General features: G+C 43.0%; 1 long non-coding RNA gene across 1 annotated transcript; it reads right to left on the reverse strand.

Moving 5' to 3' along the window:
* Positions 1 to 30344: 30344 nt before the first annotated feature.
* On the reverse strand, positions 30345 to 56433 carry LOC110477319 (uncharacterized). The gene is made up of 4 exons (XR_002466573.2): positions 56394 to 56433; positions 55841 to 55925; positions 45224 to 45315; positions 30345 to 30400 (listed from the first exon to the last, which is right to left on the reverse strand). It is a non-coding gene; the product is annotated as an uncharacterized LOC110477319 (long non-coding RNA).
* Between the last annotated feature and the right edge of the window lie 14150 nt (positions 56434 to 70583).

The following is a 70583-nucleotide window of genomic DNA, read 5'->3' on the forward strand; positions in this document are numbered from 1 at the left end:
GCAACAAACACCAGCCGTAGAGCATTAGAAAATATAAACAGCAGCAGAGACCATTAAACAAAAACCACTTTGGATACAGCTGACACAGTGCTCAGCAGTCTTCACCTCCTGAGGCCAGGGCCCGAGACAGAGGGTCACAGAGAGTCCTTCACTGGAAAAGAAATTTGGAAGGATCACATATTTGAATCCTTTGGATGCTGAGAGCTGCAAGAGAGACTTTTGAAGTGACCAGTCCAGACTTTGGGCTACTCAGGACCATAGGCAAGACCTCAAACATTGAATCCCAGAATGGTTGAGGCTGGAAGGGACCTTAAGGATTATTTAGCTCCAACTCCCCTTGCCCTGGGCAGAGCACTTTGCCATAGGATCAGGCTGCTCTTAGCCCCACCCAGCCTGGCCCTGATGAAGGGATCCATTCTAGAGAGGAAGAGCCAAGGCAGACCCCACACTCTCTTCCCTTCCTTCTGCCATGCCCACTGCACAAAGGACTTTCTGGGAGCCCAGTCCAGCCCTCCAGCTCTCCTCCTAACAAATGGGCTCAGGCTGGAGTTCCAGCCCTGCATGGACACCTGCACAGCACCTGTGCTGGGGCCAGCCAGCACTGCCTCACAGATGAGCACGCTGCCCTGAATGACCCTCCCTGCAAGAAGGGCTGATGTGCACCTCTCCAGGGGGAAGTAATTTGGGTCATTTTCTGCTGCTGTGGAAGATGGATGCAGCACCTGTGCACAGGTGAGAGGAGTCAGCACACGGCTCAGTGCCACAGAGCAATTGTCACCCCCTCCAGGGCACATCCAGTGTGTTCACAGCCTGCCCTGTCTCCTTCTCACATCTGTCACATCTGTCTTTGCATGGCTAGAAGCAACTGAAGTCACAAAGTGAGTTCTGTGTGCCTGGGTTTATTCTCAGTACACCCCTATTTACACATTTAGGAGAGTCTAGAAGGAAAAATGAGAGGGCAGCAAAAAATACTGCAAGTGTTCATCATAAAACTTCCAGAATGACAATGAAAACTTCCAGAACTACAGTATGAAAAGCCTTTCTATAAGAAGATTCAATAAAAGTGCATTTGGATGGGGAACATTGTCTGATTGTGTCGTTTCTCCCCTGCCCTCCCATCACACTGGCCAGCACAACTGGTTGTGCAATCACTCTTAGAACCAATGTCAAAACAAACACATCCCTCAACTGCTTCTAGCAGGATGATTTTTCTGACCCATTTTGACAGTATCAGAGTAGAGAGTGAGTACTGGCACAGCTACATCTGCATGCTGGAGGCTGGAGCAGGGAGAGATCAGGTGGAGAGACAAAACACTCTATTCCTTCAGAGCAATCACAGCAAAGTCCAAGCAGAAAGCGATTAAGAAGAGTTGTCCAACAACACAACATTTGTCAAGCCAAGTCTTAGAATGTTTCTGCACAAATCCTAAGGTCTCAGCTATCCACAGCCTTTTCTTAACTCATAGATGCTATTCAAAACAGCCTTGATGAGTGCACAGCTGGGTTTGCCACCTTTTATTCAAACAGGGGAAGCATGGACCAGTAATGTGTTCCAGAGACTGGAAATCAGGATGTTTTGATTTGAGATAAAGTACAAAACATGTGTGAGTGACCAAAGACACCCTGCCTGAGCCTTTCAGGAAATAAGTGATTTAAGACATTTTACCATAAGAGCAAGAGTTTACTGTCAATAAACCATTGTTTACTGTCTACGCAAGAGCTGTGGCTACTACTTTATTCAAACATTCATATTTTGTCTACTTAATCCATTCCAAGTCACTGCAAACAATTTCCCTTTCATCATCCGGGATGCCTGGGAAAGGACCCTGTCTGTCTGTATGGAATCCGAGCTGCACCTTGACATTCCCAGCATGTCCAGGTCTCCAACCTGCCCCTCCAGCCCTGCATGTACACTGACCTCAGCGCTCACCTCTTTCCTGCTCCCTGCCCAGCTCCAAGGGCAGCCAGCAGGATTCACAAGGCTCTTTTCTAAGGCCATGAAATGAAGTCCACCTCCCAGGAGTGTGGCCCCTGCCCATACAGCTTACGCAAACTTCACACTTCAACTCTTCTCTGGAGCTCCCAGACTAAACCCATGTAGTACCAGCATGGCTCAGATGCAAAGCAATGAAAAATAATGAGTTTCATTTAAATAAAAACAATCATAAAGCCCACAACAATTCACAGCAAAATTCTATTTCTACTCCAACCTGTGGGCTCACCATAGAAAGGCTGAGCCCACTGGGAAAAGTCATAATCCAGCTGATTGTAAACCACATACCAAATACTTACAATCAGATTTATTTCATGGTTTAGAAAATCACTAAGTCATCACTATGAGCAGCACGCTGAGCTGTGTACTGAAACTCATCATAATTAAACTGCAGCAGATCAGAACTGTTCCAGGAATGAACAATGTCAGAAGCACAAAGTGGCCAATGTGGATTTGCAAGAGATCATGCAACAGTGGTTGCAGGGCAAAAAAATATTCATTTGTTTGAATTATGAACAAGTTCATTTCATTTTTAACTAAAGATCAGGACAGGATTCAGGTTAAGGAGGAGGTAGCAAGAAGAATGAGGTAGGTAAATGAAGTTAATAAAAATAATCAATTATAACAGCAAGGGGGAAAAATAGAGAAATCAAAATACATTCTCTGAGGAGGATGTAGATATAACCAGAAACAGCTCAAGGTTCTGTGATGAACAATCCCACACTGGTAACGAGCCTAATCAAAAGCCCATCAAAATCAAGATCTTTCCACTGACTTTGCCCTTCGTGACTGCACGACAAGCAAAACTTTTCCCATTACAGACTGTCTGCTACAAAATCTTTTCTGTTTCTCTACACATTTTTCCACTGTTCTTAATAAACTCATTTTCTTACATTATGTTAATACTTAAAAAAAGAAAAGAGAAACCCTTCATAAATACACAATCAAGCCTGAGGTAATTTTCCTAAAATAATTTTTTAAATAAACTGCTCTGTACAAACTTCAGTCACTTCAAAATGCGCTTTGAAACTGAAGACTGTGGAAAAGTTAAAGAAGTGATTGCTGATAAATAGTTCCATATGATTTATCGAATATAATATCCTTCCCCCCACAACAGAGTGATTTTTCAGATCTTAGGGCATGGACTTGTTGCCTGCTAAGGGATGTGTGCTGAGGTTTAATAAGGTATTTATATGCTAAAGAGCTTTCTCCTGTTCCTCTATCAAACATCAGCAGTATTCTCCTAAATAGAAATATCCCTTAGGATGAAATTGAGCTAAACTGGTGGAGCTGTATGGAAGTGACATCTAAAAAATACTTTAAATGTTCCTCGTTGTTGTTGGAGCAGGAAGGATGCCCTGCTTTAGTTAGGTTGTGGCAACACCCAAAAGTTTATCCTATTTGATGTAATAAAATGTGATAACATCATATTTAGATGTCCAGCTAAATCCCACAGAGATTTTCCTGGGGTCTGAGGGAGAATGGAAGTGATCACTGCCTGATAATATGATCAAACAGCAGATGGAGAGCTTTTGATGGTTAGATTATAGGGTACAATCTCTAGATAGCAGCTTGGAGAAGCCAAGAACACCTTTTCCTCTTTCAGAACAGGTAATATCATTATATTGCACTGGGCCATAGGAATATGTGATCTGGAAAGACGCAGTGTGGAACACAGTCCCAAAACCAGGCATTTTTCATCTTCTCTCTATTGCACCATTGTGTTACAGAGCACTTGGAATATCTCCCTGGGTAAACTGTTCAACTCTGCTTTAACACGTGCATAGATGCCTCACACTGCTGTAAAAGATTAGCACTTTCTGCCAGAAATTAGCCAGGTTTAAACAGATCCCTGTGCAAAATCCTCAGGTGTGACCATCCTCCCTCTCCTGCCAGAGCAGCATGAGTCCATGCATGAGAAATGCACGAAAACAAACAGAGCAGGAACCCAAACTTTGTGCTTGGGTTGTTGCTAATCATGTGAGGAGCTGGACTACAAGGACCCCAAACTGGTTTTATTGTGGACTTGTGTAAACCAACAGAGGCCTGATGTCTGTTCCATGGAGGGACAGCAGCTCTGGGGCACAATCCTTGGTAGAGTGAAATCATGAATGTGTGTACCCAGCTTTTCACAGCCTTGGATCTGGCCACGATCCCCAGCCCCACTCAGGCAGAATGGGGACGTGAACTCAGAGCTCTTCAGAGTGCTTGGAAGGACATAAAGAGTGTTCCTTTCCAAAAGCCTTGGCAAGGAAATGGCTGGGCTGAGCTCTCTGAGCTCTAAACAGGAAACAGGTTCTTCACTCTCAAGTGGCTCAATGAAAAATATCATCCATAAGTGACAGTAATGCCTCTGCTCACATGCAGCCAGAGGATGCCAGAAATTCAGGTGAGAACACACAAGAGCCCCAGAGGCAAAATACTGACACTGAGCAGAGTGAGGTAACTGAGTTCAGGCTCCCCTAGATCAGCACAGCTGATATCCAGCTGCTAGGATCTTCCAAAGGTACCAAATTCTGGGCATTTAGGAGAGTCTAGAAGGAAAAATGAAAGGGCAGCAAAAAATACTGCGGGTGTTCATCCTAAAACTTCCAGAACTACAATGAAAACTTACAGAACTGCAGCATGAAAACCCTTTCTATGAGAAGATTGAATAAAAGTCCATTTGGATGGGGAACATTGTCTGATTGTGCCACACATCTCTGCAAAGTCACATAAATGTCCCCAGGTGTCCCAGTAGACCCAGGACGTGGCACCAAAATGCTCTTGCAGCAGAAAATGGAGGGGCTGGAGCAAGATAATCTTTAACATCCCTCCCAACCCAAACTGTTCTGTGATTCTATGGACAGCAATGGTCACAGGGGTGAGGGAGAAGCCAGCTCAGTATGAACATGTGGAACTCACTCACATGTTCAGTGTTCTTGTGTTTGTTATAGGAAAAAAAGGCTGAGTGTGGGTGGGCTGAGAGTCCCCCACTCCCACAATGCGGAAACAATAAATCACAGGGAGCCCTGGAGAGCCACCTGTGATTTTTAAGTGTGAAAAACCCTCTTTCTCCTGACTCCATCATTCTGCCTTCCATCCTATTCTCAACCCAGCACAGGTTTCTTGGGGAGGGTCTCACAGCCCGCTGGGCAGGGAAGCCCATTGATCTGAGGTAACTGGGTGAACCCCTCAGCTCCTGTCCTGCCTGGTTTTAGTGGTTTAACTCTTGACCCCACACAGACTTTGTCCCTTGACTGTCACACCACTACGTCCTGCTTTGGCTATCCCAGATTCCCATGGCACTCAGCCCATGCCAGGAATGTCACATCTTTCAGCACCCCGGTCCTGCTTCACTGACTACACCTGATTTCCTTTGAGGCAGCTCCTGTGTCACTCTCCTTGGCACTTTTTACCTCCCTCTGCCTTTCACAATTCTCTTTCCTCCAGAAATTTCCCAGTGGGGACTCCTGAAAATCCTAAATGCCCAGCACAGAGCAAGGACTGGGGAGCTCAATGATCCCATCATGGCCAGACTTCAGTTTCTGTAATTCCTCAGCCTTCCCTCCATCCTCTGGAAAAGGGGTCACCGTGTTGATTTATAAACTTAGGAACCAAATGCCTCTCTCAGGCCTGGTGGATAAACAGGCCCAGCCTCCCCAGCAGCCTTGGAGAGCTACATATGGCAAGCAGAGCTCCACAAAGGCTTTTGTCCACACTTCCCATCAGGCAGACTCTAGGAAGACAAACTGTGGCCAAGGTTACCTTATCAGTGACCCCCAGCCTCTGGCCCTGCCTCAGTAGTCCCCAAAGATCCCAGTGTCCACACACAGATGCTCTCCCCTGCTGGGCTTTCTGTCCTGAGAAACACTTCAGTCCTTTTTCCTGTGAAACAGGGGTTGCAGAGCATGGAATTAAGAGCATCAGCCTCAGGGGCATACCCAGGGGGAGAATAGTAACCTGAAATTAGACATTTTTCACATTTTGTTTAGGCTGTAGATCTTTCCAAGGCAGTTTGGTCTCAGTGTCTGAGGAAAAGAATGGCATCCCATTGTCTCCATCACCAAGAGAAGTAGGAAATGTTCTACATGCACAGAGAAGCCAGTCAGGGACTGGGGACAGGGGACACATGTTCTACCAGGAATAACAGCCTTTCCTTGGCTCTCCTCTCTTCCTGCTCCAGAAGAAGTCTTCTCTTGGTTTCTGTTTCCAAAAGTCCCCTCTGCCATCCTTATAAATATGAAATATGCATGGCTATGTTTGCAATTATGGATGTTTAAATGAAATCTTAATTGCAAGAAGAAAGTATTTTTAGTCATATTTACACTACCTAGAACGAACAATGACAATCCATATTATGTCAGATGTCAGAGCGTTTGTTATTGTTGCTGTTGTTACTCTTTTGACCAGCTCATAAGCCATAATTGAAGCCATTTATAGAAAAAAGAATTTGCACTGTAGTCTCTGTACTTTTTTTTTTTTGTGATAAAAATCAACAAGCTAAACTCTGCTTTAGCTACAAAAGAGTTAATGTGAAGAATAACAGTGGGAACCATGCTCTTCTCAAAGGGATATTTATTTGGTTTTAAAGAACTCGTTCTTCATGCAAAGAAAATGAAGGTTGGAAGCAGAAGAGAAACATCTGCCTCCTCCAAAGTTATGAGAAACCTTGTTGCACATTCCTAACCTTTCTCCTGTCCTTTGGCCAAAAATCAATTACTTTTCTTTTAAGGTAGCATATTCATATTGGACAAGTGGGCAACCAGCATATAAGAATCATTCTTCAGAGATAGACAGAAATGTGCTCACTAAAAAGAAAGGGCAGAATATATTTTCCCTTCTGGGCATAAGATTTTCAGTTACCAGAGAGAGATCTTTCTGGATGAAGGATCTGATCTTTAATATCTTGATAAGGCACAGGATGGTTGCAGAATTTAACTGCTTCAGGTTTTGGTGCAAAAGTCAAGAAAATGTCTTTCAAACACTTTTGACACTATTTTCTCACTCTATGGGAAGAGGAAACTCAGCAAAATGTTGATTTCTTTGAGATGCAGGTTTATCTTGGCAAAAAGATTTCAAATTTGTACCTATTTCTGCTAGAACCAGGAGTGGCCCTAAGAACACAGGTTTGAGCCCTGCCCTGAGCCATTTGGGCTGCAGCATCCACTTAGATATGACAAGAAATGTGGAGGAAACTGGACACCAGCTCATGTTACTTACTTAAATTCTATGGCCTTAGCCAGTTTGGCAGGGGAAGACTAGAATAAGACTGTGGAGAAATTCTAGCATATCCAAAATGTATTACCAAAATATTTTTATGCTTTCAACAAGTTAAACTGAATGGATATTTTCATTTAATCAAACTGCTTTTCCATCTTTTCAGCTGCCTTTCCTATCTATTTAGAGGCATTTTTCTTGACTGGCTGAATACAACTGTAAAAACATCAGACTAAAGCACTTAAAGACACCAAATAATGCTTTTGAGAACAGGTAGCTTTACAGAGTCCAGAAGGAAATAGCTGAAAGCTAAAATGTTTAGTTTATTCTGCAGAAGTGGGGCATAATGAAAACAGCTGGAAACAATTTCAATGGCAAGCTTCTTTTATACATCTCAACATCTCCCTAACCTCAGCATTCACCTTGAGTACAAATTGCCCCTGCAACTTGCAGTCCAGGATTAAGAAACTATTGCTTATTTAAATACAGATTTGCTGGGGATATCCACAGGAAATTTGAGGAGCTACTTACTGAATGCAGGCCATTGTTTGCATTGCAGCAGCTCAGAGCAGACTCCAGCAAACCAAGCCCAATGTGCAGGGCACTTGTACACGTTTTGGAGGTGCCCTCCTGAGCTCAAATTGCCATAATTTTCCACGATTACTACATCACCTAAGCACTCAGATCTTCATGTTGGGTTGAAAAGCTCTTTTTTCCCCCAAATCTGTCCCAACCCCATGCACCTAATACCCAAATAAAAGGGCTCAAATCAGCTGTAGCAGATGGGAGCTGTGGGCACAGAGGTGAATGTGACTGGTTCAAGGATACACAGGCAAGCTCTGGCAGGGCAAAAAGTAAATCCACATCTCTGGCACCAAAGCCTGTGTCACAACCAAACCCAGTGATTCTCTCTGATCTTACTTCCCTCTTGCTCACATAAATATTTGCATGGCCAGAATAAAACCACATTGCATTTTTGTCCCCTTAGGAAAAACAACAAGCATTTAAAATATTTCTGGAGTTTCCCCCCTCAACCTTTTTAAGGAGTTGGTGGAGAGAATATATTTTTATTTTTCTTGGCAAAGAAGAAAAGAAGGTGCAGCCCAGGTGGAGTCAGACTCCCTGAAAGCCCTTCATTCTTCAGCTCTGCCTGCCCTGGCATCACTGCAGAGCAGCACAAGCACAGCTTGAGACTCAGCTCAGGTGAAGGGAGCAGGTCAGCAGCAGCAGGAAGGTTTTTGTGAGTGAGTCACTCAAACAATTTCATGGGAAAGTTGTGCAATCCATGCTGGATTACCCGTGCCAACTACAGTTCACTTAAATTGACCCACATCTGATTTCAGTACAAGCATACACTGAATGTCCCAAGCAGGGTTGTCACGGAAGATGAACGTGATTAATCCATGCCTCTCTGTCCTTCCCAGGAGCAATGAGAACAAATCACTCCCTTGGAAAACCATCCAGAGTCATCTCTGGCTCTGCCAGAGGAATTTCACCTGCCTGTGCCAGCAGCATGCTCAGCTCTAGCACAAGTAACAGAACATGCTCACAGAACATGCTCATCCACAGGGAACAGCACAAGGTGGAAAAACCCTACACTTTGCTCCAAGCCCACCTGACCCCTCTCCTGAGAGGATGACTGGCTGGTTTTGCAGGAAAACCAAGCCCCAGCCCAGCAAGGAGAGGCAGGAGAGGTGCTTCCCTCCTGCTTCCCCGCGAGGGGCAGACGGGGAAGGCGTGGATGCCTTCAATATGTTTGCCCATTTCAAGCCTTTATTCCTAACACATGTTTCTTCTTTTATGCAAAACATGTCTCCTGTGTTTTTTGTCTCCTTGATTTCATTTTAAAATGCAACGTTTTTATGGCATGAAGAGATAAAGATATGAGGAAGGGAGGGAAAGTGGTACAAAAAGTAATTAAGTGTGGTGGCTGGTTATCGTAATGTTCTAAGGACAACCAAAACCATTCCCTTTGGAAAGGGGGGCATTTCTCCTGCTGATATGCACAGGATTTTCACAGCTCCCATTAACACAATTGGAAACCATCCAGGTAACACTCTTGTCTCAGTCAAAGATTAGGCTATCATGTCTGAGATAAATAGAAGCCTTTCAGAGGAAGAAGCAGAATCACTGCTGGATTGCTCCAGATTTGTCAGCCATTTATTTAATTTATATTTGTGCTCTAAAATTCTTGTATTAATACATGAAGGCTCATAACCGAAGCAATAATCTGCTTTAAGGAGCTTTATTGAGTACATCTCTGCTGAACAGCTGAGCAGAAAGAAGTACAGGGAGGCCCTGGAAGTCCTCCTCTGGAGTAAATGGGTTACACAGTTTGGTTTTATAAAATGTGCTTTGGAGATTTCTGAGATTTCAAGATATTCACATCTGTCCATTGATCCTACCCCTGGAGCAAATACTATGGCACAACACATCCAGGATGTTACTGTCCTCTGCTGTCCAACACATCTGGTACTGCAGAAGTTCCCACAATTTGAATATTTAGTTGGAAATAGAAAAATCCAAGTCCACAGTTGTTTGGGGCTTTTTTGTGAAGCATGGATTACACAAAAAACCCAATCTGAAAACTGAAATTAGGTTTTCTCAGGGAAAGCACTGCAGGCTGGGAGGGTGTGATACCACCCTCCTTCCACAGGACAAATTCTTCTTGCCAAGCTTCAGGCAGCTTCCACTGGGAATGTGCACCTGTATCCACGAGCATTTTTGACTCGGGTTCAGTGAAGGCCTCCTACAATGGCCTTGACCTTGACACATCTCAAAAATGCTCTGAGCCACCCTGGTTCCCTCTGTGCAGGAGTTTTTCAGCTGCTTCTGCTTCCAAAAAGCAGCAGAACCAAGAGCTTCCTCAGTAGTTAAAAATCACCCTGAGCTGTGAGGGTCAGCCAGACCCTCCTCTGTGTCATCTCCCAAGAACCTTGCTGAGCTCAGCACCGGGTCCTGTCCATGCCAGGAAGGATTTGGGAGGCACAGCTCCCTGCATGCCTTGGGCCATGAGCACATTGCCAAGCACAGGCAAGCACCTCGACCCTGGTGATGGAAGTTAACAAGAACTGCAACAAGCTGGGACTTTCCATACGAATCTGGTCATAACGTTAAAACAAACGATTTCCGGACTGCAATTATTGCACCTCATAGAGAAATTGCACAACACTGGAATTAACAACTGCTCAAGTGCATTTAATTACTAACAGATACCTTTAAACTTGTGGTTAGGAAACTGTTAGCCATTCCCAGAGCATGTGCCCCACCATCCAGTCCCACTCTGAAGCATTTTCAGAATCTGCTGATCCATAAAACGTACCATTGGAGAAGGTTTGTTTTGGCAGGGGGCTCGGTTTTGTCCAGCAAACTAATGGTGTCCGTTAACACACCATTACATACCTCGTTAACATACTTGGCAACTGGGATTTCCCCTCAAGAATACAGAAATCGTGTGTAAATCATAATTATTGTCCGCCTGGCAGTATCAATCATCACACATAAGGCATTTGTTCTAATTCTCTACCCACAAAATTGGTCCTTGCAAATGCAACTGGGGTTGTCCTTGCCCACGGCACCTTAAAAGGAAATCACTGGCCCAGCCCATGTGCTGTGAGTTTGTAACAGGCAATTCCTACCAGGATGCAGAGCCATGGATCAGGATGGACTTGTTTTCTTTGCTTAGGCCATAGGCTCTTTTGGGGTGCCTTTGGGGAACCCCTGCAGAGAAGGTTCTTTTATTAGAAGGGATCATTGCTCGATTTTTGAATGAGTCCAGCTCCACACTGTGTCACCCAAGCTGCAAGCTGGGCTTCCAGCAGAGCTCAAAGCTCAAAGCTCTGCTGAAAGCCTAGCACTAAGAAAGGTGGCTGAGAGGTGACAGCACAGATTAGTCCTTCTTCAAGTGTTTACACAGAGGGTTTGGTCCCCACTCCCAGAGCTGAGATCCACGACTGGGAGTAAGATTTCATTCCTTGAGCTGATGCATCTAATCACCTGACAAAGGTTTTCTCACATCCAGAATCATTCTCAAACATGTGGGCTGGACATTTTAAAAACACAGCAGTGATAAAATAACAATACCAACAATGGCAGCAGATGTGGCTGCCAAGGAACATTATCTACTTTATGGTTTATGACATAAACCGTGATAGAAAACACTTGCAGCAAGAGAGATTGGCATTACAGCCAAGGGAAAAAATTCCTCTGTGCAGTTAGACCAAATAGAGGGTTGGAATCCCAAGCACTGCAATTTGTTGGGAATGGGAAGAAGTAACAATTGTCACACACCTCTCAGCTCTGACATTGCTCTGGAGCAGAGACAGCGGGGACAATCCTGTGGTCCTGCTCTAGGACTCTGTGAATTCCACTCTCCAACACAAAATCATTAATTGTATGACTCACTGCCCCACTCATCCTTTCCTGGACAGGAAGGGATGGATGAGCATTCCCATCAGGTGATGGATCGGCATTCCTAGCACATTCCTGAGAGATCCTGCCCTTCAGGGAGGAAAGTGAAGAAGCCTGGACTCACCACCTCCATTGCTTGTGCATTTTCCAAAAAAAGAGCATTTCAACAGAATTTGTGCTTCCCCCACCACCCCTTGCTCTGCTGGTAATTTGAAGGCAGTATTTAGCTACAGAAACAACAACAACAACAACAACAAAGAACGGGGAATTTGCACTAGTAAGATAAAATTTCTTTGACAGTTGCAACTTGGGAGTCTCATGACAATAAAGAATTTATTTATGTTCTGTGTTTGCATTTGCACTTAATCTCTGATTCCTTCCCAATACTCCAAGCCTGTATTGCTGGTAGAAAAAGAGATGTACTAGAGACTATGACAACAGACTGTAGCATTTTCAAGCCTTGATGGAAATCTGCAGTGTATTTTCCAGGCTCATAAATCTCAAGAGAAGTGTTTCATTATTCTGTTCAGGCAGTGCAGAATAGCTGAGCTACAGATCCTCTTGGATGTTTCCTTTCTAGGCCATTCCATGGACAGGCAACATTCATTTCAGAAGTGCCCTTAAATTCTTTCACCAGCCCATTCCTCTTAAAACAAGTTAGAACTGAAAATTCCTCTTTCAAGTCCTGTACAATAAATTGCAGCCTCGGCATTCCAGCCTGAAAGGAGCATTTTTCCTCTTCAAGCACTTTGCCTTGTAGGTAGATGTGGACAAAAGCCATGACCTTCTTCAGCAAATCCAGGCCAACAGAAGCCAAAGTAAACAGCTTTTACAGTGTTTTCTTGTGCTTAGGAGTAACAGGCATAGTTTTCTTTGAGAAAAAGCAGAATTAATTCTGTTACCTTTACTATGAGTTAATAAACACATGAATTGCAACAAATCCATGAAGTTCATATATGGCTCCAAATTAGACTTGTATTTGGTAATCCTCAGTTCAGAACCACCTCATCCAGGCACAAGAATCTGTGAGATCCTTTAATACTTTTATATAAGTGCAAAGGATATTAAATCAGTTTGTTATTAAGCCATCTGGAAAATGTAAGCTGCATTTTAGGAGTGACTGCATGAATTGTACAAATGCAATGCATTTTTCCAAGCTATTCACACTGAGGAAACAAAGGAGACATAGAAATACCTCAGAGGGGGAAAAAAGCTCTTCTGACCTAAAAATCATGAGGGGAATGACTTTCATCAAAGAAGGTGGTGCAGAAACCAGTCTCCTCACTCAGTGCAATCCACACTCTCAGGAGCAGCTTTGCAAGGCTCCATGTTGGCACAACCATCCTCTTTCTTTTGTCAGTGTAACAAAAAAGCATTTCAAACTGAGAGTAAAGTGTTTCCACTCAGATCTTCTCTCACCTTTTAAAGAACCAAGAAGTCCCCAGAAAAGAGCCCAAAAGGTCAGCCTGAAGTGAGTGGCCATAAGGCAATTTGCACAGTGGTCCAGTTCAGTTTTAGATACCAATTTCAAGCGTTCCTAGGGAACTGGGAGGCCAGTGGGAAGTAGGAGCCAGTTCTGCTCACAGAGGAACACAAGTGAGACGAGAGCATCCTCTTTTATGTCCTCGCTGTAAAGCTTCTGTCAGGAGAAGGGAAGTAGGGGAAAGCAGGGTAAACAAATTAGGTCCAATCATCAAGCAATGGATGAAGATTTGCTACACCTTCTCCATCTGTCTTTTTAGAGAAGAGTAGGCCTATATTGAAAGATGAAGTCTTTGACTTTAAGTGATGAATGAAAACATAACTGATAATTCAAACCTGCCATGGGGGAAGTATAAAGAAGGGTTGCCCCAAATGGCTTCAGTATGTTCAAAACCCACTGCCAGGAACATGGAATATTTTTTTTTTTCCTGTGTTTGTTGGTTGCTCTGCATTTAAAACATCTCTGTATGTTTGTTTTTCTTCCGGTCTTTTGTGGTTGCTTTGTAAACATCTGGGTTGGGTTTTTAGTCCTTTGTACAAGAAGTGTGTGTGTGTGTTAGTTTTGCCAGTGGTTCTTATGTAACATTTGTGGGGATGAAGGAATTGGTTAAATCAGCTCCTTTGAAAAGCCATCCCAACACACAACTATTCTAGGAGTATCTCATGAAATGTCCTCTTCCCCCTTCCATAATATTATCCCTCAATTTTTCCTAACTAGGTTAAGAACAGAGCCCTCTCTTTCAGCAGTCATTACTCAATATGACATTTACTCTTTGCAATCCCTTATTCCTGCTGAGTTTTGTGGTGGGTTTAAGCCACCAAAGGGCCCATATTCACTTTTAGCACAAGTGAACTGGCACAGGGGAGTGCATTTCCCAAAAATGGGGCCCTTGCATTTCTTCTCTGAGGTATGGAACACCTTAATCCAGCATAAAAAATGTCAACTCCTCCCAGAAGTGCAAGAGTGAAATTTAGCAGCAGAAAATAAATTCTTCCATTGCATTTTCCTGCAATAGAGATGATGGGTTGTTTGGCAGCTAAGTTCCTAACTTTAAAGCTCCTCTGAAAGCCTCTGCAGTTAACATTTTTATATTGCCTCACACTAATTCTCCTCCAATAAATGAAGAGTTCTGTAGCTTTTAAGACCCAAGGAAACACTTTGTCAAACTCTACTTTCCTGTACAGTCCAGACCATAAATTTTTTACCTAGCATTTCCTACTGTAAACGTTGGGATTGGGGTTGTTCTGTCACAACAACAAACATTTGGTGTGACTAAGACCTCTCTTGTTGGTGCAGAGGTCCAGCCCATCACTCCCTGTACCCAGCTGCTGATCCCTTCCCACTGCCTGAGGTGACAGCTGCCTCTCTTCCAGCCTGAGGTGACAGCCTACATCAGTTTTTTTGGGAGATCACAGGGAGATGGAGTTAAAAGGAGAACTCCTCTCCTCATTTCCCTCATGCTCCAAATGGAGGAGATGAGAGAGATAAAAACAGAGGAGAATCCATGAAAGAAGAGCAATAAACACTGAAGAAAAAAGCTCTGCAGGAGAAGGGGAGCTGAACCAACTGACAGTAGAGAGGTCAATATTATGGTGCTACATGACTTGTACATTAAATTTCTTAGTGGGCTCTTTTCCTTAGGAAAAGGAATCTCATTTCACAGGCTTTTGTGATTACAGGGTTCTCTCCTCCTCCATTCAAAAATGCCCCCACAAAGCTCAGTCTTCTTAATATGTTTGGTCACAAATGGGAACAAGCTGCACTTTCTAAATAAATAGTTTATGGGTTTTTTTCCCTTCTCTTCAACAGCAGAGTTCATGTAAGAGATTATCTGAACCAAATGGGTTTACAGTTTCCTACTTCCCCAGTTCCTCACCAGTAAAATTACCACAGCAGAGGCAGACCACACTTCAATACCAGCAGTGTAGTTGAAAGAAAATGTGGGGTTTACTCTGCTTTGAATTTGGGTTGGTTTACCCAGATTTTATTCACCACTAGATTTTATTAACCAAGATTTTATTTACCACCAGACCAGTAGTCAGTACCAGACACAGCTCTGCTCCTCAGGAGTGATCCATCCTTTCATTTCATGTCTCAAACATTAGCCAGGCAGGGACAGTTTTAGGGAAGGGATGGATTACTACAAATTCTGATTTTAGAGGACAAATATGGACAAAAGGTTCTGAGACAAACCTGTGCTTACCCAAGCACAGCCACCACTCCATGTTTTACATTTTACTGGCTCCCTGGGGCCATGGTTGCAAGTTGTATTTGTCCAGTGAAAAGGAAGAAAGGAGAAAAATTATGCTGTCACCAAGAAAATGTTATTCTGACTGTTACTGGAGTTAGACGTAGCAGATAAATCTGTAATGATGAGGAAGGACAATGATGGAGCACTACAGCCCTGACCTGAAATTTCCTGAGTTCAAACAACATTTTAAGCTTTTTTCCAGGTCACCAGGTGATGCAGGAGGTATCTATTCTGGTTTATTTCATTATTTCCCCTTCTGTGCCCCAATAGCTAACTAGATAGATAGATAGATAGATAGATAGATAGATAGATGATATATTTGGACTGAATATTGATAATGGAGTTCCATTGAACAGGGAGACTGGACCAGAGGACCCACTGTGGCCCCTTCCAATCTTACCCATTCGGTGATAACAGAATTTCAAAATATTCCAGCAAGCATCCAGGGATTTCCCATAAAAGACTACATGACTTAATATCACAGCTATGCTTGCCATGTGTGCATGAATCTAAGCCTCATGTTTTCTTTCTCCCTATGCTAGAAGAATTAATAAAATAATTTCAGGATCATTGGAAGAAAGCAAAGGTAGAGGACCCAAAACTTCTGTTTCTGTCTCAAATTAACATTGTTTCTGTTCTTCAACTTTGTGCAGGTGAAAAGGCACTTTTAGACAGGCAGAAATTTATTTCTCTGAATAAAGAAGAAGACCACACTGGATGTGAAGAGCGAAATAAACACACATTGGCAAGGACCACACAAGACTAAGACAGAAAATATTGCAAGAGAAAACCCCCACCCACCCCCTCCATGATGTCCTGTCTTGTTCATGCCACAGCTGCCAGCAGACAGAGTGACAAACACACTATTGTAACTCTCCCATGACGGAGGTTCTCAGTCTGTTTTGAAAAACCTTAGGTGATAAACATCACGGGTGACAAGCACCCCACCAGTGACCCCTGCAGAACTCCACCACCCAGGTTAAAAAAACATCCTTACTTAATTATGGGGTGAGACTGATCTGGTAAACAGCCATCAATCCCTTCAGCATCTCACTCTGCAAATCTTCACCTTCCACAGTGAAGGTACCTCACGAATCCAGAGCCATGGGCCGGTTTGGTGATGACTTGGTCTGTTCACATGCTGACCACAAAGTGATGTGACACTCATACGAGCAAAAAGGAAAATCTTTGAAGGGATTAAGCATAGAACAACCAAGAAGGATATTCAAATGAACAGTGTAATAAACTACAAGAGATTTAAGGGCTGCTAAAACCAAAGATCTGAAATTTGGAGGGTGCTGGTCACAAATGCAAAGCAATGATCTTGCAGACCAGACATGGGGGGTCATAACTCAACAATATGATGCAAAAGAATCATGAAGAGAAAGAATATAATGAAGTAATAATAGGAGCAGTGGCAAAAACCCTGAACTCTCTGAGCCAAAATGGGAATTTTACTCCCATACATTCAAATTTTTTTTAAAAAATATATAGAAGTAACTAAGCCATTCTCATAGCTTAAAGAGTGAAGGCTTCTTAGGCAGGAAACGTGTTGCACTCCTCTCCAAGAGAACATTTGAACTTCTCCATCTCAAACAAGGTCCTCAGGGAAGCCCAACCTGTAGAGTCTCTGTTTCTGGTTGCCTTAGTATTAGATCCATTTCAAAAACATGCATAGGTTAAATGCAGAGCAGTACCTAATCACAAGAGTAAAATTCCAGCTCTTCTGTCTGTGCATAAATCCAAACTTTGGCAAAATCTGGAGGAGCCATAGATTTAACTTTTGTCCATCTCTTAAAGGACAAAATCTGCAGGGTAGGAAAAACTCTGCACGTTCAGAGTCTGAAGTGTGTCCATAGCTCCAAAAATGAGGAGAAAACATCTCTGTGTCCAGAGCTGGGATCTGAATGATTGTCAGTGGGAGAAAAAATATGGAATTCCAAAACAAGATGTTTTAAACTTCCTTTTAGGCTGAAACATCAATATCAATATTCTACTGTAACAACCAAACACAGGTTTGTTGTTTAAAAAAGAGTAACTAAATGGTTTAATCAGAGCTTTTGCACATAAACTCTGTTCCCACAAAAGAGAACCTTTTTGTTGAAAGCCAAGCGAGTACCAAACCAAAAGTCTGGATTATGACAAGAGGTCTCACTTGGTAACTTGCCAAAGCTGATCAGATTAGCACTGTTCTTCTACACAGACAGTGCAGATAAGGCCAGAAGTATTCACAAGAGGACCCAGCACCTGCAGATAACCAGTAGAGAGCCATTCACATGGACACAACTTCTTTTCTCCTGGTGGGGACACCAGGTCCTGGACTTCCACTGTGGCTTTTTGAGCCGTTCCTGATGCACACGGGTGCATCTTTGGCCAACTGTTACAAATAACGTGACTGTACAAGGGTAACAGAACGAGTCTGGCCAGAGGCAACTGAATAAAACATGACTTCAGACAGAGTCCCTCTTGGCTTTGCACTGTCAAGCAGCCAAGGCTACAGCTTGTAGCTGCATGAGGTGCATAGCCGAGATAAACAAGCACTGGTGACATTTTAGGCCAGCTGAGGTAATAAATGAACATTGACTTCCATCACTATCTCAGATGAGTGGAAAATATTGGTCAATTGGCAGCAAGTTTCCACGAGCTGACTTAGGATAACAGACCATGCCCTGCTTTTTCTGTGTTTTCATTCCGAGTTTTGAATAGCTTTTTTTTTTTTTTTTTTTTTTTGCAGAAAACCTTTAAACCAGAGAGCACACACAGACCTCCAAGGCATCAGAGCCAGAACTTGGGTCAGGAATGCTCTGACCTTGATAGAGGACAGATATGGGGGCTGTAGATTACCATTATTTTTTTCCATGCCAAAACGAGTTCTCCATGCCGCACTCGGAAGAGAGGAAGTGGTGATAAGCAATGTTTACCTGTGGTGCAAATCTCTTTAACATGAGGGCAGAGACTGGCACCATTGTCTGGCCCAGCACACACCAGCTCCAGAGGCACTGGAGGGGCCATAAGAAGGCAATTTTCCCTGAGGGTTGGAATGCACTCTTTGATGGAGTTTACCTAAACCGTAAAAGCCAGGACATCCTCTCGCTCTGCAGAGCAGGGCTGACCAGAAGCAAACACTGTTGATGTTCACTTGATGCACAACAGCTCTGACAGTGCAAGACAAAACTTAAGATGAAACCGGAGGGATAAAAAGGCAGCATTTGTCAACAGGGCTGCAAACAGATCAGATACTGGAGTATAAATGGGACTTGTCTGGTACAAAGACACCCTTGAGGTGAGAGAACCAGGCTAAAGAAATCTGGTCCAAAAGGATCTTTCAAATCACCCTGTGGCTCTGCAGATATCAAACACTGATGGAGTTTGTCTACAGGTTTATGGGTCAGACAAGAGCTTTCCAACATGGCTGTGCTCAATTCCCTCATACCTGGTCTGCATAAAACATTTCTGCTACAATGGTGGGCCAAAGTGGATTCTGTGCCTGTCTGCTCTAAACTCCTTCAAAGAAGGGTACATTTCCTGCAGATCCAGGCTTTTTTTGGAAGTCATAGAAATGTGAGTTTCTTTGGCCGAGTTTCTTTGGCCAAGTTTCCTGGTTTCTCTTGCTGAAGTTGGAGCAACCAAAGCAAATGAATCAGGAGCAAGATGAGTAAGTCCATATCTATCCAGTTGATAACCATCTTCCAAAGCTGTTCAAGGGCAAAAAAAGTACATTCTCCTGTATTGAATCAGGACATCATAACTACGAAGTGTTCCAAGTTAAACACATTCAAAAACTGTTCGACTCATGTTTCACATTTAATTCTAGATCTCTAAAAAAGTTTACAAAAGCAAAGCTTGCCTGGACTAAACAACAGAACTGCATGAGGCACGTGGCATTAGCTCAGGCTTCTCTGGCCAGCTTTCTAAATGAAGTGTTTGGAAATAAGAGAAACACACAGATTTGGAAGGGGAATGGATAAGAGATTTAGTTTCTCCTTTTATAACAGAGTCCTGGGCAAATCTGAAGGAGCCTGCAAAGCTTCAACAAGACATGCCTTAAAAGCAACAGCAGCTCTGTCCACATAGACTGGAATTATTAAAAGCAAGGCAAAAGAGAAAGGTTCAACAGAGAGCTGGAGAGCTGCCGAAAAGCCCACATTTGTGATGTAGTGTTTGGACTCAAATCATGTTAGGAGGGCAAAATAAATCTGCAGAAAGTAAGAAAGTCTGAAGAGAGAGGACGCAGCCAAGGTCCAAACCCGGTCACAAATTCAAGTGGTGTTCAAAAGGGAAGTATGTGAAACTCTAATTCTATATAGCAAAAAAAAGCTGGCTCTGCTGCCATGCTCAGGGTTTATTTTGAAGGTCACACATGTATTAGAGTACCGAGGGAGTAAAGTCTGAGTGATCAACAAAATGGCAGAGCAAAGAGCACTATAAAGACTTCATTTCCCTCACAGGTTCTACAATGGGCAGCTCAGTTACTGGCAGTGAGGATGTTATTTCTAATGTAAATATTTCGCTTTCAGCACAGCTGAACTGGGAGGGATTCTAACAAGTAATGAATGAACTTCCAAATGCCTCTCCAAGCCAAAAACCCCAGTGATGGCATGCAGAGCTGAGTCCTTTCAATCACCCAGAAAGAGATGGACAGGATTCTGCATGGCTCTTAGTAATTACTACCTCCAAAACTGCCAGCGATGCCTTTTCCCACCCCTCTTGGTCATGGCAATTATTCTTCCAGGTTCTCACTCTTGGCCCACACCTCCATTGTCAAGTCAATGGAAGAATGACAACATCCACCAGGTGCCTGGACAACATCCAGCCTGGATTATTACAATGAGCTTGCATGAGAAACAGGATTAGAAAAGCAGGGAAAGTCTACTGATAAAGCTGCCCCATTTGTTTTGATTCAAGATATTGAAGTTGTTCAGTAAATATCTGTGGTACGTGGGAGACTTCCCTGCACCCTGAAGAGCTCCACGGGGTTTGATCAGCTTCTGCTTTATTGCAAAATCAGAGAGCTGGGGGGTGATAGCTGGGTCAGTCTCCATGAAGATTTTTTAGGTTTAGCTTTTGTATCATTTTCTCCTTGAAAGAGAAGAAACTGCTCCTAGAACTGCCTCCAATGTGGCTGGGATGGAAAGTTCTTTGTGCAGAACATCCCTGTTCAATTTACAGCACATCATAATGTTCCCATGCTTCCTAATAACATCAGTTAGCATCCCTACTCTTAAAATATGGTCCAGCCAGATGGGTTTGCATATTTACAAGTCTAGCAGTGAAATATTCAATGCAGCAATTGCTTATATCACATCCATTTTGTTAAAAGACACTCTGTAGTGTTATTCTGAAAACTGAAAGGACCACCCTGTGCTGAAATTGCAGGATATCACTGGACTGTGCAAACTGACTTGGGCCTGAAGAATTTATGAATGAAATTGCAGCACGTGGCTGTCCATCCTGCAGCGTGCAGAGAAGGGGCTCAACAATCAGGGAGGTCTGTCCCTGTTAGCACTGCACATTTATCTGCCCACTGAGTTCATCCAGAGAAGGTGACAAATGACACAGCAGCAGACAACCTATTGCTGTCACATTATGACCACCTCTCTGGCCTTGTGACAATCTCTTTGGCCTGATTCTAGAACCTTGGTGGTGCTGGTATCACTGGTGCCACACCCAGGCAGAACCTGAACTCAGGAACTCCTCTTTTCTATTCTGTTCTGCTTCTCTCTCTTATTTGCTTGCAGGCCCTTAGGAAAACAAAACCCTGGGAGCGAATTTTGCGTGGTTAGATGTGAAAAAAAGGACACAACGTAAGATAAAATAATTTTGAAGAAAAGCATAGTGCTTGGCTGATCAAGGACCCTCCCACAGCTCACAATACTCTGTGAGATAACAGAGATACTTTCTACTGTCTTCCAAAACAAGATGTTTCCTGGTCTCCAGGATCCTGTGACTGATGTGGCTTTTATTCCCATGCAAATAAAGCCTTTAATCCTCTCCTTTAGCCTTGTTTTTGGACATGAGACAGGTAAAAAAACCAAAACAGCAATTACAAACTGTTCCCTGTTCTGAGCTGAGTAATGACAGCAGAAAACACAATCCCAAGTGCCAAGCAAAATGCTTAAGGTTAGTATTATTTGTCATTACAAGTGAAGAAAGAATGCTAGCAGCCAGAAGCTCTGTGCAGGGATGTAAAATCCATATTTTTTTCACTTTTTTTTTTCTGTTTTGACAACTAGGAATAATATTTTTCAATTGCTAGATCAACCCAAAAGCTGTGGCAAAGCAGCCTTAATAGGATTCAGAGCCTGCAAGAGCAGCAGAGAGGCAGGGATTTGTGAGCAGCTTCACACACCAACTCTGACCATTCCTGTGGATCCTGGGCCAGCTCCTGACCTCACTCAGATGCAGATAAATCCATTTCAGTGGGGCTGTGGGGATGTGAGATCAGCGCTTGGCTGGTTGTGTTGGCTGAGCTGTGGCAGGTGGGCACTTGCCAAAGAGCTCAGTAATGGCTCGTGTAAACACCAGGATTGCTCACAACCATTATGTAACCTGCTGCTTTAGAGAGGGATTTACAAAAGGCACTGGTCTCCATGGCTCTCCTGCTCCACCCCTGCGCCATCACAGAGATCCTGTGTCAGGTCCACCCTTGCTGAGCACCGGTGGTGTTGTTTCTGGAATTTCACATGGACACTGTCTCCATGCAGAAAGGGCAGTGTAGGATTTATGTAACCAAGCCCAGAATGAAGCAGGCCTGGGCTTAGCTCTGACTCTTTCCAGTTCCTCACCTCATACCTACTCATCCCTCCTGACCAGCATGGAGCTGCAGGGTTTGGGAAGAGCCATCAGGTCTGGAGCCTCTGGAGTCGGCTCAGCTCAGCTCACCCTGAGAGAACGAGGGAGAAATGCCTCTTGGGAAACAGAGACAAAATAATTGTTTAGGCCACCATGCACACAGGTCAGCAGGAAGTGAAAGGAATGAGAGTGGGGAGGGTAATGCTGGATTATGGCCTCAACAGCCACCCTTGTTCATGCCCTACATCAGCAAATTCCTAAATCCTTCCATACCTGCTCTCCCTCCCTCCCAGACACATCCTCACCACCACGCCAGGCCCTACTCCAGTCTTCTTCCCTCCCCATTCATGTCCCAGTAAGTCATGGATGGTGACAATAACTATAAAAATAGCCCAATTTAAGAAAAACAAAATTCTGTTCTGAAGGAAAACTGTCCACAATCCACAGTTTAGTCTGATTCCTCGCTCTTTTACGTACTTTAAGAGACATGACCATGTCGTAGCATACTAAAAGATTTATTTCTAATATGAAACATATATTTAGTATTGGTTTGGCAGTGGTAGGAAGGAAACCACAGGCAGCTGGCATGGATTAAGTGTTAGTTGCTTGATAAACCTGGAGTTGTCAGAACTTCCAGCTTCCCTACTGAATCTACTGCCATCCAGATCTAAATATTTGCGAAGGGTGCTTTCAGATGAGCAGGGCTTTGTTCTTAACATCTTAGCTGCAGGGATACCAGCAAGAGATATATGTTTGTACACATAAAATCTCTATTAAAAACAAGAGCTGCCTGCAGCTTCTCTAACATTCTCTCTGTCAGCTCCCTGGGAACAGCTTGAGATGCATTAGCAGTACCCTTCTGGGTCCTTCCAAATTATGAATATTACAAACACAGTAGCTCACTGTTTCCTGGAATAGCTTCACTGTCTAAAATTTCCACTGTTTCAAGTTAGAGAATTCTGAGTCTTTTTTCCTCTGAATGCCAGACCCTGTTTATTGACTAATATTCCACTGTTCTCTAAGGGAAATGGAAAAAACTCAGGTTTATGATGTTGTCACCTGAATGACTGCAGTGCTTAACACAGTGCAAAATCTGAATTAAATATTCCAAATTACTAAATTCACTTCCAGTGACTCACTGAAAGTATTGGAGCTTTAAAATCTTCATTTGGTAGTAAAACACTGGCACCCAAGTGTTTCCACAAAGCTGACATGGGAAGCTTTTGAACATAGGCCAAACAAATTAATTTTGGAATTTGAAATAACATCCATAAGGATTTTTTCCTATTTCTTCAGTTCTGGTCACTGTTTCTTACTGACATACCTTCTGACTTGAAGTAGAAGTGAAGACTCTTTAAAATGTCTCACAATTATTCATTTATGAAGTGTGGGACAGAACACTGAAAATTGAGATTTTTGCCTTAAAAATGTCAGTGCAGGTGTCTTGACATTCTCCATTCTCTACCATGTGTCTCAGGAACAGGGGTTTGCTCTCCCTCCACTCCATGGAGGATTGTTCCCCCAGCCTTGGAAACTCCAAGCACTCAAGTGTCAGGACACTCAATCCTTCTGCAACTCCCAAAGAAATTATTCCATGTACAGACCAACAAAACCAATAACCACCATATTCCCAATACTTGCCTTTTGTTATATATGGTTCACATGGTTTTTAGCATTTTCCTGTAGCTTGCAGTTCCACAAAATTTTAATTCCAAAAGCACCACAGGACCCCTTGATTCCAGGAGATGGTGCTTTAAGGAAAAAAACTCCAGAAGCAGCAAGGAAATCCAAACCATTCCCAACAGCACTGGGGTGTGTCCTTTACATTTCACAGCATCATAAGGGATTTATGTGCCTGTTTCCAATGAAGAGAAAAAGCAGATTTACTTTGGACAAAGTCACCTCTGACAGCCATTTGCCACCAAGCAAAGATGATTAAACAAAATAATTTCTTAGGAGATGAATATCAACAGGATGGTTCCTGCTTGTTTGTCATGGGAGGAACATGCCAGAAAACATAGGCTTATGCCTAGCAAGTAATCTTGAATTTCACAGCTCTAAATGCAATTTTATGCCAGATTTTTGTCACCCAGCCTTCCATTAATGTCAGATATTAACAGTGTCAGATGCCAAACGACCTCCCACAGCCCCTTGGAAAGTGACTGCCACTAAACAGTTTGCTTTCCTTGGCAACCTTACAAGTGATTCCCATGAGGATGGGGCTGCTTTGAGTTCATCCACAGCAGCTCCAAATCGCCAAAGGCCAGTGAGGAATTGTCCATGCAGCACTAATTTTGCACAGGAACCTATAAAGGGACCATGAATTGAACACAGCTTAGTTATAAACCCTCTTGCAGCCTGGGTTTTGTGCATGGGTGCCTTGGGCTGGGGGTGTGTGTTCTGTCACCGTCTGTCAGAGCTGGGGCAGTTATCTTCTGTTCATTGGGCAGTTTCTTTATCTCTTCCACAACCAATCCTCCCTCTGGGAAAGATCTTCTGTTCATGGCCAGTGAGTGTCCCTGCATGGCTGAGAAAATTCCATCATCCCACGGGGAGATCTCTGCCCAGGGGAGGAGCCAAACATTCCTACCTGGATACAATCTGACCTGGGAACAGCACAGCAGCCTTTGCCCCCTGCATTCCCAGGGGAGCAGCTTTCTCCCCACTGCATTCCCAGAGGAAGCCCAGGCCCATCTCCCCCAGCCCTGGAGCTCCAGAGGAAAACTCCCCCTTGTGCAGGATCCTGCTCCAGCAGCAGCACAGCTGGCACTGCAGGAGGGCTGAGCCACCCTGGGATGGGACTGCTGCCACTCCCTGACACACAGGGGGTCAGAGCCTGCTCTGACTCTGGTACTGTTTGGTTTTTTGGGGTTTTTTTGTTTGTTTTGTTTTTACTATTGCATTTGTATTTTTAATTTTCCTAGTAAATAACTGTTATTCCTCTTCCCACATCTTTGCCTGAGAGCCCCTTTAATTCTAAATCATAATAATTCTGAGGGAGGGGGTTTGCATTTTACATTTCAAGGAAGGCTCCTGCCTTCCTTAGCAGACACCTCTCTTTTCAAACCAAGACATCATAGAAGATTTCACCCCCCACCAGCTGCCAAGGCAGAGGTGGGCAGCCCAAAGGAGGTTTGTCTGTGGGCACCACTTCGTTCTTCAGGTGTGTTTCCAACAATGAAGTCGCTGCACCAATCCTCCTGCAAATAATTTGGCCTTTGGCTCACTTTCCCCACACAACCTTTTCAAATGCCACTAAATTAGAAGTGAAAAATAGGATTTGGAGAGCACATTTAATGTAAGTAAAGAGATTAAGGGGCTTATCTGTCAACACTGGATTCCAGATGTTTTTAAATTAAAAGAAAAAACAGGAGACTAAGAGAGATGTTAATTATAAGCTCTTTTCTTCCTTTTAAAATATTCTAAAATATTGCTTAAAATACCTAACTTTTTCTGTAGGTTTTGGAGTGGGTTTAAAAAATATCAGCATACATTTCAGACTAAACTTCAGTGTCTGCACTGACGCTTGAATATGTTTCTTCTGGTGCATAATATCAGAGTTTCTTTGCATAACCAACATTCACAGAGGAGTTATTTCAAAGAAATCTCTGTGTATGGATTCACCAGTGCCAAAACTCAAGCTCAGAATGATATTGAATTCCACTGGTTTTCATCCTTGACTCTCAATTTCCATCCCTAGTCCACTTCTAGGAGCAATGAAAGCATGGACCTACAGCAAGTTCCTGTGACACAGTGAATAAGTTTTAAAAAATAATCTGGAAAGGGGATGGGACTAATTTAAAAACAAGCAAATCCGAATAGTGGTTAAATTCAGAATTAAACCCATTATAAAAATAGGAGCTGGCCTCTTCTGTTTTACCCATCTTCCATGTGGAGTATATTTAATTTAATGTTCCTTGGGGCTGTACAAGTGACTTCTGAGATTTACTTGATCAGTTTGTGCTGAATTCTTACTGCCAATTTCTCCAAGAGGAAATCTTTATTAATGCCCCATATCTAATACAGATTCTGCTCCTGTAGGCTTCATATCCTCTGAAAGGCAGAACAGAAGAGAGGACTGAAAGGTTACTTCACTGAGATTTCCTCATGGAGATCCCTATGTCAGGCACATCAGATGGCACTTACCACCTTCCTCTTGGACATGAGTGCCATCAATTAATCTGGTAAAATGGTGGGGAGATCTTGTGCCAGCTGAGAATTTCATAGCTGAAAGGATCTGATGCTTCAGCACTAGGACAGATGGCTTTGGATAAAAATAAAATAACTCAAACCAGTGGGTTCTTCTAGCACAGTAATTCCACTGAGACTGGGTGTTCTGAAAGAGCAATCATTAATTCTGTGACAATACCAGGAGATTTTGAGCAATTAATGACCTGGTACAAAAGAGCTGAGAAGTTAATGTGTTCGGGGGGTTTTATTGCAATAATGAATTTTAACAGGAAAGAGCCCATTTTATTTCCAAACTCTAGATTTGGCTGCTAATTTGGGGTGTGTAAAGAGAGATAAAAACTGATCCATTATAACATTCTGCAGAGATTATACGGAAGACAAAGACATAATCCCTGACATATGTTCCCTATGAACACATGCCTTGAAAAATTTTGGGGGTTCTCATAGGATTTTAAGATGTTTTCTAGATTTCTACTCACACAAGTCAAGCCTGTTAGCCAGACAAGAACAGTGAGAAAGCTGAACATTTCCATATGCTGGGCCATTGGAGCCTGGTGATGGAGAGACTGAATCCTGCCCCTGATGCACAGTTCATTGGGTCACTATTGCAGTGAGCTTTCTTAAACCAGGCCAGTTTTACTGACTGTAGCCCCACAGATGGTTTATTTTATCCAAATTAGTGATGTTTATTGGAAAAAGCCTCACCATGTCTCTTTCTACCAGAGAATTAACAATGTTCACTTGAATTGGGGATATATTTCTTAATACATTTAATATAAATCCTGCTGGCTCTGCTACTTGTTCCAGAATCACAAATTCTTGGAAAGCTTAACTATATTCTGAGTCCTTTCCTCTTACCTTTGGATCTCCTTCTTGGTCCCATATTCTTTTTCACAAACCAAGTAACTCTACCCCTCTCCTTGGCCACAGACAGTTATTGTGTCTATGAGCAGCAGCACAGACAAAGGTTTGATCAAAAAATCCGATTAGCAGGAGTGATGAGAAGTGGCTGCAGAGAGCCCCCAAACCAGGTGGTACAACAACACTTGCCTTGGAAGAAGAGATGGCAACACTAAGGACACTTCCCTGGAAGTCCTAAGCAATTCATAGAAATTTCAGAATTCAGGATTCATTCTCTCATAGAAAAGCTCCATTTACAGAAGCCAATCAATGTCTCCTCTCATTGTTGATGGTATCCCAGAGCACACCTGCAACGTCCTTCATATGTCCCTTAATGGAGTACCTTTAACTGCGCCAAAATCCATCTTCCCTTTTCCACAAAGCCAGATGACATCTTGAGTTCATATGAGGCACGCTGTGTTTTCTCTGTTTTCTCTGGCATATCCCTGAGCCTGACTTCATTATTTTATATTTATGTGACAGAAAAAAAAAAAAAAAAAAAAAAAAGTTTATGCCATATGGATGCACTGGGGCAGGAAAAAGCAACCAAACCAATTAAATCAATGGAGTTAACTGGAAAAAAAACACTGTGTGTGAAGCTGTGGAGCACTCTAGGAAGATGAACTCACAGTGAAAACTCAGAGCTGTGCAAACTAAACTGCTTTATGAGGAGCTTTGGATGGAGTACAAGCACCTCTCTGTGTGTTCTCATGCCTGATAAATCTGTAAGTGGATCTGCCTCTCACACATATACAGCTGGAAGAACACTCAGTTTTTAAATCTTCACTTATTACAAAGCATGGTGATCCTTCTTGCAATCCCTAAACACGTCCATATGCTACAACAATTTCAAACTGAACTGAAGGAAGAGAATGAGATCTCAAGAGCTCAAGCTAGAATGAGAAATGGGAGAATCTTTGTGTTTGAGAGTGATGCCTCAAGTTCAAGTCAAATCAGTGTGCTGGCTCCTGCCCGTTTTAAGCACTAAAACAAAACCAACCCCAAAACTGGAGCCACATCTCCTGGACAAAGAACATCCTGTGAGCTGGAGGCACAGCACATCTGGGGGCCTCATGTTGCTGCTGAGTAATGTGTGACCTGGGGACACTGTCATTTTGTGCTTAACAAGTCTCCAGGGGGAAAGCTGACATTTGAAAGGGCCCAAAAAGCTTCTTCATGTGATGCCAAGGCACCCTCTCCTGTTTCACTGCAAAGTGGGAGCATGTGAACTGCACAGACATGAGCTCATGTAGTTGGGCTGATGCACAGCCTCCCAGCCCCAGTGCCAAAAGCCTGTGCCAAGACACATGGCATCTCACAGCACCTTTTATTTTCTAGTTCTGCCCCACCCAGATTTCCATCAAGTTCTGGATTGAAATAGTAATCAAGGTGGAGGGGCAATCACGGAAGTGTCACAGTCACTGCTTGGGATTAGTTCATTAGTCTCATAAACTCATGGTGAACTCAGATGAACTCATTAACTCATTTTTTTAATTAGGAATTTCCCTATAAGCCGTTCTTTGCAATCTACTCACCAAAGAGGTAACAGGTGTTTCTTGAACACTTCCAGGGATGATGACTCCATCACTTCCCAGGGAAGCCCATTCCAATGCCTCACCACCCCTTCAGTGAATAAATTAAATTGCCTGAGGCTAAAAGCAGAAATAATCTGTTCCCTCAATACCTAAGGACAGTCACACAGAGACTCTGTGGGGATGATCCATTAACACCAGAATTCCTTCACATCTTCCTTAAAACTATCTTGTGTATCTTTGGGAATGTTCTAGAGCACTGAAACCCTTCTTCCCATCTCTGCACAGTGGAAGATGTCCAAGCATATGTTTAGACCTGGATTTTGTCAGAACTGCTCACAGTTTGTGGCATCCACACAGAGTGACCTAATTACTACCAGGCTCCTTCAAGAAGGCTGCCTTGGCTGCTTGCATGGAGAACTGAAAAACTTTACGGAGTAGAAAAATCATCCCCAAGACAAGCTAAAGTTGTTTTCTGTCCCTGCCACTTCCAGATGAAGCACTGCTAAGAAGAGGTTTCACTTTTTAAAAGGAAGCATGTTCTCAACATGTTTTTTATAAATGAAACCACATCACTCCTTCAAAAGACGACAAAGGAACTTGCATGCATGATTGATGAAATATCCAAACACTCTTACAGGGGCAAATGTAACAAACACCCGGGCAGATCATAAGCAACACGTCCCAGAACAAGGCCTGACAAACAGCTCACAGCAGTAATTCCCATTTCGAACCTGACAGTGAATATTTACTTAATACATGTTTATTTTAATTGGAAATAAAGGAAAGTTGGTGATGAGTCTTTAGGTACTGGTACAGACATTTTCAAGTGTCACAAAGGCCGTGGCAGGCTAATTATTATTTGGTGTGAAGCATGAGAGCTTCCTGGATGTGACTGTGGAGGAGGAGAGCCATTGCTTTGGTTACAAAACTCTTTTTGAGGAGACAATCAGGTTTCAGCAGTGCTGTGCAGACTCCCTGTGGCTCACTGGCCTGTGTGTCACAGTCAAAGCTGTGAGGTGGTTTGCTCCATGCGAGGGTGGGAGACTGCCAATCTTAAAAAAAATTATTTTTGTTATTTGCAAATGCAAAAATTGCTTTAGGCTCGCTGGACATGCCAAAGCCTTGATCAAAATAATGTCCCTTTCATGGGGACAAAAACATATGTTCACATTATCCCAAAAAGAAACAAGGGGGCATGGGGGAGAACGGGGCGGGAATCTTTTTATCTTGGTTTAGCATGAAAATACCATGCATGGCTGCCAGTTGTTTATTGGCTTTTTCAGATCAACAATATGTTCTTCCTTAAGGTCTTTCATTGAAGAGCTTTCTGTTGTATTAAATAACCAAAACCAAATGGGGAACAGTCTCAGACTCTGCACTTGTCACATGATACTGCTGTTTAAAGAGCTTTATTGGTCACCAACTCGCAGCAAGAGTATTCTGGAGAATCTAATTCATAAATTCTCAATGGTTTTGCTTTGAGATACTTCCCATGTGATTCCTTTTCTCTTTTTTTTCCTGTGCCAGAGGAAGGAGCACAATTTTTGTTTGGGTCAGTCATCTCCACTTCTCCACTGGGTAGTTCTGCTGCTGGTCTCCTCTTTGGTGTCTTCTTTACATTGTGTGCATAAAAAGGTGAATAAAAACTAAAAAAAAAAACAAACAAACAAAAAAAAAAACTATAAAAGGGAATTTCAAATCATGCCAAGGAAATCTGATATTGAGAGAAGGAGCACCAGGGAGAGAAAGATCAGGGAGAAAGATCAGGGACCTCTCTTCCAGCACTGGAGTCAGGGAAAACAAAGAAAAACAAGGTGTTCTTATCTTCTGAAAAACACACCTATCCTTCAGCTTCAGAAGATCTTTTGTGGACAAATACCACGAAGGAAAAGACAGCAGTTTACACAGGGAGAGGAATCAATCAAAACAGAGTTTTTACAACTCTCTCCTCTGTTCCAGTGAAGGCAGAAAACAGCAAATACAAACACACAGGATGTACCCCAGTCGGGGGTAGGACAGAAAAGCACACAGGATATCAGCTTGTGTTGCTGTGATCACAGGGATTCTGTCAATCATTAAGGCAAAGTGCCTGGTATTGCTTCCTGCCCAGGTGAGTTCTCACATGCATTGTGGCAGGTCTTTCCAGATGGATGAGTCCTAAATAGCCACAGGCAAAGGAAGCCATCCATGCTGTTAAACTGATGCTGAGATGGAGAGGATAAGGCTGTGAAGGGCTGGCATTTGGAGTGACAACAGCAATCAGGACACTAAAAAAGGAGAAATCCATCAGTCATCTCTGTTTCCCTCCTAACATCATCTTCCAGGTGGTCCCGAGCTTGAGGCATCTTTATAATTTAGGGGTCACTGGAATGTGTTCTTTTATACTCTCCATCCTTCTGGCAGGGGCTTCACCTGATAACAGCCACAGATAACAGGGGCAAAGAACCTCCAGCTCCTGCCAACACCTGCTCTGCACAGGGAGGTGTCAGAGCTCCAAGCAGGGCTGGTTTTGGGCACAGTCAGCACTTGCAGGGCTGAGCCCTGACACTCTGCTCTCAGCTGCAGAAGTTTTAAGTCCTGTGACCACTTCCAGGGTGCTGAACTTTGCTGGATGGGGACATCTATTCTCCAAATTTACCCCAGCATATTTTGACCAGCCAGCAGTCCAGCAACATTACATTTTAAATTATTATAGATCATTTGTATGAGGTATGAAACTGTCTGTAGTACCCCCTCAGATATTTTGCCAAAATGGTTAATTGAGAAAAAGATTATCTGCAATACCTCCTGATAAAAATGACTGGAAGTTGACAGTGTTCAATTAATCTGAAAGAAACAAACCACACTGAATTACAGCAAGTGAAGAAGTTAGTTCATGTTTTGAGCTCCTTTCATCTTTATTACCTGAGCTGTGGGTTTTTTGTCCTTACAGCTCTCTGTCAGCAGTGATCCAACAGAGGGCCCTGCCTTGAATTTTAATTGAATGTTCTCTTTCTTGAGAGAATTAGAAATACATTATTTAAAAATAAATAGCCAAATAAATATTTAGAATCAGTGCAATTGAAATGAGATCACATAAATTAAGAACGATGGAGAGACTCGTGTTTTAAAAAGGAAGATTTACCACATCTTAGAAAACAGGTGGAAGTTCAAAGGATCTGCAGTTCTTACTCTGCATTTCTCACTCCTCCTGCCTTCCCCTGTGTTTCTATGCCCAAGTACCTGCTAGCAGAGTGAAGAGCTTTACTTTCTTGGACCTTCTTCAGCTTTAAACTTGGCTCTCAGTCTGCTGATGAGAATATGAGCATCATATCTCCTACTTAGGACAGAAATTGTAGGAAGTGAAACTATGGGGCAGTTCATTATATTTAAAGCCATCACACCCAGTTATTTCTCTATCATTTCATCAGACACCAGCATGGAGGGGAAGTGTGAACAATCTCCATAAGAAGCAGGATGGATGGACACTTCATAACTGATTTCCAGCTGAAGTCAAGTAAATATACTCGAGTTACTAACATGATGTTTTCCAGCAGAGCAATAATCCAACTCCTTTAGCATCAGATGTAGACACAGTTTTCAGTTCTCATCAAGGGAACTGAGAGAAGGATAGAATAAATGGATATTTGCCCTGGATATTTTACAGCCCTGTATAAGGCTACAAAAAGAAGTATCAGAGAAGGATGAGCAATAAAGCTGTTGATCAACATTAGAAAAGGATGCTCAGTTTAGCAATGTTTCTTACCCTAGAAGCAGGCTGAAATGCTCAAGAGAAATTCTCTCATCAATTCACAAGGGATGGACAGTCTGAGGACAGTGATGAGAGGCCCTTTGAGACGTCCTGTCTGTGGCTCCTCTCCTTTGCTCCCAGAGCACACACTGCCCTCAGTGCATTGAGGTATCAGCTCCCAGACTGCAGAGAGGGTTGGTGAACAGCACAGGGGGAAATTACACATCCCCTCCCTCCCAGCCCAGTCCAGGGATGCTATTTTCTTACTCCAGGCAGTCACTGCTCTGGTAGACAGCTGATGGAACCCCACAAAAATGCTGGATCGTGGCTGACATTCTGGCCTTCATTCCTGCAGCACTTCTGGGCACATCATCAGCCTTATCTTTGAGCTTCCTGCCTCAAGTCTCAGCCCTACTGTTATTCCAACACAGTTTTGTATTTAATTTAATTTCCTTGTTTTTGTTTAGCTTTGATAAAGGAAAGGAAATCTTTCCTAATCGGCTCAAAACAAGACCATTGATTCAAGACCAAGTTCAATGAGCTATCAGGGGCAGCAGGATACTAATGGCTAATGCAAAAGTCTGAGAAAGAGTCATGGGAACAAAAGCCACTGGAGGGAGAACAACTTGTCCTTTAAATCCATGAAGAGGAAGTGGGATTTGGAGAAAAGTTCTGAGCTGAAAAGTCACTGCAGGAGGGGCTGGGACAGAGCTTGAGCAAAGAGCCAGGGTGAGCTGAGAGGGCAATCACAATGCAATAAGCTTTGGGAAATCACAGTGCAGTGAGCTGAGCTTTTTGTGCAGGTATGAAAGTTCTTGTATCTGTACATAATTCATACATGTGTAATAAATACATAAATACATGTGATAAGGGGTTTGGGGTTTGTTGTTTTGTTTTTGGGGGGGTTTTTTTGGTTTTTTGGGTTTTTTTTTTGCCTGGCAAGGGTTCTGGAAAGGATGACTTACCTACACAATCACAGCACGTCAAGGAATTTAACCCAAAGTATTTCTGGAGTTGGAAAATGTCTCCATTATCTCCCCCAAGATGTAATCACACATAGTCTCAGGACACCAAACAATTACTTAATGTTGGTTTGATTGCACACCAATGTAGAATAAAAAGGTTTGAGAAAGTGAAAATATAAAGGGGTCAGTCCTACCAATCTAGGTCAGCATCTAAAGTCTGAACGTGGCAGAAGATCGTGAATACCTTCAGACCTGACAAACAGCCACATGACAGAGCCTCATCCACAAGTGTTTCCAGGAGCTTCAGAGAACTTTGGCTCGCATCCCAGAATCCCTGCAATTTTCAGGCTAGCTAAGGACAGAAGTGCTCCTACAAGTGAACTGCATAAAGAGTAAGTCCAAGTCATAAAAATATTGTGCTAGCAGTTGAGAAGGTTAGAATACAAATGTGAGTGAAGAAACAGATAAAGGTCAAACAGTCATATCAGAATTACCCCAGTGTGGTGCATTTACAGCTCTTTATCTCCAGCTGAGACAATTTTTTATGTAAGAATTCACATGAAAACCAAAGCTGCAGTGATCAGAATCCTTCCAGCCAAATTGCTTCCTTTCACAGTTCTTGGTTCAACAGTTATAACTCTTTTAGATCTTCCCAAGCAGATTTGCTCTCATTTTCTCTCCTTCATTGATGTCTAATATTTGGGTCAGGTCTACCTTCTGACCTACTCCATGCAAAATTCCCATTGCTCTTTAGCTGCATTATATTTGCCATTATAGAAACCCTGTTATGACATCCAGCTTTTAATGCAGGGCTAGTTACTTATTTACTAGCTCTACAGGCCCAAAAATTCCCTGGCTCTTTCCATAGTTTGCTAAGACTGTCAAGGGCATTATTTTTTTTCCATTAGGGCATTTTTTTCTCCATTGTTACTAATTCACATTAAGGGCCCTTGGTCATGCTCAGTCATGCTGCCTCTTTGATCAGCACCCAGGTCAAATACCATGAGAACAGCCTTTCAAGAAATGTTTGGCTGTTCTGTCTTCCATCATCCTAAATGCTGGCTCTGCCAACACACTGGCCAGGGATTTCATTACCTTTACTATAATAGGTTCTTTACAGACTTCAAGCTCATCTTTATTAAATCTTCTCCACACATTTTCCCCTACATTCTCAAAAAACCTCTCCCAGGGCTTTGTTAAGCTATTTAGTGACAATTCTTCCATCTAAGTAGAGATCCAACAACTTGAAGCTAACTCTAACTGGTCTCTCTAACTCTTTTGGACCTAAATGTTACCTGCAGAAAAAATAACATCATTGTCACTCTTAACAAGCCTTAGTTTCCTCTGAGGTGTTCAAACCCTTTAACATCAACATAATCTAGAGTATTTACTGACTCCCAGAAAGGCATTCCCAAGGTGATCTTAAGCTAATAAACTGGGCTTTATTTCCTTCAAATTTAAGCACTGTTTGGAGTTTGGTTTTTTATTTGCAGTACCTTCTGGTCTACAACTCTCTTCTGAACTGTATTTCTTCTCTCTCATGACAGTTAACTCACCACAATGGTCAAAAAGGAAATGTAAACCATTCAAATTCACACCATTCTGAGAATGTAACAATGAATGCATTAATCCCACCCAGTCATATGAAAGGTTACAGGAATAATACTTGAACATCTCTCTGACTTAACCCTTTACTGAGGTCAAATAAAGCAGAATGTGCAATGTTTGCCATTACAATCAATTCATATTTGCACCTTTCTAATTAGATTTTCAAGGTGTGCCAGACTCTTTTTCTGCTGGAAGTCAATTTGTGACAAATACACAAGATTTATTAAAGCTCCTTAAAAGCTAGAGAGCAAACATACACTCAGATAAATAAACAAACAAACAAATAAATAAATATGTAAATATATATATATATCCTGATCACATTCCTGTTCTCTCCTGAGCTCTTAATGGATGAAGTCTCTCCTCTCTGTGAACAAAACCAGCTTTTTTATAAAGCAGTTTGGGCATATTAGGCTGTACAAAGAAGGGAAAATACTGCAACATTTCTTCCATTCTGGTTTCTCCCTTCTAGAGAATTGGGCATATTCACTCGGAATTTATTCAAGCTTCCAAACCAAATCAGCTTCAAAAGCCTTTGAGTCTGTGTAGGCCCTCCTGTTTTCAATAATGCAGCAGGAACACTATCAGCCCCTGGTGCTTTATTGGTCCTGAGAATTGTAATTGTCTCTCAAAGCTCCTCAAAATGTGGTATTTCTACAAAACAGCTGAGCTTTCTGGATTACAGCCAGTGTCTCTTTTTTCCACCTCACTATTGAAGAGATCACAGTATTTTCTCTATTTCTTTAAAGTTACACTGTAATTTCTACTTTGATCCTTAGTCCTGCTCACTCATTTCTCCACACATGGATACTTTTGTAAAGTGCATTCACATTATTAATCCCTCTCATCTCCCCTGTCATCTCTATTGTGTTTTATTATCTGATGTGTCATTTAACTCGTCCTCCACTTGTATTGTAATCTTCAGCATAAGGTGCCTTATTCTGAGACAAACAATTGTCTCTGCAACAGCCCTCTCAGCCTCTATACAAAAAGTTTCAGTGGCAAATTCCCTTTCTATGTTTCAAAAAAAATACCTCATTCACTATCAACAGGTTTCTAAAACCTCAGACCTGATCTCAGCTAAGATCAGCAACATCTGTGGGTTTTGGATATGTCAATTATTTTGTCTTGTCTGATTGGCTCATGAATTTTGTTGTGTTGTTTGCTTCTGATGTCATACACTGAGCAACAGTCTCAAGACTCTTTGGATATCACCTTGTTCTTTGAGTAAATAAAAGTGTCAGACTGGCTGACATCAGCTCCATCTAATCTTACAAATGTTCTACTGCTTTTCACAGCTGTTAGATATTGCAGAACTAGCTCATCTCTAGCATTTATCATCAGAAGGTCACACAGAATTCTTACAAATTCCACATAGGATGCAGTTTTAATTTCATCAGAAGGCTACTGTTTCTGATGTAAGTCCATACAAACCATTATGGACAAAACAAACTCTGTTATCCTACTATTCTGGGAAAAAGAGGAGGAAAAAAAAAAAAAGAGAGACATTCACTGATTCACTGATAGCTTCAAAACCAAGAACTTCTGAATCCTGTCCCTCATGATAAAAACTTTATCCATTTCATGCCTTTGAGTCTTTTCAACTCAGTATATTTCTGAAGAGAATTTTGTACTCTGGCTTTTTGCAATGTCCAGTCCTTTGTCTTAACACTTCTTTCCTGTATTGTAAGAATAAGTTGGAGATACTAATTTTTCAAACAATCAAAGCAATGTGAGAGACTTCCCCATTTTATATAATTTGGAGGCTTTCTGGCCATATCAGCCCAGAAGTTCCCTGTCCTCTCCCTGAGCTCCTCTGTCCATAGAACTGACTTGCTGGGGATTTGTTTGTTTGAAGGTTCTTCCCAGTGTTTAACTGAGCTTCATTTGCCCATTGTCCTACAAAATATCTGACTTAAGAAACACTTCTAGCCCCATCTCTCCTACCAACATTGTTCTTGCAGTCACAGAAGCACCTTCCAGAACATCACGGATATGCAATGCATTTTCAAGGACTTTGGTGCCAAGTGTCTGTGACAGCCAGGCTGGATGTAGTCTGAGATGCAAAGTGTTTGAGGCAAGGTTCACAAAATGTTTGAACGTGAAATAATCTGGAGCAACAAAGCACCAACCTTGATCCAAAGATATTTTCACATTGTTCGCTTTGGATGCCAGAAATACACCCAGATTCCTTCATTTTCCTTCAGTGGAAAAGGCACAGGTCTGCATGTGTATCTCACAAGGAAGAGAGGGGATGTTTCATAACACTTGATACGTTTCTATATTTTATACATTCATATATTATATATATATATATATATGGGTTTAGAAACACCATTACAATGAACAACCAGGGCATGCCTATACCATTGTGCTCAGCTGAATGCAAGCAGACCAGTTCATTTCAGTGTCATAATAGATCCTTTAATGTTCATTGCTGAAGTAGCTGTTGCTGTTTCACAGGAAAAATTCCTACAGTTTCAGAGACAGGAGTTTAATCCTAGCATTGAGAAGCTGAAAACATTCGTTTTCAACCTGCCCATTTTCTTAGTACGATCATGTTTTGACCAATGAAAAACATATGAAATCCTACAGTTTGTTTCCTTTTCTTTATAGGATTATTATTTTTTTGCTGTCCTGGTGCTTCAAATGAGACAACTTCTGTGAATCTTGTTTGGAAAGAGACACCATGTGCTTACACATCCCAGGAGTCCAAATTGTTCTGATGCTACACTTAAGGTTCTTCATTGAAAACAGCTGAGCACAAATGCAAAGGATTAACATCTTTGTTCCTTAATTATTTGATCAATATTTAGGTATAGCTGAGATTATTTAAGTGGAGAAAAGGCAATAACTCTTTTAAATTATAAAAATACTTTTAGGACTAAATTCACGTAAGCAGAGATGCTCACAAACTAGTTTGAATCACTTCTGTTTATAGTTGGTGCCACATCTTATTTCTTGAGTTTTGGGACAGCAGCACTTACTGCAAGAGGACAGTGCACTCAAAATGTCCAAAACATTTTAAAAATACAGCTCTCTGAGTTCCTTATGCTGAGGAAAACTCGAGAACAAGGATTTTCAATTGTGTATTTCACCTAAAAAAGACTGGGTAAGACCCCTTGAATACTTCCTCTCTTTTTATCAAGATATGAAGCAGGATTATTATCTGACCTAATAGTACCAAAACAATAGAAAGGGAGCAATTCCTTGCTCTCCTCCAAAAAGGCAGCCTGGGATCCCAGCAGAGCCAAGGGGTAACTCAGGGTGATCTCATGGGCTGAGCTGTGCTGACACTTTCCCTGCCAACAGCAATTCCCTGCAAAGGGACTTCCTGCACAGATAAGGGTGGAGAAGCCCACTGAGGATGTTGTTATTCCAAAGATTCACTGGTGAAACACATGGATGCTGAACAACTCCTGGAGACAGCTCAAGAGCAGGAGGCAACTGCAGAGAGAGCGCTTCAGGATCAGCACCTCGAGTTTTTGTTCCCAGCCCAGGCAACAAATTCCCATTTTCTCCCCTCTCTGGGAATTTCTTCCCTTCCAGAAACATTTCTCTGGAACATGTTGAGAGCTTCTATGAATAGGCTTGGGCAAGGTAGTCCATGATGAAATAATTATTGAGTTTGTAGTGTGGGTACAATCTTTCCTATATATTTTTAAGGGTGCCAAAGCAAGGCTGCATAATGAAGAGTTGACTTATAAAAGTGTCATTCAACAGGTCTGTGTTCACTGTTTTGATCAATGTTAAGTACTTGACAAAGACAGAGCTGAAATTCTTTGGATGCTTTGTGCCTACAACCAGTAGTTTTCTTTAAAAGTTGTTTTTGTTTAGAGTAGTCAGGAACAAAAGAGAGGCTGAGAAAAGTTGCAGTAATTGCTTGAATAGAGAAGTATTTTTTCTTCTAGAAAGATCCTAGACAACATTTTCATAAAGAGTTGTAGCGTCTATTAAAAGTTTAACAGGACTTTAGACAACAATTACACTGCCTGTACTATTACAATGCCAATACAATTTGCAATTACAAATGCCTATAAAGGTTCACTATCTGCCTACATTTGAGGGATTCTGGGACACTTGTTCTTTTCAAGTTTTCATCCCCAAGCTTGCTCAGGATGGCTTTGTCCTTCTCAAAGCCCTTTCTCTGTTAAGTCAGCCAGCCTCCATTTGCTTCTGCAAGCCTCATTTTCCTATTAGAAATGATGTTTTTATTACTCTTCTATCATGCTGAGCAGTGGGGGATATTCCTTCTCCAGCAGCTGGAGTGCAAGGCCTCTTGCCCTGTGGGGATTTGGCAAACCAGTTGCAAACTCAGTGGAGCAGGGAGTGAGATCTGCAGAGGGGATGTCTTGACTGTAATAGCACACAGACCACTCCATTCCTGCACAGCTAAAACCAGGCCACTGTTTTGCTTTTTAAGAGACAATAGGTCTCTTTCTCCCCTCCTCCCAAACAGGCCAGGCACAATAGCTCCAAAATGAAAACCTTTTGTGAATGCATATTACTTGGTTTCAAGCTGCCTGGAGTATAATGATGATTTTTGCAGCTCCCTGCAGTAGCTGCCAGCATTTCTGTGCAAGGAAGATGGGAGTACAGAATATCTTTGTGTTTGTTATTTGCTATTATTTTTAATTGTTTTTTTTAACTTTCAAAAGGCTGTTTAGGAAATTGCTGCCAGCCCTCCTGGTAACCCCAATGTATTTTCCTTATGGAAGGAAGTTCAGCAAGGAAAGCCACCATTTAGATTTAGAAAACACTGACCTATTCTGTGCTACAACAGAAACTTGCAAAGCCTGAGGAGAACTCTGGAGAAAGAATGAAAAGTGGGGGGAAAAGACTCTCAGAAACAATAGAAATATTCTTCTCAGAATCATAGAAGAAATATTGTCATTCAGAAGAGAGTAAAACTCACAATCTATTTGTCTTCCTCTCATCCTTTTCTGGACTTTCCAGGAGCTCACCTTTTATGCATTCCTGGCTGGGGTTATAGCCAAGTGTGAGTAAGCACTATTGCAGCTCCAGGTATCTGGCTACATAAGTGGTTCTGCAAGGTTTAAATTACATTTTCTGGGGTAAGTGGAACAATGTCAGTCCTCTTTTGACATTTTTTGTAAGGAAAAAATAAAACTGTTGTTTATTTTTACTTGGTTTTTTTTTTTTTTTCATTGTACCATACTTTAAAGGAGATTTTTCTAATAACTTAATCACTTCTCTCCCAGAAAGAACAGAGCAGAGCAAGGACCTCACTAGCTCACTTTTCTGCTATGCCAGTTGTGATTTTGGTTTCTGGCACATGAATCTTTTGTCAAAGACTAGACATCTGCCTTACAGGTCGCTGACCACTGAACCCAAGGGCTGCCACTCAACCATATCTGCAAAGGCTGAATAAGAATCCCTCAGTATTCAATACTTGTGAATAAATTTTCTCACTTGACTACCAAAAAAAAAAAAAAACTTTACAGCAAAACTAATGCCATACTTACAACATGGAATAGAGATCAGAATTTTGCCTTGAGGTGAGGCTGACCCAGGCTGATGATGGAGTGCACCTCTAGAAAACACACAGCTGTGCTTTTTTGGCACTAAAACTTATGGTTTGCCCTGCAAATATGGTTTATAAACCTGTTGCCTCAATTTGGTGTATGAAAGTGAAGCAGAACTGCTTCATTCTGGGGAAAGGAAGAGGACACTTGCAGAGGAGTTTTAGTTGTAGGTTCATCCTGCTTGGAGAGGAAAAAGGAGAGAACACAAACCCAGAGTGTTGCAATGCCACATCTTTCACAGATTTGAGTGTGTTCTGCCTCAGGGCACTGCAGTCAAACTCTCTCAGCCTTGTCAGGTGCCAGGCTGTGGTGGATTTTAACTCCATCCTGTCCCCAGCAGTCATTCCCAGTGTTGGCAAACAAGGGAGCAGGGCTGCCACTATTCACTGCCACAGCCTCAGCCAGGGGCCTCCTGCCTTGTGATTGCTGATTTCAGTTCATTTCTCTGATTTACAGTTTCCTGATTTGCAGGTTGTTAAAATACTTGTAAAAAACACTGGTCTGGAAAATGTTCCTGAATAATTAAGTTGACGACTAAAAATCAGGCTGAAAGGGTTTTAATTCATAGCAGCTTATACAATAAGGGAGATTTAGGGAGAGCTTTTATTCTCAACTCGTATTTCTAATCTTCCATTTATGTTCATATCCTGTACTACAGACCCCAAAGTGAGTTTATATGGCTAAATTCTCTGTCTACAGTCAGGAACTATTTCGTTCTCTGGAAAAGCTCTCTTAGGAAAGTAACTTTTTCTATCTGAAGGTTAGTGCTCTGTTTATGTCCTAGAGGGCTTGTGAGGAATTAGAGTATTTTTCCCTTTGGAAGGGGATTGTGGGAATTGACATTCTGGTGTTTAAATAGGGTATCTAAGCACCAGTGAGACACTGAGGGAGAGAGGTGCCCATTTAATTCTGTAAATAAAAAAAAAACATCTCTGAGGCTGTGCTCAGGGATTTGTGCAGTACAGCCTGACACATCCTGGATCTGCAAATGTGCAAGACATAGCCAAGCCTACTTTGACTTTTACCTTTGGTGTTGAGAGGAGAGAGATCTGTTGCCATTAATGTTTAGGCCTGCAATGGTGTCATCTCAAGTTTCTTATTTAATCAATCCCAGCTGTGTGAAATTCTTCCTGCAGCAGAGCTGGAAGTTGGAATTAACCATCAAACCTCCCAAAACTTATGACTGATTGGCTCTATTGTAAAGTCTGGTTAGGACCATTCTGACATGTCTTCTGCTGGAAAATATCTTTGTTAAAACTCTCCAGAAATGCATCTGTTACTAAATACCAAGACAACTCAGAATATCCTGAGTGAGGCCTGGCCAGGATGGAAGATGGGCTTTACCCAGGGGAATAAGTTCAGGCTATTGTGAGCTGTTTCTGGTTTTGTAATGACTCCCAGCAGGGGAAAAGCTTGAGATTCACAATTTTTTGCCAAGGAAATAAACATTCTCTGCTCAACTCCATTTGCAGGTCTTACATTGTTTAAAGGCGTCAAAGAAGTTGACACCAGAACATGACTACATTCAAAGAAGCTTCTTAGGTGGGATGGAGCAGTTTCTGCATGAAGGGAGTGTGGATTACAGGAGTTTGCCCACGAGGTGCAGTGACAAACATCTCCATGCAGCTTCGCAGGCCAAGGCTGTTCCTGAGCTCCCATCGAGTGCACGAGGTGCCAGATGCTCAGGTGGAGTTCACTCATTTGGAGAGAAACAGGACTTCTGGAAACCTTGCTAGTACAGAATTCCTAAGAGTTTGGAACTTGCTTAGCAGTTTAATGTATTAACAGAAGCATTAATAAAAAAGAAAAAATGGCCAAGAGGCAGCTCTGAGGGAGAGCTGTGAAAGCACTGTCTCCTGGTGTACTGGAACGTTGGGTGTGCCCAACATCTGTTTTTGTCAGGACACAGCTGAATGACATGGCCTGCTATGACTTTCCATACTCCTCTTTGTAGGATGGAGCATCCTCCTCGTCCTGCTCCCAGGAAACGTTTGTCAGGCAACATTTGCTTTGTTCCATCCTTCTACATCTCATCACCCCTCCTTGTGCACAAAAAGGAGCTGCTAAAACACTGTGTTAGCCATCAGCTTGGAAAATGGCACACTGAAGGAATGTCCTTTGGCACTGTATTCCATTACTGAGAAAATAATCTCATCTCCTAGAGTTGATGAAGCAAAGAAGAAACAACATCTTGATCAAAAATTTTCATTGAATTTTAGAATGTAAGACAGTCAAATGGTGGAAGGTGACCTAGTTTTGAGAATGGAGAAAGGATGTTTTAGGAATTGGCATGTCATGGCTTCATGATTATTATGGCTGCAGAATGAAAGAGAAGAGCAACAGCTTACCATTAACTCAAGGTGAATTTGCAAACTAGATGCACATATTTCCAAGGGACAGGCACGTAGCATGTGATTTCTGTTGGGCCAAATGAACTGATCTGCTCAAACACTCTGAGACCAGCAAATTCTCCTCTAGCAACTTCCACAGCAGCAAGCAGTTTAACTTGCAATTATCTCCTTGTGGCAGTTTAAGTTAGTTACCTCCTTGTGTGAAATGGTGAGAATATGGAACAAGTCAGTTTTAGGATGGAGGTGAGGGTCTTGCCAGTGAAGAAGAGAAGTTTACTCCAGTCTACCACAACTTTTGCCACTTATATCCCTTAAGGGAGCCCTTAAGGAACTCCCAAGGATACAGCACAGATGGAGGTAGAGAGTTTTTAAAAGCCATTTCCACTTAGTTAATAACGTGTGTGAATATTGGATTTTATGATTTCCTCTTTGATTTTATGACTATTGCAGACTATTCAAAGAGCAAACTGAAAAAGCCATTTATTGCCTGGGTTTGTTTTGTTTTTTAAACCTGTTACACTTGAAAGCATCATGAAGAGTTCCAGATCATACTCATAACAACAAGAATGCTTTATGAATTAAAAGAACTTGACTGCAAGTCTGAACACCACTATAAATGGAGGGGTGGGAGTCCATGTGGAGCTGTAAGGTTCAAGAACTCAGTGAAATTTTGCTGAAACTCCTGCCTGAAGCAGCTCAAGGGTCTGCCAGCTTTGCTACGGCTGCCTGCCCTCCCAAATGACCTTCCATAACTGGAGTGATGACCTCCTGATAAAAAGATACCAGGATAATATCTCCCTGATACTTTAGGTCTTGCTAGAAAACAGATATTCTTGGAGTACATGACAGTCTCACTTTGAACACTGGCAGGAAATAGATATTGGAGAACACAGAAATAAGAAACCTTTTTTTTTGATTGCACCTGATCATTCTCAAGCCATGATACTGGGGACTAAAATTTGGGCAAGGATCCAAACTGCTTCTCCCTCATTAAATCCATTCTCCTGTTCCCACGTGCACATTAAGGTGAGCATTAAGTCTGATGTTTCAGTTTTAAATCTCAATTCCCTTGCTTAGGTTCTGAGCCAAACATTTCCTGGGGGAGAGGCAGGCACAGAGGATGAGAATCTTTCTTCCAGGGTACTTGTTTCCACTAAATGTGTGATGAAATTACAGACCATACTGAGTGGTTCTGGCTGTTTTGTCCAAGACACCAGCTAATTAAGCTGCAATGTGTCCCCCCACCTTGACCAAGTACGTGGTTTTTGTACAGCAATTTTCACGAAATACTGCCAAAGTGCAGGTGGCACCATGACCTAAAACTAATGCCTACATCACCTGCATTTCAGACAGACATTTCTTCAGGTCACAGACTAGGTCTAGTTAAGTCACCATTTTTCTTCCCTGGTGGCTCTCTGGCTCTCTTTAGTTTAAACTGAAGGGTTTAAGATCAAAAATTACTATAGATATTTAAGCTTTTTTCCCCTACTATAGATATTTACTTTTTTCCCCTGCCATGCTCCTCCAAACAACCCTGTTGAGCTTTTCCCCCCAAAGGTAACTGCATTTGACTTTTTACATGATGTTTGACAATTTAAAATGCATCTTTTGTGCTGATTTTCCAGTTCACTGGCTGCTAAGGCAGCTTTTTGTGACTTCAAGCATCATCTTATTAATGGAAGAAAAAAAAAGTTAAGCACACAAATCATAGTAACTTAACTGTAATTTGAGTAACTGTGAAACTGCCAATCAAATGGATTGCACCTGTTTCAGGTTAGCAAATATTCTTTAAAAAGGCTATTCTTAAAGCATGATGCTTCTGGACCTGAAAGAAGTGTTAATCCATAGGTATTCACATCTCTGCCACTGACCACTTCAATATTAACTGAACACACAATCCAAACAAGGATTAGATTTGCCAGTCAGGTAGCAGCAGTAAAATTCTGAAGTAAAAAGTACTTTCAATGTGTCAGGCCACTCCTGCAATGGGAATTCTGCACAAATCATGGCAGTGCTCTGTGTCAAATGTTCTGTAGGAATAAAAGCCAAACTAAGTAGTAATTGACTTAAATAAGGCTACTGGCTTGCCTCAAATTATTCCAAATTAAGTCATTTTTGAACTTAAAACCTTTGGCTTAAAATAAACCAGAGAGCCATCAGGGAAGAAAAACCTGAGTGCCATGGAAAGTGAGCTCTGAGTTCATGGATATGATTCATTTTCCCCTTTTCCTTTCCATCCATTCAGGGGCCAGCCAAATGCATCTCTTACCTGGCCTCTCTTTATCCTGAAACTTGAAGTAATGAGAGGAACAGAGGAGCTGACGTGGCAGGATGTTTGTAGAAAGTTCTGCTGTGAGTCTCCTGTGAAAATATATACATATATATATTTATATAGATATACATTATATATATTTATACAGGTATAGTGTAGTGATAGAGAACCTGGGTTTAAACAATATGCCTGGTTGGTATTAATGTGGGATTTGCACAAAATCACATCTCTCCATTTCTCCTAAGCTGGGGATGGAGAGCTCCCTCACACATCCACGTAACTCTCTCAGGGTATGGCACAAACATCTGAAGCCCCTATGACTGCAATTTTTGTTGTTGATGCTCACTTTCATCACATCCAACATTTGCTCTGAGCTGACTGCTTCTAAGAATGTCACTCTTCACAACGTGCATGGATATTAATCTTCCAAAGTGGAATTTAAAGGGCAGAGTGGACCCTTCAGGCTAACACAGGGGAGGTGATGCCCTGTCTGTTTTTAATTAGAGCCAGCTTGTTTAATGAGGTAATGTTCTGTTGTGCTGGGTTATCTCCTGGAAGACAGGGCAGCAGGCAGGCTGCTGGGGAGGGACACTTGAAAAACATCCCAGGCAGGCTGTTTAATGTTAGCACTATCATTCATCACCCGGGCTCTTTGGAGAGCCTGACAGACGGAGCACGTCCTGTGGGGACTCCATCAGCCTCTGGCGTGCTGCTTAATGCAATTTAGCCAGATGTATCAAAGCAGCAGGCAAGACCCTGCTATTTGGACAGCATTTACAGCATCCTGGGCAAATAGTCAGGAAATGTTCAATAATGTGCCTTGCACAAGTGTGGCAAGAAGCAGATTCTTGGAGTGACGGGTTGCCAAGAGAAATCCTGGCAGTGCCTCACTCCAGCTTTTAGTCACATGCTGGTTTTGTTGTTATTGTTTGAGGGCTTATTTTTGTAAGGGCTCTCTCAGTCTGAGGTTTCCAAAGGCAGGATTTAAGGTGTCTTGAACACGCCTATCTGGTTCCTGATCAAGAGGATGAATGTGAACAGCAGGATCCCTGGAGAACTGGTGGATCTGGGCACAGAGCCTGCTGGAGGGCTGGGGCACCTTCCCAGCACAAAGAGCAGGGCAGGGCTGGGTTCTGCAGCAGCCCAAACACTCTGCTCCCCATGCAGAAGGGATCTGGGGTGTTTGGGCAAGCGCAGAGCAAACACCAGTACAGACAGGGAATTTAGTGGGGCCTCTGGCTACATCTCCAGGCTACAGAATCCAGTCTGGTATGCTGACAGCATCTGTTTTGGGATCTAAGAGGGGTTCTGCAGAGTATAGTTCAAGTACACCTAACTGTTTAACACTGAAATAATAACTCCCAAATTCTGCCATACGGACCTCTTCCCAAAAACTTGAATATACCCACAGACCTGTCTTTGATTGTCAGTGTGGAATATTGTGTCTGTGAGATCTCTCCATCAGCTACACAGTTGGAGGATTGCTCCCTCAGGAGAGCAGAGCCTGTAATAGGGACAGCAGAACCTATGGGGAAAATGGGTTTCTGCTCTTTCTGCTCCATGTCCTGCTGCCCAGGCAGGTGGCAAGAGAAACCCTTGCCATGATTCCTGTGGGTGCTGAAAGCAGATGGGGTTTGTGGCACTGGTGTTTTGCTATTTAAGTCTACAGCTTCTTTGCCAGCAAAGGAAGAAAAGAGCATGGTTAATGCACTGCCCCACAGGCTGCTGGCAGAAGATGTTTAACTTCTAGAGGAGGAAAAGTTCCAGTGGGCCTGGAAAAAGAATAGTTGTGATGTGTATTTTCAGCTTTAAAGCCAAATCCTCATTAAATTCCCAATGTAGAAGCAAATCTGTCCCTTGCACCAATTATTATTATTATTATTATTATTATTATTATTATTATTATTATTATTATTGCCCTATCCAAAACCACTTTTCTGAGGAGACCTCCCCCACTTCTCCCAGGAGCCAGAACTGCAGCTGAGGTGAGGGACACACACACAACCCAGACAACTCCCCATGTGCTGTGGTGTCAGCTTCACCTGTGAATTCAGCTTTGGCTCAGGGCTGGTGCATAAAGATGTGAAATCCATCTGGGCCTTGCAGTCTTGGAAAGCTCTTTGATGGTGTTTCCAGCAACAGAAATGTAGCATGTGCAGAGCCTTGCATCCTGTTGCTAATAAGTCTGCTTTTACACCACTCTGCTACATTTATTAACTTTCATTTACATATTTTTCCAATAATCTTTTAAACAAGTGACTGGATGACCATAAATCCTGGAGAGTGAGGAGTGCAGGGTATTCTGGAAGAACAAGTGCTTGGGGCTCAGTTTAACCCTTCAGTCCCCACTGAAGCCAGAGCCAGAGCATCAGTGTCCTGCCATGTGCCCAGCAGAGAAGGTTGGCAGGGAAGGGTAAATTCTTCAAAAGAACAGAATTTTTTCTTGTGCTGTCCCAAAGAAAATACAAAATCTGGTGCTGCTGCCAAGCCCCGAAATGCAAATTAGTGCCGAATGGGGAATTTGAAATGTTTTGCTAGCAAGTCCACGCCGTGGTTCTGCATCGATGTTCAGCTGTTGATGAAATCCCATCCTGGATTTAGCAACCAGGTTCACTAAACCAAAAGGCCTTCCCTATTTGATAATATATGATGAGGCAGAGGAAATCTGATACAGCTTTTTAAGGCAGGACAGAATAGGGACAGCTGGGTGTCACAGACTCCTATGACAAAATAGGGGATTATTGGGGTATTATTATTCAGGGTACCAACCCTGAATTTCTAGGTTTGAGTTCTTCCCTCTACTACCCCTGGAATTCAGCCTCCTCACTGAGAGAATCGGTAACAGTTTGAAAGATTGTTCAATATATATTATTATTTTTTATACATACATACACATAGTTGCTTCCAATTACCCAGGAATAACTGTTTCCTCTACTGAGCCAGCTGCATAGATGGTTGAACAATCTGTCTGTTCAAACACACTTCAGTCAACTTTCTCTAGCTGATTTGGCAAGAATTTTTCTTCCTACGACTGGATCTCCTCCAGTAACAACTTAGACAGCCTTTTGACTTGGGGTCATGGCTGCAGGACACTGAATCCTTTCATTTGTATCTCTGCAAGTAATGATGGGAAAGCCAAAGCACTGCCATGCCCCTGGCTGAGAAAGTTTAATTCTTTGTGCCACACATCCAGGTGCCAGCTGATTTTACACCACAAAGCAGGATGGGTTGTATCAGAAACAGGGGTTTGGACTGGCACTCAGAGGTTCAAGCCCTGACGCACATCCTGATAAGCACCCATTTTTGGATCTGCATGTATGAAGTAACTTCTCACCCCAAAAGGTTTCTGTAAGGGATGATATCCTGTTATGACTGGAGGGATCAGTGTAAAGATGAGCATCAGGGGAAAGAAATCTCTGTCCAGGCAACCAAGAAAGTTCTGGAAAAAGTTATACCAGCAGCAGCAGAGGTGAGCAGAAAGGGACAGTGCTGTCATCAGACTGTTCCACCTTTCCCAGTCCCACCCTTTTGTGACAGTCCTACTTAGGCTGTGGTTGTAAGGGCTATGAAAACTTCCAGGCACATTACAGCACATGCATTTTACTTGTGCAAATTTTCCCTGCTTTCTCTAAAACCTCAGCTTGGAATGACAACCATTCATAAATATTTTGCATGCCCCAACTGAGAGGCTAGAAGAAAATGTGGCCTTGATTAGCAACTGTTAATCAACTTCCCTTTCAATTAAATCTTGTTGTTCCAAATACATAGTGAGACCACTCAGTTTGTAAGGGTCCCAAACCTTATGTTGCCACTTGGCATGATGAAACCAAGCCCCAGCCTCCAAGGCTGTCATCCTAGGAACTTCCACAAACAGTGAAATGCTGTTTTGACAAAATCAGCATTTTTCTGCAGCCATTTCCCTGATAACTTAGGGCAATCTGCTGGGACTGAGTTTGATAAGGGCCCCTGATCTTAGTAATGCAGCTTAATCTCCAAAAGTTGGGTTTCAGCACTACCTAATCACATCAGGCTCCTTTGCCTTTGCCAATCCATTATGTTGCTGCAGGCTTCAAAGATTTTGGTGGCATAACGACATCTTCAGACCTACCTTTATGTGTTTCCAAAATTCCCATCCAATCCCATGTGCCAAAGCATATCATATTATTTTAATTGCCAGCTCACTACTTTAGGGGCACCTTTCTTCATAACTTCTGCTCTGCTTGTAATGATGAGATCTCTTGCAGATGCAGTTAATCAAAAAGATTACAATCACTCCAGAAACACCTGCACTGGAAATAAGTCTGGCTTTTATTACTATGAATTCCTACTGCTGACAAGCTCTGGGAGGAGAGAATGGGGAAAAACCCAAGATCCCTCTGCACAGCTGGAATATAAATGTGAAATTTTCTTTCCATTTATTTTTCTTCTGTAAATGGTTTAGCTGCTATTGATCAAGATTACCACCAAATAAAAATCAGAATCTACTAGCTTGTGGTGTTTTGTGTAACACACTCATAAAATAAATGTATGCCTTCACCACTGGAACAGGCCCTACTTTTTTCTAAGAGATGTACAGAACTGGAAATAGTGTTCACTGTCAGGGCTCAGCAAACAGACATTCAGGAGCAGGAAGGATCCTGTATTGGGATTCCATATAGGATATGGAAGACAAAATATTTTAGTTGTTCCGACAGCCTGCATCCTCTTTACCCTTATGAAATTAAGGATAAATATAAAAGAGTTCATTAACTGTAACAGATAGGTACAACAGGAAGCAGAGAATCCAGAACTATTAAGGGAGTAGAACAAAGATGTGTAATTTACTGCAGGGTAAAAAGGCATTCTTAAAACTGTTGCAACTCTTCAGTTAATATCCCTATTACTCTGAATCTCTTCTCTCTAACTGTTGGGTAGGTGCCAGCACAGTTTTTCTGAGAAGTTAGAAGTTTTCAACCTTTATCCTAAAGTGATAAAGGTGACACAGTATTTCAAAATTCTGAGGTTCAGAAACAAAGATCTTGGGGTTCCTGAAAACTGGCAAAACAAGAAATAAAATGCCATTCCTTACATGAAGTGGAAGGACATCTATGTCCACCAAGGACAGAATGGCAACAGTCTAAGAAACAGCTCAAGGCACATTTATTAAGGAATGCTAATTTATTGAAGTCTGCAATAGTCCCAGGTTCTGGACACAGAAGTTTTTAAAAATTAAATATTGCGTTTAAAAGCCATAGAGGATATTCACAATTTTTCTAGGGTTTTTTGTTTTGTTTTGTTTTTTGGGGGGTTTTTTGGGTTTTTTTGTTTGTTTGTTTTTAAGTAGATGTTAAATGCTGCTTCTACAGTGATCTACTAGCACAGGAAAAAGAAAAAGTCAAAGTGTGCCCCTGTCTAAGGACTGAATTCTCGCTGCACACAGAGTCAGTATGAAATGGGTCAAGTCCACAACATTCTGTTCTCTCTCAAACCCAACATAGGCTCAAAGGAATGATTTAGTGGGGATGGCCTGTCCCACTCCTTCTGCATGAGCTACAGGAAAGAATCTCTAAAACAAAAGGAGAAAATGTAGTCCCTTTACTGGCTCTTCATAATAATATTTTCTTTTACCTTCTATCAGTTCTTATAAACCTTTTCAGATTCAAAAACCATCAGAGGCTGTGCTGGCACAGTTGCTGACTGGTTTTAAATGGATGTATTTGCCATGCATATCCATGTAACTTTATTTAAATAGCCTGGAATTGGTAGTAGACAGCTAAGAAAAATAATGGCCCTATCAGAGAAGATGCTCCATTAACAGCAAGGTGACACTTCATATTTTGAGCAGAAATATTTAGGGCCAGATCCAGCAAACCACTTAGCTACCTACAGTTCAAGCTGGATGTGTTACAGATATCAGAGTCCAAGAAGACAAGACACAAACTCCATGTAACCTGACAGTTTCTGAAATTTGCATTAAAGGCACACAAAATAAAATATGCACAGAGTTTTAAGACCATTGGAAAACAACCTTCTGTGACAGGAGTAATGTTCCTTCTGGTCCTGGAACCTTCAACAGGAGAGCTGAAGAATCCCCTTCCCTCGTCCTAAGTTGTCTTCTAGTATGAAATTGGAAGAGGTGGATTAGAAGGGCTACAGGAGGATTAAAGAAGGTTTAACCCTGGGCAAAAGAAGGTTTAAAGTGTACCTCTCCCACTTCATCAGGTTTTACTCTTGTGGTCTGTCCCTGCTGTGACCCCCTGGCTGCCTTGGGGAGCAGAGCAGCACCATGGATCTCCGGGACACTTTGGGCTGTGGAGCACCTCAGCAAGCTGGTTAAACCCAGCCTGAAGGAACCCTGAGAAATCAAGAAGGGAAATACTTCAGGCATCCTTTCCTCTTTGCCATTTCTCCCAACAGCCTTTCTGAGCCCTCAGCAAGCTGGCTGAGGTCAGTGCTGGGGTTGAGTGACCAACTCTTCACTCAGCACATAACTCAGTGCCCCACACATGCTGGAAATGGCAATGCAGGGGTACTCACTACATTGATAAATGTTCAGATATCACAAATAACCACTCACATCCAAGCTCCATTTCTTCCTTCCAGAGCACTGTCAAGGTTGCATTACTGAGGGGTCTAAAGATGGGCTGCAGGAGTAGAAGGACTTTGCCTAACAGGACATAGGAAGCCACTGAAGTAACAGTCATTGCTGACTTCAGTGTACTTAAGTCAGACTTAGCCTGTGGTTAAATATACAAGTCCTTTGCCCTTTAAGGCTTTAAATAAGTTTGCCTGAAACTACTGAACTGGCTTACATTACAAGATAAATTATGAAAAATAAGTTGGCCTCAAAGCATAGTTTTGCTTAGCTGCTCTGGGCATGAACAGTTTCACTTGGCCTCTGTTTTCCAGACCACCTATGTCCCTCACCAGGAGGATGAAGAGAAAATAATCAAGAGGGGCTGGAGCCTATTTAGACAACTGGTCAGCTCCTTGCAAAGGGCTCTTTCTCGGGTAGAAGGCAGAAGATCCACCACAGAGGCAAAACAAAGGCTGCTAAAGACTGGTCCTGGTGCTGATTGAATGCTCCGATGTTTCTGGACAGAAAGGACCAGTTTCATGGGTCTGACCAGGAGCAGTCTATGGTCAGGGTCTGTGCCTTCCTTTTCCCTCTCTCCTCCTCCTCCTCCTTGCTTCCTCTGGCCCTCAGCTTGCCTTCTCCCTCATCTTTACTACTACATTTATGGAAGTGCTGAACACACACGGAGTACTGCACACTACAACTCTCATCACACCAATCACTTGACAGTGATGATCCCAGCACCCTTTATGAGATCTGTAACCAATTACAGCTGAAATCAATATGAATCCATCAATATAAAGCTCCTAAGCTTTACAACCATGGAACAGTGACAGGCACAGCCTGCATCTTTTCTAATAACACGATCTAGCTGACTCAAAAGGGGAACTGTATTAAAATACAGTACTGCTACAGTATGTCATATATAAAATGTCATATATAACATGTCATATATAACAAGGGGGAACGAACAAACTACAAAGACACCTCTGTAAAGGCATTATTGCATTGCTATTGAATCGTGCCTTTCAACAGCAAATCAATCACCAGTTCCCTTAAATGTACTTAGCTGCAGAATTACTGCGTTTCTAATTTCTATTCCCAATATTGGCTCAGGATTGCGCTGCCTGCCCAAGTTTTATGTCAGCTCTGCAAAGGTGAGCCACTCCTCCTGATCTCACCAGCAAACCTGCAGTGGCTGCCTTGCTGCTGCTCTGTTGGTCAATCCAGGCAACTCTGAAACAGCAGGCGGGGCTGACTGCGCCTCGCTCACATTTCATGTGTGCCCTGCACTGGGCTCATGCCTAGACTTGTACTATGAAAAAAAAAGAAAAATTGAAAAAAAAAGAATTTATGATCTCATGAACCTTGAGAGCAGAGGCCCTTGAGCATCTTGTGAATGACAGCAGCACTCCTAAGTCTGGATCCCAGCCCACGTTTTCCATCCAAGAGGACTGAGCGATGTTTGGAATTACATAGCGAGGAATCTAAACTAAACCAGGTGTCTTCCCAGTTTTGCCAAAAAAATAGCTTGACACATACTAGCTTATAAATAGATGGTTCTGCCAGATCAAACAATGATATATTACACTGACCACTCAAACAGCCCAACAATGAAGCAATTTTCATGAGGATGCAGTACTTTTTTTACTTTTTTAAATTGAAAATAATAAACAGATTGGTTTGTATTATCATGAAAAATGTGCTAAAGGGTAAGGTCTGTGAAGAAAAATCTGACAAGTCATAGGTCATAAAAGTTTCAGTTCAAGCTTGTTCATATTATAGTGAAATAAATTATTGCTGAAAACTTCTTTCAAAGAGTTCCTTTTTGATTGGGTCTTGGTTTTAAGATGAGCAAGCACTTTAAATGTGAGCTATTTCCATTGTTTGTGAGCAATAAATGTCAGGCTGAATAGAAAAGCAGAGACCAGAAGTTATTTCCACTAGTGTAAAAGAAAAGCTGCACAGTGTTTCCTTCCAACCACAGAACACCCTTTAGCTTTTATCTAACAATGATTATCCAGCTCACCTGTCCACACATGGGCACCTGGACAGGGAATTCTCAGCATCATATAAGGCTTTTCTTTCTCCTACAACCCATAAACCCAGATGGCACTTGGGAAAATTCAATTCTGATGTGACTGACTCCAGCACAACCTGACTCCATTTCTAAGATTTAATTCCTTCTGCTGGAACAGTTTGTCATTTAATTCTCAAAAAATTAAATTTTGTTCTTTCTAGAATGAGACTGTTTTGATCGTGATGAGCAGGGTCTCGCTCAGGACAAAAGAGATTTTGATGGCAGATGTGATGTAGAACAGTAGAGCTGCACAGGACCAAAGGGTGTCATGCAGAGATGGTCACTGCAGCAGAATTTCTCAGTGTAAATGATTCATGGAGAAATCTCTTTTTGCTGATAGGCTCTGGAGAGATGCCTGGATACAGTGATAAGGAGCTGACAGGGAACCAGCCATGCTCAAATGCCTTTCAGTTCATCTAAAGCTGCAAAGAAAATCTCCTCCGGCATTTAAGTCTTCAGGACTCTTCCAGTCATGTCTTTTCCTTCTGACAGTCTTCCAGCTCCCTGGGACTTTCTGGCCCTCCTCAGCATCCTCTTTTGTCTTCTTCTGCTCCCCCAAGGATAGTTCTGTTCTTTTTTCAGCTCATTCCACTTTTCTGAGTTCCTGAGGAAGTTCCTGAGGAAGAGGCTGCAGGTGGAGCAGCCTGTGGTGGGACAAGCTGCCATCAGTTGTCCCTTGTCCTCACTCAGGACCCACTGGATCCTTTCAGAACAAGGTTTAGACCTTTTATAACCAGGTTTAATCCAACACAGCAGACTCAGCTCTCCCCCAGTGTTAGTTTCTAGCAGAGTTCTGTGCTCCAGCACATGAAAGTGCTCTAACACACATCACATATTTTTCCAGGCTCCACCGCAGTGTCAGGCATAATGAAACACTTAATTATCAGACCTCAGAACTCGGGATTCCCCAGCCACACAAATGCATCTGGGCCTGGCTGTGCAATCCTTCCTCTGCCCAACTCTTGCTCCTGGGGACAGGTAAAACCAACAGGCTGAGAAACAAAGAGGCTGCATAGCTATAGATAGGAATGAGCTCATGATGGGAACTTGTGCTGCCAGCCTAAGGAAAGCCTGGTTACAAGATCCAGATAGCTACTTGGCACCTGAGAAGCACAGAACTGAATCAGAGGCCAGACACATAAACATTAGTCCAAGTGTTAGAATAGGAAATACCAAAATCTTGCATTCCTTGACTGAAGCAGTCTTGCCTAGAAAAGGCAGATCTAGCTGGGAGGGAACAGTCTGGTGCAATGGGACACCAGCAAAGGGTGGAGACAAGAAGACACCACTGAAATGACCCCACTGAAACTTTGGGGTTTGTCCCTGTTTCCTCTTTCAGAGCAGTTCAGTGAAGTCCATCCCCAGCTCTACCCTGGCTCTGAGACATGGCACCAGCACTCTGTATTCTCAGGTGCCACAAAAATTTGCATCTTCTGGGCCAAAGAACAAACATTTCCAACTCTAGTGGCAGCATGAAAGCTTCACAGTGCCCACATCACAGAGAAGCACTGGGGCTTCTGCAGCACAGATAATTTATTTTGTATTGAGCACAACAATTCACCCAGGAGTCGTTTCTCCCTCCCAGCCTGCCAGGCACAAAATATTCACCAGCTTCCTTTTCCATTACAAATTTAAGATCTACCTTGAAAACATAAAAAGCCTGCAGCACGACAAACACACAGAGTAAGAGGAAGAGAGCTTTTGTCTGTCCCCACTGTCTGTAAATCTCTTTGGTAGCTGGGAAGTTGTGAGGTGGCAGGTTTTCAGCACTGATTGACTGTTATCTGACATGGATTGTATGGCTCTCTGGATTTTTTTTTGTCAAATCTGTAAAGCCACTGAAACAATAGTTCTGGTTATAAGAACTCTTTCAGGGTGGAGTGAAAAACAAGAAACCATTGCTGGAAAGTGTCTGGTGTTGATCACAAAGAGAATAAGTACTGTTTGCCCAGAGAAAACAAGATTTTTTTTCACTAACCTCTTATTTTGCCTTCTCAGCATTTTTTCTGTTTTCTCTAGTCTGCAGCCCTTCTCTAGCCAGTAAATTCAATATCATGTGAGATCTAGAGAGAACAAAGTGAGCATTAGGCAGACAAACAAGGAAGGGGTCAATTATTGTATTAAAATCCCCAAGTGCACTGTTCTAGCACAAATTTCACATTTGCTTGTGCATGCTTTTAACTGATTCCTTACTTTGTATCTTTTAAATGGGCACCAGATGCCAGAGAGAATGATCAAAATTGCAGTGAAACTCGAGATCAAATAAGTTTTTCCCTAAACAAAACCTATTTTTAAAATATCCTACATGCTTTCCCCTCCAAAGATTTACCAAGAAAAAGAGCCTTTCTCCCAGTCTGCCACCTTAAGAGCTGTGCAAAATCTCAAAGGCTTTGTGACTCCCTCCTGATCACTCCCGTCTTGAGGCACTGGGAGGACTGGAATTATCCTTGTCTTAAACTCAGGAATCAGCTTTCCCTTCCCAAACACAAACATCCAACAGCTGTAAAAATGGCATCCAATCAAGTGCTGACTCTGCCAGTTCTGCAGTGCTCCTGCTCACATCCATCTGCCTCCTCCTGCCACGCTGCAGCACATCAGAGTGCTGGGGAGGAAGGGCAGAAGTTGACTTGCTACCCATGTGTGTGGGCCAGTAGCCAAGTGATTGCACTTTCCAAGCTGGCCACAGATCCACCTTTCATGTCGAAACCTGGGGAGAATTAGGCAACTTTTTAAATTAAATAATTCTTCAATCGATGTTCTTCTGTTGTTTACTTATTTTCTTCTTGAAAACTTCTCTTTTTTCAGTTTTTTTAATTAGAAACACCTTATTTCGCGCCTTTTAAAACCCTCCTGGATTGAGTTAGGTCAAAGAACAGCAAGTTCTGTACACGTAAGATCATGTTAAATTACTGAATCTTTCTGTGAACTATCTGGCTGCCTTCAGTGTGGACAGAATATTTTTTTCCCATCATATGAACAGAAGAGAGACTGCAAGTCTTTCATCAGACACTGCCTTTTAAGAAAAAAGTCCTTTTAGATATAATCTGTTGCCTCAGATTTACTTCATGCTCCTTCAAAATTTATTCCTATCTATATTTTTAAACATTTGGGATGTTAGAACCAATTTTCTGCTCTGAGGGAGTTCTGTCAGGAAGCTGAGCCTGTCCCAGGCAAGGCCTGCTCAGCTTTCTAGAATGTGTCAGCTCTGTCTTGGTGTAAAGCAAAGAGACTCAGGTTTCTCCTCCCTAGAATGTTGTGGGAGTTTCCTTTCCCACAGATTGAACCTTAAAAATTGTTCTCTTATTTTTCTCCCTAGTGTAATAGGAACTGAGCCCCTCTTTACAGTCCACTAATTATAAATTTTAAACCAAATGTGGCAGTTTCAGAACCTGGGTTAGTTTGGCTGATCATAAAGACATCTTCCAGCTGTGACCCTCCTTGAAGGACAGGAGCATCCAGTGGTTGAGTGAGCATCCATCCAACCCTTATGGACATGAACAAAAGCTCCAAATTGCAAATTGTGCTGTTCAAAGATGAGAGAGCATGCAGAAAACCACCACCATGGGTCTTGTTCCTTAGGAAAGTGGGATACAGCTCATCTTCATCAGTCAGGGAAACAGGGAAAGGAAATGGTATGTGGGCATCAAACTTACAATTTCAGTACTGGCCTATGACAGAAATCTTGCCTCTTTTCTGTAAGGGAAAAATTAATTTAAAGGAGGGAACAGCAGAATCAAGACAAGTTAGAGGAGATGGAAATTGCTGTATCTCAGAACTCTGACTCAGAAATCATGAGAGTGATTGCAACAAACTACCACAGAGCAGCTTCCTTCAGTCCACATGCACACTCATGTCCCTGGGGAGCCTTTTTTTCAAATATGGGGTCGCTTTCTCATGAGTTACAGACTAAAAGACTGAATCTAATTGTTTCCCATTTATTGTGGACTGTCACAGGGTCAGAATACAAGTTATTACTGGGCAGCTGATAGATGCCTACTCCTGTCTCAAAACCTTTAGATCAGAAGCTGAGCTGAGTTCTGCTCCTTTTTAAGTCAACAGAACTTCTCTGAGATCTTTCACCATGTCCTAAATAACACTGCTCCTTATGGCAGCTATGAAACACCAGGGACTCCCTAAATTAAGCACCTGGCTCTATATGGATTTCAAGTGGGGTGCTTAATGCCTTTGGAAAGCCTGCTCCACATTTTTCCATATATTTTGATAGTGCAGAAGCACAGGGAGTAAGTTTGGAAAGTCGCTTGTGTGATCTCTCACTAAAACTCCAAAGTACTATTCAGTAATCCAGCCTTTTGGAAATTTTTGCACGCTGCTTACAGGACAGTCATCATTCTTTTGACATAAATAGGAAAAGTTGATTGGATCAAAGCTTAATAGGTTGGAAATTTTCTTCTTTCTCCATATAATGCGGAATCACTTCCAGAGCTGAAGTCGCTGTGGGCCAAACTCTATCAGTGGGAACTTTGCCATTTGTTTTATTAAAACCCCAGTGTGGCCCTACAAGAACAGTATATACTTTATAACTGCAGTTTGAATTCTGTCTTGTTGCATAAAATATTCTCTCTTCAACTGGCAACACCATAAAATTTTGCCCTCTGTAGCACCTCAATATTTGTATTCTACATGAAAGTCCTTCAGGCCACACTGTCTTTGTCGGCTGGTGGGCTCAGCCCACAACTGGGCCCAGCCCAATTTGGCAGCCCACAATTTTGCAGGTGAGAGTGACGAATTTACCACTCAATCTTAACAAACATTTAAATTCCACCCCCTGTTAAAAGACTTCTTTATTCTCCTCCTTTAAGTTTTGGAGAGGTCCTCTCAGGATCATACTCCTCCACCTCTTTGATGACTATTAATGGTGTGCACCATCAGAAGCTGAATTTAGCATGGAAAATGTCCTTGGATGACCCAGCAGCAAGAGGTCATCACTGTTTGGAGAGCACTTAATCCAACACTACACCTCCTATATGCCTTGAACTTGGCATTTCACTTCAGCGTGTAAAATGTTCGGACTCTCCGGAATTCAGACCATTTAACTTCAAAGTTCAGCCTCATTTGGCTGGTGATGGGTAGTCTCACTGAGTCACTCCTGTTTACTCCTAAACTGTCTGCTCCATATCCTGCTTTCTGGGATGTTTATAAGCACTCTTGGGATCCGGATTGTGTCTCCTCCATTCAGACAGAACAACCTTCCCTGGGCTGACATACAGGGACCCAAGGCCTGAGCACCTCTCCTGTGGACACACACTGAGTCATTCAGCCAAGAGAAGAGAAGGCTCTAGGAGACATTAGAGCACTCTCCAGTGCCTAGAGGGGGTCAAAGAGAAGTGGAGAGGGACTTTGGATAAGAGCCTGGAATGTCAAGACAAGGGGGAATGGCTTTGAAGTGACAGAGAACAGGTTTAGATTGGAAATTAGGAAGAAATTCTTGGCTATGAGGGTGGAGAGACACTGGCACTGCCCAGAAAAGATGTGGATGCCCCATCTCTGAAGTGTTCAAGGCCAGGATGGAGCCCTGAGCAAGCTGGGATAGTGGAAGGTGTCCCTGCCCATGGCAGCAGGTTGGAATGAGATCATCTGGAAGATTCCTGTCAACCCAACCATGATTCGGAAGCTGGACAACATTACAGCTCTGTGGATGCATTTTAAACCCCCTGATAGCCAAAATATTGTAGATTAATTGTCACTGACTGGGGTTTTGGTGAGGATTTTACTACATGTTTAACATCCACAGTATCAGAGCTGGACTGTTACCAGCCCCCAGATTCGTCCACCTGAAGCTACTCCTAATATATCTGCAGCCACAACCCAATTCCCAATGTATCTGCTGCCACATCTTGCTGTGATTGGATCAGCCCAGACTATAACCCTGATGCAAATCAGCTACTGAAAATAATTTCATTCTCCAGTTAGCCACAGCACCCCATGGTGTTTATAACCAAGTGTAGGCATTAGCAAGCAGGCAGGTTCCTATGGCAGCACTCTTCTGAAGGGCAGCAGAATAGTCTTTGCTCCCTGTGGCTTAATTTGCCTGTGTGGAGCCCTGGAAAGCCAGGCTGCTGGAAAAGGGTAGGGATAAAGCCATACTGCAACAGCATTTTGAATGGATTGAAAGGAGGGAGGGAGAACAGGGGTCCAGAGGCAAGGAAGCTGCAGCGCTCAGATGAGTGAATCCTGGACAAAGGTACAAAGGTAACCACCAGGAACAGTTCATAATAATCAAACACACACAAGGGCATGTCAGAGGCAAGCATTCCCATCCAAAATCTTGCTCACAAAAATCTGCAAATGAGCTGACACTAATGAAAACAAGGGACTTGGAAGCTGGATGGTGGCGGGAGGAAAGGAGAGGCTGTTGTATAACTTGCCCTTCCTGCCCAGACCTGCCAATGCAGCTGGATTCTGACTTGCAGCATCATCACTTTTCCTGTCTTGGCCTCCTGAACCTGCGAGCAGCCCCTCTCAGTGACCTGCCAAACCTTTGCTATCCAAACTTTTCTCCCTTTGAACAGCTTGATAAGGGGCCAACCTGTGCAGTAGCTTCACACTATGCCCCGAAGGGAGAATACAATGAGGCCTAAAAAGTCAATTGCACTTGTTACCCAAGGCAGTTTTTGAACTCTGCACGGAAAGGCTGGAATGCCCCCTTCCACTGAGCAGAACAAAGGGCAGCCAACCTGCAGGGGTTTAAATCTGAGAGTTAAACATGAATGTGATTAATGTGCGGCTTTGAATTTCATGTATTATTGAATTGTATACATTACTCCAGGCTCGGAGGTTTTTCCCTTTTATTCTGCAACACAATTGTAAGTTCTGTTTGGGAGAGGTGCAGAGCAGAGAACACCAAGCAAAAGTATTTCCATATGTATTCCACAAATTCTCTGCCTGAAGGACTTGAGTGAGCTGGGATTTATACTGTGTTCCACTGACCCCGAAAACACAGCTTGAAACAGATTTACAGAAGATGCACTGGAGCTCATTGCAATTGAAACACTGGATACTTATTTGACAGCCTCCAGGAATCCTTCCAGGTCCACCCTTTCCTGTGAATCTCCTAAAGCTCCGGAAGATTATCAGAGTTAAGCAAATGTGCGGGATGCCGGGTTTTAGGAGATGGGTTGCCTCTCTTAAGACCCATAAAAATGATCATCTCATGTAACCAGTGCTCCCACTCCAAAGTCTGAGTCCTTGATCCCATTTAAGTCCTAATCTGCTGATAGGAGCCAGAAAGCTGGACCACACCACTCCTGTGTGATCCTGCCGGCTTCAGGGAAGTGCTGCATGACCAGAGCAGCGTCCCAGCTCCCACTGCTGGGGAAACCTTTAGCATATTTTTAGAAAGAGTTAATTAACCCCATTTGTTGCATACAAGGGACAACTGTAAAGCACACCTGGGCGCTTCCAGTTTGGACTTTTTCATTCTCTGTATGGCTCTTGGGCAAGTTTCCTCACTGCACCACAACGTAACACAAGGCTAACGAAGGTCCCGAGAAAACCCTGCAAGTTTTATTTTAGGGAATACAGTTCTTCTTTGATTGGAGGGTTTCCCTGGAGAGATCTTAAATAGAGTGTTAAATGGTCAGTATCTGCCAGGCACTACCTGCCTTTCTGTGGCAGTGGATCTCCTCCTCCTGCAGGTCGTGTGCATTTCCACTCACCTGTCCAGCGCTGTGCTGGTGCAGCTCTCATTGTGCTGGTGATTTCGTATGGAATTGAACAGCACACCTGCATAAATAATGAACCTACACAACTGGCCTGGCACTGTTACTCAATGTCACAGTTTTGATATCCTGAGAAGCACCTTCAGCTTTGCCTCAAGGACAAGGCACTGGTTTTTCTCCCAGTGTCTAACTTGGCCAAACTCTGTTGAACTCATCCAGTGCAACCACAGGCCCCAGCATGACGAGTTTGTGGAGAATATTCTGCAGCATCCAGACAGACCTTCAGAGGACTATTTCCACTTGGATCAGACCATTGAAAAGAGGGATTTTCTATTCTATCACACACCACCACTCAGCTCACTATGATTACTTCTACAAGGACCACCATTAACACCCAGTGAGCCTCCCTTCCATGGCACGCCTCTCACACTGGGTTGGGCAGGGAAGATCTGGGAGAAATGAGAGATTATATGAAGAGTTCCCATTTTCAAAGCTTGGATCTAGATGGCTTCTCATAATTTTCCATGCAAATTTGCATCTGGAACTTCATTTGCTTGTGGAATGGAGCATGACTACCACACATGACAACTGCAGCAGGAGAGCTCTCTCTTCAGGAGCAATTTCTGGATTAAGAGGATGACTGACCTTTGTTTTGGACAGGAATATGAGCTCTCTTGCTGTTGGACACCTTTGAATCCTTGCCTTCTATGCTTTAGCCATTATTTTAGCCTATTACTAGCCAGGAGATGGATATAGTTTCTCTTAAGAGCACTAATATCTTCCCTGGCTTGCCAAGCTTGTTACAGAGTAATGCTTCTTTAATTCTTTACTTCCCAACCAAAAGGTCCAGGCAGTGGATATGGGAATTGCAGCAGTGATTATTAGACCTGATATATGTTCAGTCCTACATTTCCTAGAGTCTTGCTGAAGTACGTACAGGAAAATTACTGACCACTGAGGACATTTTGGGAGCAGGGAAGCCCAGAATATTTACCATTATCCATGGCCAGAGACCAGCCCTGCAAGTTCATCCCTAGACTGAAATCTGGAAATGCTGTGCACTTTCACTTGCATGGAGTTTGCAGAATCCAACTGCAGCTCTGGGCTCTGAACTGCAAAGAATAAACTTTCTGCTTCTCCTGCTCATCTTGATGCAGTACAGATACAAACCAGACAAAACACAACAACCACATTTCTGTTTCTGTCAAATGCGTGAAAATTCAATTAATGCTCGGGATAGAAGAACAGAGAAGTTTTGAGCAGGGGGCTGGACAGGCTCTTGCAAGGCTGTGATTGTCAAACTGGCCATAAAAGCAAATTCCCATGTATCAGTCAATAATAGTAAATGATATCAAACACCTTTTGTCCAGACCCCAGAAGCAAAATCTTAAAAATCTCTGTAACTCCTCTGCAAAATGGTATTTACAGCCTTAACATACTGCTCCCAGCCCAGAGAGCTGCTGGTTTGCTGGGCATACCTGCATCACTTTTGCTATTGTCTGGCAGCAAGGCCTGACCCACATCTGAACTCATTCAGATATTCCAATAAATCTGCAGTTTCCCCATAAATCCAAAAGTCCTTGGTTAGGGCACCCCTGCCCAGTGCAAAATAAACCAGTTCTCCCCATTTTCTTTTGGCATGGCTGGTCCTCCTCCAGTCTCTTAATTAACACAAGAGGAAAAAACAGAAAGCGTGACAAGACCCACCAGTGGCCTTTCCCTGTGTGCTCATGTGTCTCCATCCTTGGGGGCTGACCCAGGGCACAGCTCTGCTCTTCTACATGTATTTTCCAGTGGAAGCATTTCTTTTTTCCTTCCTTGGATTTATTCAGACTCCAAACTCCAAATTCATCAAAACTGTCAGGGACCATTTGCAGGATGGGAAGATATTGTGGGTCCAATCAGCGTGGGTGTCACAAACAATTATCCACTGTGGAATGATCCCAATTAGTAAACACCCTGCTAACAGGCCACCTCCCCAAGGACACTGATTGCCTGTGACAGTGTATTTTCAGGATGTCTGCTGGAAAACTACGACTCAAGCCTTTGTGGCCTGGCTCCTGGCAAATTCCTTGTTAACCCTACAAAAGAATCTACACATGAATAATTAAAAATAGATTGGAGTAGAAATTTAAATTACATTTAGCTTTGTCACCCAACCCCCTTTATAACAAGACCTACTTCTCATCTGGAATAAAATGGAAATTCTATTCCCTGTCTTGGCTTGTATGAGGCACTCTGTGTTTTGATGCTTTGCTCTAGGCTTTTGGATTTAAATAAAGATTTCAATATAAACACTCCCTTCCACTTTCTCCTTTCTTCTCTCCTTTTTCCTTTGGTGCAAAATTCTCAAAGAGTTGCCTGAAGGACCAGCTCAGTGAGTGTTTGAAACCCAGCTGCTTACTCCTTGCTTAACAAATGCAGCCTTCAACAACCTTGTTGTTTTTAGGGAATGAAATCCCAAAGAGAGGAACAAAATAAAGATACAAAACTAAGTCTTTTCAAAAGTAACTCTTTGACCACCCAGTTATCTCCTGGGATGGACTGGCTGTGATGCTAGGATGAGGTAGGAAGATAGATTTGGTCAGCCAGGCTGCCTCCCAGCCAGCCCTCTTGCTCCCAAGGAATGGGCTTTAGTGCCACACTCCACTTCCTTTCAAGTGTGCCAAGTCTTCCCACTCTACTCAGTAATACCCTCACACCTCAGAGATTTTGGCAGGCTCCTGCACAGCCTCTCTCCTTCTCCTCTTGGCTGCAATAAGCAGACTCCAGTCTTTAAGAAGTGGGGGCAAGTAGATTTATTTAACTCGTCTCTCATACTTTCAGCTCTGATTTCAAACCAGTTGATTGCTAATTTCGTGTCAGCAAATTCTACCCCAGCTGTATCTTCAGCAGGGATAAACTGCCAAATCTCTGTAATTTCCATGGAGCTATGCCACTTTTCCCAGTCCCAGTCCAATAGCCTGACTCCAGTTATCTTGCTGTCAGTCTGTCACACACACCCAAGGGCTCACTTTGCTGTCTCTCACACTAAAGCTTTAAGGGTTCCTCCTTCCAAAAGAATTTTGCTTTCAGATGTTTCTCTCATATAGAAAAACTACTTTTACTCCTCTAATATTCCATCATTTTCCCACCAAAATGACCAAACTTCCTGTTTTCTGCCATGCTTCACGAACAAGGTACTCAGTAATGTCTGAAAAACATCGCACCTAAAACTGTCATTAAAATGATTTTTACTGCTTTGCTAATGCACAGGAGGAGCCCTCAGTGAAATGGATGAATCAAAAACTTTCATCAGTCACATTGGTTGAAAATGTGCATGACCAGAGCCTGTATCATTTGTCATTTCTACTAATCCACATAACTGAGCTCCTATTCAAAACAAGCCAAACAGCCTCAGAGGGAGGGCAAGATCTTGTAAGACCCTGCATTAAATGCTCTGCCAGGCTCCAAGTGCAATATATCTAAGGCAATCCCTTTGTCCAGTATTTTGCCTTTGCATGATTGAGGGTGAAATTGCATAACCATTCCCTCCCTGTCTCCCTCAGGCACAGCACCCCATGGTTTGGAGAAATTGAGGTCTTAGTCTAAAAATTTGTCTCACTTTTCTCCCATCTTGGTGGTCCACACTAAATCCCAAGTCTTTTTCCTTTGCTTTCTTACTCCTTTCTTCCTGACCCATTATGGTCCCAGCATCCAGAGCTTCCCGATTCTTTCCCTTTACCTCCAAACTGCAAAGTCACAGGGACAAAATGTTAGAGAAGATCTCTGGTATCACCAACTCATTTTACAAAAACCTCAACATGGCACTATTGCTGTCCTATCCACCACCCTCTTTCCAGAAGAGGTTAGGAAATACTCCAAATTCCTGTCTCAGCTGAAGAGACTGTTCAGCCCTCTGTCAAACTGCAAGAGGTATGGACACTTGTGAATTTGGGAGAAAAAAGAAGGCTGGCTCCCTCCCAGGGGAAAGGCTTTACACATCAAGATGCAGACAGAGAATCTGGCCCTGCTTTAAAGAGGAGGGACACAGTTCTAATTCTAGCAGACACATTGTGTGAGCAACTGCCTCTGAAGCCAAAAGATTTTTGCCCTCAGATATCCAAGGGCAGAAACCAGGAGCCAGAGTCAGTCCTGGTGCCAGCTGATGGAACAAGCACCCTCCAGCTGTAGCAAAATAGCTCCCAACACTAGGATAAAGCTGGAGCCATTGGAAGTGTCCTTGCAGACACAAACTGATTTATGACTCAAAAATTCAAACAGAAATTATCATGGCAACCACTGCTAATGCCAGGAGACATTCATTCCCTGCCTATCCATCCTGCTTGGCTCACAGAGCCCAGTGGTCCTCCCTAGGACAGCCAGGCAATCTATGTGAAAGCACTTGGCTTCTGGGGATGCCATGAATTTTCTGCGTTCCCTACTGCACACACTCGCCAAGCAAGTCTTGATTTAGCTACAGTAATCTCTGATGCCTGTTCCCACAAAGAGAACTGTTTATTTTACAGGATCTCAAATGGATGGTAATAAATTGCCTGCCTCTGCATCAGAAAAAGGTCACTGACCCAATCTGCTGCCCAGCAAACATGGATAAATTCAGCATGCCCCAGGGCTGCAGTGAGAGCCAGGCCTGCCCCATCACCCTGGGCTGCCTTGTGTTGGTGTAGCACAGGCAGACAGAGCCTGGCCTCTAAATGTGGCTTGAGAGAGGATGGAGCATCAGGGAATCACACCCTTGGAAGGACAGCAGGCCCTAAATGCAGATCCAATATAAGCTACACAACCAAAAGGGAAAGATTCCATAGCTGGGCCAGCAGCAGTTTCCAGAGGTTTGGAGGAGCAGCAGCACACTGATTTAAGAGAGAGTTACCCACTCAGGAGCTGGAGTGGCTTGAGGCACCTCTCCTTCACAGGAAAAGGGCACTGGATATGTGCTGCACTGCAGCCCAGCTTGAGGAGCAGGAATGCTCTGGAGGAACCCACTTTCAGACCACAACACCTCCAGGCCAGTGGACTCTGACAAATGTCTGAGTTGGTCTTGATATGTTTTACTGCAAATGGCCACTTTGACACCCCTGCACATGCATAAACTGACAGGTTTTACAGGAGGGCTCATGGCACTTCCAAAGCCACCAGCTCCCCAAAGCCTCACACCCAGCCAGCCTACAATTTGGCATGTGGTCACTGTGCCTTCAGCAGCAGCTCCCTGACCACACAATCCTGAGATCTTTGGGGCTCTGCTGTGGGACTGTGGTCTCATTTCTGCCCACTTGGCCAGAACACAGGCGATGGGATTTTGACCAGCTTTATGAGCCTGCATCACAAAGGAGGCAGGTGACACCTGGCCCAGCATAAATCCTACCACTAACAAGAGAATCTTCCAGGATGGTCTGAACCAGCAGAGAGAGCTGATACCAAACCAGCATGATCTCTGGTGGCTGCAATGTTTTGGATCCAATACTAACACCCTAAAGACAGTTTTATGGTCTCACTGTGTGAGGACTCTGTTTGAACTCCTCTGGTTTAAGCCTTGATTTAAGCTAATACATAATTCATAATGGGGATGATAACAGATGGCAACTTGTGAAGCCACAGGAACTCAATCAGTTGTGATCACATGACAACACCCTAAATAATTTAAATCACATCTTACTGCAAGAGCTGCTCTGCTGGGGCCCTGTTTACAGAGATGCTGATGCCACACTGTGGGAATCATCCTGCAAGGCAGGATCTGTTACCAAATCTCCCTCTTGGCAAAGGGAGAATCTGAGGCACAGAGAGAGGGGCTTCCATGTGCTTGCTCCATGAAAGCAGATCCCTGGTGTCCTCCTGCTCCTCTGCCCCAGATCCCAGCCATGAGGCCCTGGTCTCTCTCTGTCTGCATATTGCACATGTTTACAAAGACATTTGCAAAAGGTCAATTCAGACAAAAAGCATTACTTTAAAAAACAGCCTGTCTTCCACAGCATGGTTTCCAACTCCAAGAAAATTCTCCAGAGAAATTTATCCTTAGAGCAGACACTCTCACATCAGAATATCTATTTCTTCTTTAACTACAGGAGGAAACTGCCTTTCCAACACGTGGCCTAAACCTCAGTGCCATGGGACCCTTCAGTGTCTCTGTGAGAGCCAGGAGGCCCTGCCAAACACCTTGGCCACTTCAGGAAGCAATGTGGGATGCAGGGAGGCAAGGGCACTTCTCTTATGAGTTTCAGCACCTTCCTTTTCTTTCAATCAATTTCCAGATTGCTACATGAGCATGAAATCTGGGGCTTTGCAGGAAAGTTTCACTTTCAGTGACTTGAAACAGCTTTCTGAGTAAAAACACTCTTTAGGAAATAGATGTTCTAGGAATAATCCAACGTGCTCAGGATTACAGAAATGCTTGTGCTGTCACAAGGGACGAAGCACCATGAAGAATATAAAACTTTAATGAATTGTTATCATCATCTCAGCATACTTTGAGAAGACACACTGAGTTTGAGCCTTCTCTGGAATTTCAATCAATCATAGTCAGCACAGTCAGTCCCAGCTGAAGCACTGGCTGCTCACCATAAGCATAATTAACAGAGACTGCTGCCTCCTGCCTCCTGACATACTACTGGGGAATAGGGAACACTGCCTGCACCACATTCAGCCTCAAACATCACTTGACTGCCAGACCATTTTTACTCTTCATTCCTAAAATCACCTTCCCTTTTTTTTTAAACACTTCAAGTATAAAAGCACTTATGACTGAAATTCTCCTATAGTAATTGTTGTGGGCACTGTCTGAAGAGAACATCTCCCAAAAAGAAAGGAAACTGACACCTAAAAACTCTTCCCAGAGGGGCTTAAAGCCCTGTTGGTCTATGCACAAGGCATGGAGTTCTTCAACATGCTGGTTCTCACCAAAGCACAACTATGGATTTTCTCTCTGCTGCAATATTAGCACTTGGCAAAGGTGTTTGGAGAAACACCACCACATAAAACAAACACTACACTACAACAAAGTACAAACACACAAATCCTGTGTGTCCAAGATGGACCAGATTCTCAGATGGACTAAAGTCTGAATTCAAGGCTATGCCAAGTGACATGAGCAGAAATATAGAATTATATTTCCTCTAAACCTGTGTGTTATCAGTGAAAGCCAGAGCAGTGGATGGCAACAACACTGTCCTGATCTTCAGACAACAGTGCAAATCAGAAGATATGCCTTGGGGGATCCTAGAGAATAAGGAACATCCTTTCCAAAATGATAATTCCAGAACTCCTTACAGACTAAGGAGTTTGACAATCAGAATGAAACCCTGAAAAATGTTTCTGTGCTGCCTGGAGCAGGGACAATTCTCATCACTTTGCTAGGTGACTCCAAAGGCCAAGAGTAGCTGCAGCCAGGGGCAGCCAGCACTGAGACAGGTCCCAAGCAAAGTTCCAGCCACGTGTTTAACTGGGATTCAAGAGTGGTTTTGTCCATTTGAATCTGGACCTAAGGAAGCCCTGCCTTTGTAAGGAGCAAAATCCATTTTTGCCACCATGAGTGACCAGCCCCAGACAAGGTTCACAGTCTCTCTTCCATTCCCTTCTCTCCAAGGCTGCCTGTATGAAAGCCAGCACAGGGAAAATGTTCTTCCTGGGGTGGGATGCTAAGAACAACCTCTTCCCAGCAGCAATGGATGCTGCCCTCCCTAAGTGACCTTCCCTGAGAGGAGGCACTTTAAACTACACACACAAATTACCCAACTTGCTTTTCTCAGAAGGAAAAGAACCACAACACACACCCACCTGCTCAGGCTCCTTAAGGAATGCCTCTTTCCATCTGAAAAAGCAATCTGACACGTTTATTTTATTATTATAATTTATTTCAAGCAAGTAAGGACATGTCAGTCTTATTGCACAAACCATCAAGGCACTAACTTCAAAAGCAATGAACCTTACACTTCACGCTTATTACAGGGAATAGAATTATAGAAGTTTTTATTTTTTTAACGTGGAGAATTGGAGTGATCTGAACCCAGACTGAACTTAATCTCCTAAACAGGCCCATACCCAAATCTCTACTCTGAGTGCTTCCAAACTTCAGGGCAGGTTGTGTCTGGGTTATGTCTCTTGGTCCCGAGCGTGCCAAGTGCTGCAGCTCCGAGCAGGTCCTTGACACACTCCCAGCAAATTGGTGCCTTGGCTACCTGCCCCTGGGGACAGAGACAGAGCAAAGCACCGGATACAGCGACACGGGGACCTTGGGCGATAAAACTGCCCCGGAAAATGGGTGGCCGGGGCTGCAGGAGCAGCTCCAGGGGAACCAGAGAGAGAGTGCCAAGGACAGCGCGCTCAGCGGAGAGGGAGCCGGGACTCGGGAGTGCGGGATGATGGAGCTGAGACCGAGCGCAGCGGGAGAGAGCCCTGCCGGGCTGGGGAGGATCCATAGGCTATCCAAGAGTGTCCTCTGGTGGCAGCAGCCACGGCAGCCGCGGTGGCCGGGGAGCACACCTTCCTTATCTCCTAATCACGGGAGCGACTCGTGGACGTGAATAAACAACCCGTTGTCAAGTCATTTTGATCTCGCCCGCAGCTGTAAGGTCAGGGTATGGGTTTGGTGAAGCTGAGGCGTGAGAACTGCAAATTAAATTGTCTGGACTTCCCCGAGGTTACCTGGGGGCTGGCCAGGCTGGCACCGACAGCCGGAGCTGCACAAGCCCATCCCACAGCAGGGAGGCTGCCACGGTGTCCCCTGTCAGCAGCAATCCCAGCCTGGCTTCAAATCCTACCTGCTTGCACCGGGGAAAAGAAAGAAAAAAGAAAAAGAAGATGAAGAAAAGGACGAAGAAAAAAAATATGAAGAAGATGAAGAAGAAGAAGAAGAAGAAGAAGAAGAAGAAGAAGACGAAGATGAAGAAGATTAAGAAGAAGAAGAAGGAGGAGGAGGAAAAGGAAAAGGAAAAAAAGGAAAAGGAAAAGGAAAAGGAAAAGGAAAAGGAAAAGGAAAAGGAAAAGGAAGAGGAAGAGGAAGAGGAAGAGGAAGAGGAAGAGGAAGAGGAAGAGGAAGAGGAAGAGGAAGAG

This window comes from Lonchura striata, chromosome 9 (assembly GCF_046129695.1).
Source record: "Lonchura striata isolate bLonStr1 chromosome 9, bLonStr1.mat, whole genome shotgun sequence".
NCBI classification, from domain to species: Eukaryota; Metazoa; Chordata; class Aves; order Passeriformes; family Estrildidae; genus Lonchura; species Lonchura striata.